At 66.5% G+C, this 66,494-nt stretch overlaps 3 protein-coding genes across 13 annotated transcripts; 1 reads left to right on the top strand and 2 right to left on the bottom strand.

The window, feature by feature from the left end:
- Positions 1-34,096: 34,096 nt before the first annotated feature.
- On the bottom strand, positions 34,097-39,393 carry LOC123592645. Of its 3 annotated transcripts, XM_045467937.1 has the most exons (3): positions 38,130-39,388; positions 36,971-37,282; positions 34,097-35,293 (listed from the first exon to the last, which is right to left on the bottom strand). In XM_045467937.1, the coding sequence occupies exons 2-3, from the start codon at positions 37,121-37,123 to the stop codon at positions 34,259-34,261; spliced, it is 1,188 nt and encodes a 395-aa protein (XP_045323893.1). In that variant the 5' UTR covers positions 37,124-37,282; positions 38,130-39,388; the 3' UTR covers positions 34,097-34,258. The 3 variants fall into 3 exon arrangements, 2 of the variants coding, with proteins under 2 accessions (XP_045323893.1, XP_045323892.1); XM_045467936.1 differs by having other exon boundaries at positions 36,971-39,388; XR_006709886.1 differs by lacking the exon at positions 34,097-35,293 and adding an exon at positions 36,370-36,877 and having other exon boundaries at positions 36,971-39,393.
- A 6,255-nt stretch (positions 39,394-45,648) lies between these two features.
- Positions 45,649-53,153, top strand: EGFL7 (EGF like domain multiple 7). Of its 6 annotated transcripts, XR_006709887.1 has the most exons (10): positions 46,710-46,739; positions 49,260-49,381; positions 49,514-49,630; positions 50,532-50,647; positions 50,884-50,979; positions 51,119-51,283; positions 51,978-52,042; positions 52,578-52,740; positions 52,914-52,990; positions 53,025-53,153. XR_006709887.1 is itself a non-coding variant. In XM_045467952.1 (9 exons), the coding sequence occupies exons 2-9, from the start codon at positions 49,302-49,304 to the stop codon at positions 52,934-52,936; spliced, it is 822 nt and encodes a 273-aa protein (XP_045323908.1). In that variant the 5' UTR covers positions 45,649-45,739; positions 49,260-49,301; the 3' UTR covers positions 52,937-53,153. The 6 variants fall into 6 exon arrangements, 5 of the variants coding, with proteins under 5 accessions (XP_045323908.1, XP_045323905.1, XP_045323907.1 ...); XM_045467952.1 differs by lacking the exon at positions 46,710-46,739 and adding an exon at positions 45,649-45,739 and having other exon boundaries at positions 50,887-50,979; positions 52,914-53,153; XM_045467949.1 differs by lacking the exon at positions 46,710-46,739 and adding an exon at positions 45,649-45,739 and having other exon boundaries at positions 52,914-53,153.
- Positions 53,154-53,602: 449 nt separating this feature from the next.
- AGPAT2 (1-acylglycerol-3-phosphate O-acyltransferase 2) lies at positions 53,603-66,159 on the bottom strand. Of its 4 annotated transcripts, XM_045467938.1 has the most exons (8): positions 65,433-65,763; positions 65,237-65,401; positions 57,885-58,018; positions 57,297-57,472; positions 56,719-56,814; positions 55,409-55,558; positions 55,147-55,219; positions 53,603-54,318 (listed from the first exon to the last, which is right to left on the bottom strand). In XM_045467938.1, exons 1-8 carry the CDS (start codon positions 65,618-65,620, stop codon positions 54,143-54,145), a joined length of 1,158 nt encoding a protein of 385 aa, XP_045323894.1. In that variant the 5' UTR covers positions 65,621-65,763; the 3' UTR covers positions 53,603-54,142. The 4 variants fall into 4 exon arrangements, with proteins under 4 accessions (XP_045323894.1, XP_045323896.1, XP_045323895.1 ...); XM_045467940.1 differs by lacking the exons at positions 65,237-65,401; positions 65,433-65,763 and adding an exon at positions 65,809-66,159; XM_045467939.1 differs by lacking the exon at positions 55,409-55,558 and having other exon boundaries at positions 65,433-65,757.
- Positions 66,160-66,494: the final 335 nt, after the last annotated feature.

The following is a 66,494-nucleotide window of genomic DNA, read 5'->3' as shown; positions in this document are numbered from 1 at the left end:
GGTGGGGGGCTCCCGCCCCTCTCTCCAGCTGCCAGCAACCCCGGGACTCGCTTCACGTCTTCGTCCCTTCTGGGCCTCTGTTTCCCCACCTGTCAGATTGGAGGGACGCCTCTTTTCCTGGCGAGGGCCTAGCCTGAGGCCCGCGGACGCCTCCCTAGCTGGTCTGTAATCCCCTGACCCTCTGAAGATGGGGCGTGAAGTTCTGTGCTGTTGTGCACTCTCCCGGGGAGGGGGTCCCTAATGCGCATCAGCTCCTGAGGCGTCTGCGGCCCACCCCCGAGTGGCCGTGGGAGCAGCCAGGAAAGTCGGGGTTGGAACTGCCCCTGTCACCACTCCAAGGAGCTGGCAGGGTCTGGGGGCCGGGGGGATGGGGGCGCTGTGCCCCCAGTTGAGGGGGGCCTGGGGGCCTGGGCCCATGGTAGGGCGCGTGGCGTGGGCCACGGTAGCTGCTCGAAGGACCACGGGCTGTCCCCCACGGGATCATCCCTTCGGGCTCCAGCCTCCCTGAGCTGGGGGCTGCCCCGGGGCCAGGATTTCCTGACGGAGCGTGTATCAGGGCTGGTGGCTGGCTGGGGTCCTCGACACCGTGGCTCCCGGACAGGAAATCCGCGTCCCTGTGGGCCCCGATCCCACCACTTAGGGCTCCCCCAAGCCCCCAGATCAGCCGCTGGGCGGGTCCTGGGAAGGGAGGAAGGGAGCCTTATCAGCCTCCAACTGCAGGCCCTCCCGTGCTCAGGAACCTTACAGGGCTCCCCTCTGCTCACAAGAGCCAAGTGCCCCTGCGGAGAGAGTCCCCCTACCCCAGCCTCACCTGTAGCCCCTCTGGACAGGGCCCCAGGGTCCCGCACGGCACCCGACAGGCCCCACACTTCCCTCTTCTGCACCTCCAGGCACCTCCTCCATCATCTCGGCCGGTACCCTCAGCCCCCAAAGGGCCAGGGCAATGCCTCCTCCTTCAGGAAGTCGGCAGTGACGGCTCATCCACCGATGGGCACAGCCATCAGTGGTCCTTCCGCCCATTTGTGGGGCCTGGGCTCTGAGGGTCTCTAGCAAGTCAGAACCCAGGCTGAGCGGTGAGACGTGCTTCTGCTGTCCCAGACGGGCTCAGAGAGGCGCCTGCGTGTCAACGGTGTGGGGTAACGGGCCCGGCGCATCCGGCCCTGAGGCCCCGGGGGTGCCGGGGGCGGGGGCAGGGGGCGCCTCAGCAGGCTGGTCAGCCCAGGGCCTGCAGGGCCACACCACCATTTCCTTAGGATCTCGAGGTGCCCCGTCCGTCACAGGTGTGACCCAGGGCAGCCAGCAAGCACGGGGCCGCGGGCGGTCCCCCAACCTGCCCCCCACCCCCGGGCTAAGTGGCGGTGCTGGGACCTGCCCCAGGCCATCTAAGCTCTGACTGTCCACAGCTGTGATCCTGTGGACTGTCTCCACGTTTGAGCTCTCTGTCTGTTCACTTAACATTCACTTCTTAAGCTCCACTGTATGCGCCCGCTGACCCTCCTGGGGATGAAAGCCGCAGAGAGCCGAAGCCTCCGACCCGGGGACGTGCCCCCTCTGGGTGGGAAGACACCGCAAAGGAGCCAACCAGACGCCGTGTGGACTGGTCCCTTGGCCGAGTGGGTGCCAGAGAGGCCGGAGCCGGCCCGGCCCGCCTCGGGCGAGCTGAGGACGTTTCTGGAGGGGTGAGTGCCTGCCCAGAGCCCGGTGTGACCGGCATCGTGGAGTCAGGGCATGTGGGGGAGCCGGGGTCGGAGGGGGCGATGCACGTCTGCTCTTAGAAGTCAGGACTGGCCCAGGCAGGGCTCCGGCGAAGCCACGGGGCTGGCGGTGTGAGTGGCTGACCAGGCGCTTCCGTGACCAGGCGGAGGGTCAGAGCCCCGCTCCCACCTCAGAGGACACGGCTCTCCCAGCTACCCGCCCACAGCGGGCCTCAGTCTCCCTCAGCCAGGCCGGCCCCGCCCTGAGGTCCTTAACCCCCAAACTCGCTGCGCTCCTGGGCCCTTGCAAGGCGTGGGGACCCCCCCGCCCGCAAACCCGTCCTCCCCCTGCCCCCGCCCCCCTCATCTGAAAAACGTCTCTCCTTCTGTTGACGCACGCACCCCGAAGTCTGCCATTCACCTCCTTCCCACTCGACACCCCTCTGTCCCTCGCCCTCCTCCTCGGCTCCCCTGGTCCTCCTCGCTGGGCCTGGAGGCCCACCAGCTCCCCGTGCTCCATTCTGCAAGACTGAGCAGATCAATAGCCGACTGCCTTCGGAAGTAAGGAGGGGCCCGGGGGCAGTTCTGGCCGCCAGGGTGACTTCCCCTTTCGGGGCCCTGTCCTGGCCAGCGGCCCACCCCCACTCCTGCCCCTGGGCGGCTGAAGCTGGAGGGGCTGTGGGCAGGGAACGCTCCAGGGGTCCCTGGGACAATCCACTGTGCCCTCGCTCTGACAGGGGGAGGGCCCGCGTTCCTGGCAGTGCTGCGGGGACAGGCCTGGGGAGGCCAGGAAGGAACTTGCTGTCAGAGGAAGGGGACACGCCTGGGACTTGCCCCTCATGGCAAGGGGTGGGGGAGTTAGGGCTGCCTGGAGCGGGCAGGAGCCCCGGTCCAGGCCCTCCTCCTGGCCTCGCGCTGGTCAAAAGGGCCTCGTCCTGTCGCCAGCGGCATGGGTAGACCACTCCCCAGGGCTCTGGATGGCCGTTTCTGGGTGCTGGGCTTGGGTCCGGGCAACGGAAGATGCGAGAAATGATAATGTGCGTGTGCCCACAAGGGACTGCTGGGCGGGCACACACCACCCCTCCCACCCCCATCACAGGTCATTCCCTGAAGTGATGTATTGTAGGTGACCTCACACTGTGCTGGCAGGCACTGTAGTCCCTGAAACAAGGAACCAGGCCCCGCACTCCGGAGCACTACAGGAATAGGCGGGAATTCACCCCAGTCCTTCCCCAGTCCCGGCTTCAGCATTCCCTGCAGAGACCCAGCTCAGGTGGCCCCTCCAGGAAGGGCTGCAGGACGCCCTTGAGAGCATCTCCTCCATAGGACTGCCTCTGTTTTCTCCTCGGTGTCACCTCCCTCAGAGCAGAGCCCTGCCCAGTGTGGATGCTGCAAGAATCTGTGCTGAGTAAATTGAGAAGTGGATGGATGGTGGATGCGGATGGACAGATGATGGACAGATGGATGGATGGATGGGTGGATGGATGGATGGATGGGGAAATGGACGGATGGATGGATGGATGGGGAAATGGACGGATGGATGGATGGATGGGTGGATGGATGGATGGATGGGGAAATGGATGGATGGATTGATGGATGGATGGGGAAATGGACGGATGGATGGATGGATGGGTGGATGGATGGATGGATGGATGGGGAAATGGACGGATGGATGGATGGATGGGTGGATGGATGGATGGATGGGGAAATGGACGGATGGATGGATGGGTGGATGGGTGGATGGATGGATGGATGGATGGGGAAATGGACGGATGGATGGATGGATGGGTGGATGGATGGATGGGGAAATGGACGGATGGATGGATGGGTGGATGGATGGATGGATGGGGAAATGGACGGATGGATGGATGGGTGGATGGGTGGATGGATGGGGAAATGGACGGATGGATGGATGGATGGATGGGGAAATGGACGGATGGATGGATGGGTGGATGGGTGGATGGATGGGGAAATGGACGGATGGATGGATGGGTGGATGGGTGGATGGATGGATGGATGGATGGATGGATGGGGAAATGGACGGATGGATGGATGGATGGATGGATGGATGGGGAAATGGACGGATGGATGGATGGGTGGATGGGTGGATGGATGGATGGATGGATGGATGGGGAAATGGACGGATGGATGGATGGGTGGATGGGTGGATGGATGGATGGATGGATGGATGGGGAAATGGACGGATGGATGGATGGCTGGATGGGTGGATGGATGGGGAAATGGACGGATGGATTGATGGATGGATGGGGAAATGGACAGATGGATGGATGGATGGGTGGATGGATGGATGGATGGATGGGGAAATGGACGGATGGATGGATGGATGGGCAGATGGATGGATGGATAGATGGATGGATGGATGATTGGATGGGGAAATGGATGGATGGATGGATGGATGGGTGGATGGATGGATGGATGGGGAAATGGATGGATGGATGGATGGGTGGATGGATGGATGGATGGGGAAATGGACGGATCGATGGATGGATGGGCAGATGGATGGATGGATAGATGGATGGATGGATGGATGGATGGATGGATGGATGGGGAAATGGATGGATGGATGGATAGATGGATGGATGGATGGGTGGATGGATGGGGAAATGGACGGATGGATGGATGGATGGGTGGATGGATGGATGGATGGGGAAATGGACGGATGGATGGATGGATGGGTGGATGGATGGATGGGGAAATGGACGGATGGATGGATGGATAGATGGATGGGTGGATGGATGGATGGATGGATGGGGAAATGGACAGATGGATGGATGGATGGGTGGATGGATGGATGGATGGGCAGATGGATGGATGGATAGATGGATGGATGAATGGGGAAATGGACGGATGGATGGATGGATGGGGAAAGGGATGGATGGATGGATGGATGGATGGATGGATGGATGGGTGGATGGATGGGGAAATGGACGGATGGATGAATGGATGGGCAGATGGATGGATGGATGGATGGGTGGATGGGTGGATGGATGGATGGATGGGGAAATGGACGGATTGATGGATGGGTGGATGGATGGGTGGATGGATGGATGGGGAAATGGACGGATGGATGGATGGATGGGCGTATGGATGGATGGATGGGCAGATGGATGGATGGATAGATGGATGGATGGATGGATGGATGGGCAGATGGGTGGATACTCTCCTCTGGACTGCACAGACCAGTGGGAGAGGAGGACAGTCACTAGGATTTATGCTTAGTGTGGTCAATGCTATGATGGGGTGCACAGGGATGGAGGAGCGCACGACATGCACTCGGGTGGGGGTCCGGGAAGGCCCCGCAGAAGCCCGCATCCTGGCTGAGACCTGAGAGATGGGTAAGAGGTAGCAGAGGTAAGGAGTATTTGGGCAGGGGGCTCAGCACAGGCAAGGACCCCGACTTTAGGCAGAAAGGGTAAATCAGGAGTGGCTGGAGCTCGGGCCCGCAGCCCAACCTTGCAGCCTGTTCTCCTCGTCGACCCAGGATCCCCTTGTTGACTCGGCCGTTGGCCTCCTTCCCTGGCACAGGCCCTGCCCGCCAGAGGTGGGGGGACGGGGCTGTCGGTACGTCCTGGCCCCACGCCAGCCCTTGGATGGGAGGCTGGGCTCCAGGCCCTGTCTTCCGACCTGTCCGGGCAGGGACGTTCTGGCCTGCAAGGGTGAGGGTGGGAGCCCCATCCGGTCCCCACATCTGCTCACTCTCGCCTGAGCCCAGCCCCCTCCAGCTGCAGCCCAGTGTGGGGGGCAGCTGGGCCCGGGCCAGGATGGAGGTTACCGGCACAGCCCTGGGACCCTGGCCTCCTGTGGGTGCCCCGTTCCCTGGGGAAGGAAGCTCACCAGGGTTTGGCCACGATTCGGCCTAAAGCCCCAGGGGTCCCCACCCCACCCTTCATTCTCCAGAAACAAGAGCTGGACGCCAGGGGGCAGGGTGCTGCTGAGGGACAAAGGGAGCACTCCCAGGCCCTGAGGTTACCCCAAGGATCCCCGAGACCACCGAACAGCAGCGAGGGAAGGGCCCCCGGCCCCCCGCTACGCGGTCATGAAATGGGTGGGCGGCCCCGGGGGTGCAGATCCAGCCATCCGTCCCCTCAGGGGTGGGAGCCAGGGAGGCGCAGAGCCCAGAGACCCTGCCCGGGGTCCTCTCTGGGGGGCCGGGCCAGCTGTGCCCTGGGCGTCCGCAGCTGGGTTTGCTCCGTGTGTGTGTGAGAGAGTGAAACCACCCTCTCTAATTATAGCCCTGGACCTTCTCATCCCGCCTCCGCAGACCTTCCCACTTCAAAGGCCATTGGCCCCTAGTCAGGGAGGGAAAGTTTCTGGGTGTCCACGAACCTCCCCTCCACCTGGGAGCATCGGTCCCTGGCTGCCCGTCTCTGGAGCCCTCACCCTTCCAGGAACAGGCCTCCGGGGCCTGGGGGCTCTGACCCAGGCCCCAGCTTACCGGGCTGCGGAGCGGTGCTGGTGGGGCGGGCGCTCACCTCAGGACCCCAGCCGGGCTCCTCTGGCCCTGGGCGGGGCGGGGCTATTCCGGCCCCGGGACACAGGGGTGGGAGCCTGGTCCCCTCACCTGCTTCTTCTGTGTCTCTGGCTCCAGCCTCTCTCCGGCCCTGAGCACCCCTCCCCGAGCGGCCCCACCTGAGGCACAGGCCCCGGAAACTCTGCTCTCTGGAGCCCGTGCCCCCCGTGCGGCGAGCCCCCTACCTGCTTGTGGCACTTCTGAGTCTAGGTCTGTTCTGAGTTTGCTTACGAGCCCGGGCTGCCCCCAGGGCCCGTGGCCACAGACACACAGAACAGGCACCTCCAAGACCACACGGCCACCTCGGGCTGGTGGAGGGGGCCCTGCTGCCCGAGGCCGGAGCCGGCCTGGGAGTGGGCGGCAGGGGCCAAGCGACAGGGGCGGGCCGGGTCGCAGGCTCCGGGCGGGGTGCCCAGAGGATGCCCAGGTGGGCAGCTGCTCCTGCTGGAGTGTGGGGGGCAGGGAGAGCCCGGGTTCCCAGGCCGGGGATCAAAGCAGGTGCAACTGGCAGCTAATTATAGAGGGAGCCAACGCGCACCTGGGGAGGCTCCGTGGGCAGGGCCGAGATGGTGACGTCCCTGCCCTGGGGGCAGCTGGACAGTCCCCCGTGGACCGTGCAGCTGGAAGGTTCCCACGGGGCCCAGCCCATGGGCCTGGGATGCCAAGAAGAGAACGCCAGGCATGGGTGTGGGGAGAACGCCTGGGTGCGAAGGCCTGCTAGGTGGCGTTAATAGAGGTCTGGTGTCCAGAATGAAGGAGGTGATTTCCTCTTTACGCTGCACTGACCGTGCAGGCTCAATCCTGCTTGTGCTGTAGGCTCGGCCCCGAGCGCGCTGGCCGGGAGGCCTCCCCCAACCCGGAGCCATCCCCCGCCCCCACCGGCGGCTTCTAGGCTGCTGCTCCCAGCGTCTTTCTGCCCACCTTAGAGCTGCCTGCTGGCCTGGCCTCCGTGTGTGGAGCTGCCCGACAAGGTGTATGTTCAGTGTTGGCGCAGTTGAGACAAACAAACCCTTCCCGTGAGGCATCCTCCTCCAGGAGGAAGGAAGGAAGGAAGAAAGGGCTCCCAGACCCTTCAGGCCTTTAAAGTGGGCCCGGCCTCGCCGGTCCCCCCACACTGTGCCCTGAGGCCTTGAGGCCAGCTTCTTCCAGGGCTCCAGTCAAACTCTGAGCGTAAGAGCTTGACTCCAAAGGGACCTTTGTGTCCGCCTGGCTGCCCGCAGCGCGGCCTGGCCCTCTCCTGACCCACCTGACCCTGTGCCCCGAGGCTGGGAACGCAGGTAGAGGAACAGGTAAGGCCTGGCGGGTCCCTCCTCCGGTGTCTCTTCCCTTTTCCTCTTCTGTGCCTTTTATCCCCGTCTCTGTGTCTGTCTCTGGATGTTCCTATGCACCCCCCCCCTTTCTCTCTCTGGCACCGGCCCCTCCCCCTGAGCAAACAGAAGCCACGGGGTCTCGGTGAGAGGATTGTGCCAAATGGGCCGAGGCTCTCCTGGTGAGGCCCCGCACAGCTGGGCAGAATCGGCAAATGGTTCGTGTGGTCGGGGCCTCCCTCCCGCTCTGGCCGCCCCTCCCCCGGCTCCCAGCCCCCCACGGAGCCCTTCCACGCCCCTCCCCCATCCCCGGGCTGCAGAGGGCAGTGTGCACAGCGGCTGGTGACCAAGAATCAGGTGCCCCTGCTCTGAGGGGGGGGGTCCTGGGGATGGGCAGGGTCTCCCGGCCTCTGACGGAGCCCATTCCCGGCCCCATCGAGGGGACCCAAGGCCTCCCAGGCGGGGCCACCAGCAGGCAGGCAGAGGGGCCAGGGGGCTGGCGACTCTCCAGCACCGGCCCCGGCCTCTCCCTGCAGCTGCCCCTTGAGGGCATTCCAGGGAAATGCCCAGAACGCCAGGGCCCCACCCTGCAGGCTCGTCCCAGCCACCTGCCGTCCGGGTCACCCTCCTCTGCAAGTGATGGCCCCCAATGCCCACTGCCTGTCCTTTCTCGGATCCTTCTCCCCTCTCGAGGGGGCTTTCTTTGTGGGGCTGCTTTCCACCAACCACGCTGAGAGCTGTGTGCCCACCTGCTAAGGGCCCCTTGAGCCGCGGGCCGGCCCTGGGTCCCGAGTGATCGTGTGGGGAGCAGCCTGTCCAGCAACACAGCAGGACACGGTGGCCTGGCCCGGGGAGCTGGGTGTCTTGGCCCCTCATCCAGTACATCTCTCCTGGGTCTCTGCCTTCTCAGGCCCCTGTGAGGTGCTGGGGCGTCCGGGGGACCGAGCACTCCGTCCCCACGGAGCTCTGAGTGTGGGAGCGGAGGGGGCAGGCAGCAGGTTGCAGTCAAGGGCAGCGACTGTCAGCTGCCCCATAATAGCAGGGCCGGCCAGGGTACCTTATGGTCCAGTGGAACAGGCCCCTGGCCTTCCTGGCGCCCAGGGCTGACCAGAGGGGCTAAGGCACCGTCACAGTGTGGGGGTCCGGGGTGCATCCAGCCCGGCCTCTCCTCGGCTGGCGTGTGCCCGGGAGAAGTGAGGACACACGTGCACGAGGCCCCAGTCACCGCAGCCCCAAGGTGGGACCACTGTGCGGGATGAACGGACAGGCTCGGCCCGTGCGGTGGGGTCTGACTCAGCCAGGGAAGGGATGGCCCCGGAGGGCGTCGCGCGGAGCGAAGGAAGCCGCTCCCGGAGAGCACGGCGCGCGCGTGTGATCGCATCTGCCCGAATTGTCAGAACGGTTGGATCCGCAGAGGCGGAAAGTAGCTCGGGGGTTCCTTAGGGCGGGGGCAGGGGGAGACAGCCAGAGGACTCGGATTTCTCCTCGAGCTGAAGAAAATGCTCCAAAATTGATTGCGGTGATGCCTGCCGGTGTTTGTGAACGCACCGCAATCGCTGACTCGAGCACTTTAAGTGGGGAAATGGTATATGCCACGTGAACTCCATGTCGATAATGCTGTTACAACAGCAAAGACGCGCGAGGGTCCCAGGGACCTCCCACGGGGGCGGGCGTCTGTCCTCTTCGTTGCCACCGTGGTCCCTACGGTGGGCTAGGCTGGGGGGGGGGGGTGGGCCGTGGGAGGCCAAATGGGCCGGGGAGGGGTCGGCCCAGGGCCGGGCTCCGGTTTGCTGCGGGAGGCCCGGGCTCTGCTCCCGACCTGGCCAGAGGCCTCCTCCCCTCCTGCCCTTCTCAGAGCCTTCCCAGAAGGATGTTTTTCCAGGGACCTGCTGAGCAAACGGCATTTGGGCTGTGGCCTGGAAGCCTCGGCGGGGAGGGACCTCGCCTCCCCGCCCCATCTAGGAGTGGCCTGCTTCCTCTGGACACTCAGATCTGGCCGGAGCCTGGCCCTGCTGCTTCTCAGCCCCTCTGAGCTGTGGGATCCCAGGGCTGCCGGTCCCATGGGCTATCCCGGGTGTCAGCGAGGCTGCGTGCAGGGCCCGAGCCCCCGGGTGGGAGTGTTTTTATCACTAGAAGGGCCCGGGAGGGGCTCGGGCGGAACCTCATGTGGTCCTCCTGGGGACGGCCTGGGACCCTGGCTCAGTAGGAAGGGCCAGTGTGCGGAGCTGGGGAGGTCCCGGGCAGCGCGGCCTCAGCCTGAGGCCTTGAGACCAGCTTCTTTCAGGGCTCCAGTCAAACTCTGAGCGTAAGAGCTTGACTCCAAAGGTCCCTTTGGAGCCTGGAGGCTCAGAGAGCACAGCCCAGCGGCCCAGGAGGGCAGGAGGCCTCCTGGCGGGCATCTCGTCACACCCCTGGGCCCCCCTTCTACTCCCCCGGACCCCGGCCCCTAATTATAACCACACTTCCCACAGCTAGCCCCGGCTCGGCCGAGCTCCACGCCATCCGGATCTGGTTGGGGGGCGGGGGGAGTTTTCCCAGAAACGGGACTGTGAGTCACCAGCCAGCCCAGGAAGTGGCCGCCTCCTGTCCAGCCAGCTGACAACTAGGCCTCGGTTTGGACCGTAGAGTGAGAGGCCGTTCACACTTGACCTCAGAGTTGACCGAGAGCCTCCTGCACCCGGGAGCTCCTCGTAGGCGGGCTCGCCAGGCAGCAGCGGGTTGATCTGCGGGAGCGGCAGGCCCTGGGGGCAGGAGAGGGCCCCGGGGGCCCCTGGGGGGATGTGGGAGGAAGGGCCTTCCCAAGGGGACCAGCTGGTGGGGAGCACTGAGGTCAGAGCAGACAAAGCCCAGAAGAGAGGCCCAGTGGCTGAACCAGACTGCTTCCCAGGCTGAAATTCGGGGACCACCACGGCGGAGCCCAGGCCTTCTTCAGCTCCGGCGACCAGAGCAGCCCAGGGCCCCACTTTCCCGGCACTCGAGGCCCCTCCACTCCTGCCCTGCGACCAAGCTTCCCCTGAGCACCCTCCTCCGGCCCTACCTCGGGACCCTTGCCCAGTCTCTCCCGCTCCCGGGAACGTGTCCTTCGGCTCCGGGCAGCCTCAGCGTGCCCGGGGAGACTGAGGCCCATCGGTCCGAGGGGTCCCTCCACAAGGCTGACCCCTGCTTGCCTCACCAGCCCGGGCATCCCGTGTCCTGAACCTGGCCGCAGGGCGGGGGTCTGCACATCCTCCCGGTGTCCCGGGAGCCCACCCCCCCGCCCCCCCCGCTTTCCAGAGCCCCAGCCTGGGGTGTGGGGCGCCTGGCAACCCCTGCATCCGCCCAGCACCCCCCAACCCCACCCACCGGGGCAAGAATTTCTCCATCACATGCCTGGCCTTGGCCCTCCCTCCAGAGGGGATGGCGGTGGGAAAACGTCGAGGGGCTTGGCTCTCCCCCCACCAGGTTCCTGAAGGCCAGAGAAGTGAGTCCTCCCCGACCCCCAGCCGACGGCAAATTCCAGAGCCCCCTCCCTTCCTCCCCAGCTGAGTTATCCTTCCCGATGGAGCTGATTTCCTCCGCTCAGGCCCTCCTCCCGCGTCTGCCTCCAGAAAGACCAATTAAGACCGAAGCGGGGCCAGGTCGCAGGCCAGCTTCTGTGCTGCCAGCTGTGCAAACACTGCTCCCCGCAGGGCGACGAGTGGGGGGGCTCTGGACCCAACTCCTGGCTGTTGGGCGGTGGCCAGGGTGTGGGATCAGGAGCCGGGGGCTCGGGCCCCCTCCTGCCTGCACTAGCCTGGACTCCATCCTGCCTCGTCCCGACGGGGATTTGTCACCGTGGTTGGATTTAAGCGGTGGCCAGAGAGGGTGGCATGGGGAGACCCTCAGGGCTGTCGGGGGTGAGGGCGAGAGCTCTGGGCCACCACGAGGGTGCAGAGGAGCGGGGAGAGTGACAGGATTTGGATCTGGCCGTGTCCCTGCGCCCCACCCCCCCACCGGACCCAGGCAGGCCCAGGAGACACGGTCCCTGAGGAGGGAGGCCAGAGTGAAGGAGCGTGGGGCTCTGAGCCCAGGACGGCACCCAAGGCGGAGAGCGGACACGTCCGCCCGTGCCTGTGGGTCTGCGGGCTCTTCTGGAACGGGGCCCTCACCAGGCGAGCTGCTGGTGTAGAAGGAACCGCCAGTATCTCAGGCAGGCGCGGGGACCAGAGCGGGTCCAGAGCCGGTCTCCTCTGGGAGGGTTTAGGAGCTGAAGGTGCCAGGACAGTGGTTCCTGAGCCCCCGAGGAAGGAGGCGGGGCAGCTGGCTCGAGGACTCGACGAGCCCAGGGTTCGGGGCTGGGGTCGCTGGGAGAGGCAGCCCCGCTGGTGGAGTCAGCCCACGGGGAACCGGCTCCGGGTGGGTCTGTGCTGGGGCTGCCGTGTGGACGAGCTGCGGGGTTCAGGGACGAGCCCCAGGCCCCGGTGCCGGCTGTCGGCGAGCTTCGCGGTGGGGGGGTGGGGGCTGGTTGGAGCCGTGGGACTTCGGTGTGAGTCTCGGTGCCTCGCGGAGACCGTGAGTGACAAAGGGACCTCGGGAGAGGAGGCCCCGTGCGGCTGGGTGACCTTCCGCGAGTCTGCCTCTCTGGTCCTGAGAGCCTCACCTGTGAGCTGGGGGCAGCTGTTCATAAAGGGGATTGTGGACAAGAGGAGGCTCCCCTATCAGGAGCATCTGCCGGTTTAGGGGTTATCAGGGGCCTCCCCAAAAGAGCCGGCGTCTGAGCCTGGCCCCGGCGCTCGGCTGCTCCCTGGATGGGGCCGAGCGGGAGCGAACCCGCGAGGGCTGGAGACAGGTGCAGAGCCAGCCAGGAAGGGCTGGGTAGAGCACGGCGTTGCAGGGCAATAAACTCCCCGCCAGCCGCCAGCCGGAACGGGAGAAAGGACACGGGGGCCCAGGCCTGCCCGGCCCGAGGCAACACGCTTCTGCGGCTGCCCCGGCCCCCCCTGCCAGGGGCCCGGGATGGGAACTCCCGGGCGGGGTGGGGGGGGCGGGGGCGAGGGCGAGAGAGGGGTGCTAGTCTGCCTGGCTAATTACTGCGGGAGAGGCGTGGGAGAGGGTCTGGTCGGAACGGGGGTTCATTCTTTCAAAGGAAAAGATGCTGTGAACTCAGGTTTATTGTCGGGCAAGATGCGTAGGACCCGCTGTAAAATGGGAGGAAGAAAGGCGGCCGCGTCCAGGGCGGCCTGGCTCTGTGGGAACCGTCCCGGGCGGCCGGGGGGCAGGGGCGGGGGGCGGCCGTGCCAGCAGCGGGACCTCTGTCTCCCCTCTTCCCGCCTCCGCGTCTGCCCGTCCGTCTACCCTGATCAGGTACAGCCTGGCTGTTCTGCAATGGGGCACCTTGAGCTGCCAGCAGGAAGCCCCCACACCGTACCGTCTGTCCTGCTTCAGCAGCGGGTCCTCCCCGGTGACCCTCCCCTCGGGGAGCTCCCAGGCCAGAGCCCTCCCCCGCACGCTGGCCCAACAACGTGAGCACCCTCACCCCTTCTGCGGGTGAAGAAACCGAGAGGATGGGCAAGTACACAGGGAGGGCCTGGTGTGCACCAAGTCCAGCGGAGGAAGGCGAGGAAGAGCCTGCTGTCCCCAAACTGCCCCCGAGGGGCTACTGCTGGGTGGGGCGAGGCCCAGCGTGGCTGTGAGCCGAGGGGTAGCAGCAGGTAGGGCAGGGGTCCCCTTCTAGGGAGGCTGAGACCCCTTCTAGGTGGTGAGGTCCAAGAGGACTTCCTGGAGGAGGAGGAAGAATTTCGGGGGCCCCTGGAGGCTGGACGTCTCTTTGTGGACCCTAGTTTCCTCCCCTGTGAGTTGAGAAAAGAGGCCTGTCTTATTTGCTGCATGCGATTTTTATAGAAAGGAGCAGATGTGCCCCTGGACAAGACAGCAGAAGAGGCTCCTCCCCCCAGTGCGCCTCTGTTACGCCATTTGCAAAACGGACCCCGGAGTCGTCGTATCCCAGTGACCGCCGGCAACCTAGAGGCCGGCCCTGGGCAGACCAAGGCTGGCTGGTGCCAGGCACCACCCCTGGCCTGTCTCGCGGAGCCCGGGAGGCAGCTGCGGGGACTCGCCAAGGGCTGGTGACACCAGGCCGTCAGAGGTCTGCACCCCGATGAGGCCCCGGCCGGGAGAGCCGGTCTCTGCTCACTTCCCGTAAGGCCGACGGCGACGGCGGAGCAAAGAGGAAGTGGGGCCCGGTGCAATTCGGTCCTTCGTGTCTGCGATCTCGGGAGCTTGTGAAATGAATGGGGGCCGGAAAACCGGCTGCCTGTGGTGCCTCACGCAACGAGCGGGCCCAGGGGTCACCCAGGAGGCGAGCCACGGCCACGGGTCACCCCCCACCCGGCTGTGGCCTGGGCCGGCCAACAGGATCCCAGCGCCTTTAGCGCTGCTGGCCGCGGAGGCCCGTGCCCGCCCCAGCTTCAGCAGCCCCCGCGCTGGGCTCCCAGGGGCCAGGCCATCCCCCACCCACACGTGTGGCCACCGTCCTCCCTCCGAGAAAGGCCTGCCCCGGTCACGTTGCCCTTGTTGCCTGGATACCCCCTGTGCCCCCAGGAGTGACGGCCCCTCCAGAGGACAGCCCTGGAGAGGGGGTGCAGGGGCTGCGGACTAGCACCCGAGGCCCCCCCCTGGGCCCAGGCTAGGTTGGGCCTGGGGTTGGGAGGGGCTGTTTGAGACCTAGTTATCCAGGCTCCCTGATGGGGTGCTGGACACAGAGCCCAGAGCCCCCAGCCCAGCCGGTCACCAGGGGCCGCTGCGTGACCTCACTCGGCCCAGTTTGGGCACTGGGGCGGGGTGCCCCAGGCGTTCCCGGCCCGCCCGATGCCCGCTATCTAGGGCAGCCGCGCCCGGCCGGAGATGGCTGTCCAGAGCAGAGATAGGCTGGGAACGCAGAGGCGAGGCCGGGCCGCGAGAAGGGCTGAGGGCGCTGGGAGGCCAGGGCGGCAGCAGAGCGAGGGCTTGTGGGGCAGAGAGCAGGGCCCAGCCCGGAGCGTGGCATCTGGCCGCCTGCCTGGGGAGCCCTCCTCCGGGACCCTGGCACGGGCCGTCGCTGCGCCGGCCACACCGTCCGCAGGCCTGGCCGGTGCTCCATCCGGGAGGGAGCTGCGGGGGACTGGGGACATCGCGCTCCCACGGCGCCGCCCCCACGGGCGCTCCCGCCGAGCAGCTCTGCCCGGACCGCTGGCTCAAGCCGGTGCCCGAGGCAGGGTCTCGTCCGTGCCAAGGCCAGCGTGGGACTTGTGCCCCGCGGAGGGGGAAGGCGACACCTGTCACACGCCCGCCTGGAGCCCCGGGGGCCTGGCCTGGGCTTCGAGAGAGCGGAGCAGGGCCTGCCCGACTCCCAGGGGAGGATCCCAGAAAGCCCCTCTTCCCACGCCGAGGGCCCGCAGGGCCCCCGCCTCCACCCACCCCGCTGCCGCTCCTGCTACCCTGGAACGTGTGCTGTGGCAGAAACCCCCAAATCGAATTCAGGCCCCAACATGCCCCCCCCCCCCCGATGTCCCAGGCTCGTCTCCCTGGGAAGGGCAGCCGGTGGGGACAAGACCTCAGGGAGACCCGTGCGCTCTCGGGGGAGACTCACTGCGCGCTGCCCTAACCTGCCTCCCAGGAAAAGGCACTGGTCGCACGGACCCCCTGTCCTGAGGCCCCCCGGGCCCCACAAAGGCTGGGCCCCACCAGGGGGTAGGGTGTGAAGGAAGGGATCTGGGTCTGAGGCAGCCCCACCCTTACACCTCAGTCTCACCACCTGCGAATCAGACATCTGCCCGAGAACCTCGCCATCTAGACGCCTCGGGCGGGCACCCCCAGCCTCGGGTGAGGGGGGCAGCCTGTGGCTTCCCTGCCTTCTCCGGCACTGGCCCCCCCCATTCGGGACCCACGCGTTTGTCTCCTGGGAACAGGCTTTCAGGTGGGGCCCATGGGAGAGGGACCCCGGGTGCACCGGGTTCTGCCCGGGCATGTCCAGGAGGCTTCTCCAGGACAGGTGAGATCAGAGCTGGGGAGAAGCGGCAGGTGTGGGTGGGTGAACGCGAGTCAGGGGCCCCCAGGACTTTCCGACCAGAGGCCCAGCCTCGCTGCCCCTTCCTGCTCCTCCTGGGCGGAGAGACAGGCGGCCTGGTGCCCCTGGCTTCCTGTTTCCAGACCTGTCCATCGCGGGTGGGGCCGCTGACAGGGGCCTTCCTTCCTCCACTTGCAGATGGAGAAGGAACAGAGGAGACCGGAGATAACCAAGCCCTGGGCCCCCTCCCTGCCGGGTGGGGGGGGGGGCTGCTGGGCAGGGTCCCCACAGGTGGGCTCAGTGGAGGGGAGGAGGAGGGGAGCCGTCCCTCCACACCGGGGCCAGGTGTGCTGGCCAGGTGCTGCTCTCCCCGCCGAACCTGGCAGGGTCGCCCTGTGTGATGGTGCAGGTTGCGCACTGCTAACAGGACCGCCAGTTGTAACCGCAGCAGCCCCGCCTACACGAGGCATCTTCCTAAAGTGCTTTCTAGAGCGGCTCAGACCCGGCACCGCGGCAACCCCCACCCCCTGCTGCCTGCTCCCCTGCTCATCCGAAGGGCTCCTCTGCCCCGGCCTCACCCACCATGGCTCTCCCCTGGTCTCAGTTTCCCTGCACGTAGGCCCTGCCGGCTCTGCTCCCCCGCTGCTTCTGCCGCCTCTCCTGGGCTTCGGTCACATTGTGCTGCCTGGCCCCGGGCGACACATCTCTCCCCGCCGACCCCGGGACTGGCGTGAGGAGCACCCAGGTCCAGGGGGGCCTCTGGGCAGGGCCCGGCACAGTCCAAGGGCGGAGGACAGCGCACTGGTGGAGGAGAGCCCCTCCTTCAGCCCCTGCCCTGGGTCCCTGAGGCCCCCTGCCACCGTCCTGTGGGGAACAGAGCCCAGACGGTGTCCCCATGACCCCAACCTGGGCCGTGCCCACCCACACACGGGTGCAAACCCTGCCCTGGCCCCCAGCTACATCTCTGCCCTCGGCCCCCACTCCCCTCACGCAGGGCCTGGACCACCTCTTCCAGGGAGCCCCCTGGGGTTCCTGGGCAGAGCCCATGTGTCTCCCAGGGTTGCGGGAGTCCTGAGGGGCCTCTGTGGGGCCTAACTGGGCTCTTGAGACATTTGAGGCCTAGGGGGCATGGCACGCCCTCCACCGGGGTCCCGCTATGGGGCGGCCGTGCTCGCTGACGCCGCTGGGCTCTCGGGTCTGCCCGGCCCATCCTCCCAGGCAGCTCAGAGTTCGGAGAGCGGGCACATGCCCGGGCAGGGCCCTCTGCGGCTGGCAGAGAGCTCCGAGAGCGGCACTCCTATCCCCCCCACTGGCTCATGCCCCCTCAGGGGTCAGCGTTCAGGGAGGTGCCCACCCGCAGGTCACACCCACCGGGCTCTGGGCCCCCTTGTCCTTTCTCCCTCCCTGCCTCCGGCAGACCAGGGATGCCAAAAGGACCCAGCGCCACTCACAGGACACGGAGACTGGACCGCGGTGCCCCTGGGTCCCGAGGGACCACCGAGGAGCTGACGGCCCTCTCTCCTCCCCTCGTGTTGGGGAGCAGGGACCTCTCGAGGGGCGCCCCTTAGGCCTGCACACCTGTCCCCAGGGGCCAGCCCAGCTTAGACTGCGGGCACCCTGGCCAGGGAGGAAATGCTCTGGCGACTGGCCTCTCCGCAGACCTTGGCCAGATGGGGCCAAATTGCCCGCTTCAGGCCCCTGGTGGAGATGACACTGAACACCTGCTGAGCGCAGCTTCTCAGAGTGGGGGGCGGGGGCGGGGGCAGCTGCAGCCGGGGGCCGGGCCCGGAGGGGCCACGATGGCAGCGGCCCGCAGGCCGGGTCCCGGAAGGGCCGGGGCCGGGGCTGGCCTCCCCTGGGCACAAGGAGGGTGGGGACCTGCTGGTAGTCACAGCCCGGCCACCTGCCACACCACCCGCTTCAGCTCAGTATTTTCTCACGCTCAGAGCTGGCAGCGGGGAGCCCGCCAGGCCGGGACTTGTCCGCCTGATCCCGGGAAGGTGGGCGAGGCTTTCCCCTGGGCCCCCGGGGGCAGGGGCCAACGCAAGTCCAGACGCGGCCTGGGACGGGGGGGGGGGGGGGGGGGGCAGGTTTGCAACACCGGCTGAGCAGCTGCCCGGGCCGGCCCACGCGGGCACGCGTCCCGGCCCGCCCGGCTCGCCCTGGCACCCGCCCCTGCCGGCGAGGGCAGGGGACACGAGCCGGCTGGGGGGAGAGACGTTCCCATCCTCCGTAGATTGGATCCAGGCACCTGGGCCAAGGCCCTGCCCCTCGCTGGCCCTCAGTTTCTCCCCTTTGAAAGCGAGGATCGTTGATCGAGGCCGGTCGGGACGCCTATGTGGGGTGATGCGCGCAGCGGGCTCGGCGCCTCGTCAGTGCTGCGGTGCGGTCACCTTGCTGACCTCAGATTTCCGCTCTGGAGGGTGGGAGGCTGGGGCTGGCCACCGTGGCGCCGCGGGGAGCCTCCCACAAGAAAGCCACGTGCTTAAGGTCCTCATCCTCCTGGTGCCCTGGCTGTGCCCTTTTGGGACATAAAGCGAGGCATTCCTAAGGGCCCCCCCTGGGATGAGCTGGGGGCGCAGAGGCCCGTGGCCTCTGATCCCTGGGCCTCACACAGCCCCGGGCTGAGATGTGGGATCCATCCGGCCAGAGCCTGGGGGCTTCCCCTGCCAATGGGGCCCCCGTGCCCGTCACCGGCCAGTCCTTCAGGAGCAGCCGATCCCTCTGGTGACAGACTGATCCCTGAGCAAACCCATTTCATTTGAGGTCAGGCCAGCACGTGGGTCTCTGTGCACCCCACCAGGTCCAGGGCCCGGTCTGTGGCTCCTCTCTGGACACCGCCCCTGCAGGGCTAGTGGGGGCCCAGGCCAGCGGAAGCTTCCAGGCACCCCTGGCTGGCCAGACTTGGCACGGTGAGTGTTCCGTCTCGCCTGCCCGCCTCACCGGGCAGGAAGGTGGGCACCAGGACACGGGCCCCTGGGAAAGGGGACCCCACGGGCTCGAAGCTCTTCCGCAAGAGTCTCGGCTGTTGTCAGAGGCTGGGAGGGTGAGACGCGGGTCCCCCGGGAGGCGGCCCCATGACACCCCACTGCTCTCCGGCACCCCCCGGGCAGGCGTGGGAATGTGACTAGCAGGAATAAGCCTGCCCCCGGGACTCAGCTGCTGGGCCCCGGCCAGGAACTCTCTGATCCAAAGAGGAAGTGAAGGGCCCTACGGCAACTCGGCGTGAGTCCCTGGGGGAGGACGCTGGCGGATCCCGGGCTGAGCCCCGATCCCAGCCACATACTGAGTCGTCACCCCAGGGACACACTGGCCCTTGACCGTAGCCACGGGCTGATCCCTGACCCCAGTCACAACTTGACTCATCACCCCCACCACAGACTGAGCCCCGACCTCGGTCACGGACTGATCTCCAATCCCAGCTGTGGAGTGAACCCTGACTCCTACCAGGCCCCGTTCCCGGGTGCAGACTGACCCTGGCTCTGAACAGAGTTCCGGCTTCATCCTTGTGGGTCTCACACTGCACCTTCACCCCCTTCCGGGCTGTTTGCGTCCTCACCCCCAGACCGAGACCACCCTGGGCTGCATTAGCAGAGGCCCAAGCCCCAGAGTCCAGAAGGTGACAGTCTAGTCTGCTGGGTGCTGTGTCCCCTCCTGGTCCTGCACTTTCAAAGGGGACTCAGACCAGCTAGAGTGGAGTGCAGGGGGCAGACCAGAGTCCAGAGGGAGCAGGGGCTGGGGGGTGAGGAGGTGAGAGGCTTGGGCCCCCCCCGGTGGGACCCACTGTTTGCTAAGTACTCTCTGTGTATCTTCCTGGCAGGGGGGTGGAGAGTGCCCGCCCGGCTTTGCGGAAGGGGAACCTGGCTAGACAGGGTCGGTGGTTTGCGGATGTGCACGTCACGTGACCCAAGTCGGCCTGACCCAAAGCCCGAAGCCCGGACAGTCAGCTGCTTGCCGGAGATAGACCTCGGCCCCGTCCTGCACAGACACCTGCTGTGGGGGCAGGGGCTGCCCTGAGTGGACGGGCTGCCTTCAGGGGAGGAAGGTGCAACCAGAGACCAGCGGGCTGGGGAGTCTGAGCCAGGCCCGGTCCCCGGGGGTCAGCCCGGGCTCTTAGGTCCTCTCGGCCACCAGCTTCGGCTCCCTGGGCCTCCCAGGGTCCAGACTGGGAATCCTGTGCTTGGGGGTGGGGGGGTGGGGGGGGCGCCTGGGGAGAAGCTGTGTATTCGCGGCCCTGATCTCTGTGCCTTATCGCTGCCTGTTTGCCCATCGAGAGTTCAAACACGGCAGAGGTCACAGGGGGTGTAGGGAGAGGCTGACGATATTTGCTCAGTTTCTCCCAGCAGTGTTACAAATAGCAAGGACCGTCTCAGCTTGGGGGGGATCCCCCACGGGCACCAGATGCCAGGTGGTGTGCCTGAGTGTTGACATTCCCCAGCTCCAAGGTTGGCTTCCCATAGCGACGGACCATGAGGGCGCGGCTGGAGGGGCTCTTTCTCATAGGAAAGCCCTGAGAAGTGGCCGCACCCCACGCCGTCCCAGCCGGCACCTGGAGGGTGGGAAAATCCCCTCGGAGCATCCGGGGCCTGGGCCGGCCGTCAGGTCCCGGGCCCCCCCCTCCCCCCGCCCTGCTGCCACCAGCACTGTCTAGGGCCGGGGCAGAGATGTCCCTGGAGGAGGCCGGGTCCAGCCCAGGCCAGTGCCCATCCAGGGCTCCGTGCTCTAGGCAGTGTATTCTGGGGGGGTAAGGCACTGGAAGGTTCTGCGAGCTTGGGCAGTGTGTAACCTGTGCAGCCTCAGTGTCCCAGCTGTTAAGTGGGGTCCTTACGGGCCCCACACCACGTAAGTGTGGGGAGACTGAGCCGGCAGACGCTCGCCACCTCACCCCCACAGGCTGCCCCGGCCCCGAGCCCGTGCCCTCTCCCCGAGGCACCCTCAGCAGGCCAGCCCCCAGCCACTCCACAGCTGCTTTTCCTTCTGGGTGTACTGGGCCTTAATCATCATCACCCAGTTTATGTGGCCTCTGGGTGGCTTCAAAGCCCTCCTGGTACCAGCAGCATAGGGAGCCCTCTCAGTGCCCCCAGGGACGGGCGTCTGCCTGTCGCTCCCCGAGGCCGATGGAGCCCTGGGGCCGGCTCACAGGCTTTAGCGTTAAGGGAGCCAAGGAGTGAGTCAGGGACCCGCCTGTGCTCAGGGCCGCAGAGGGCCAGGGGGGCCCGCACACCGCCGTCACAGCTGGCGCCGCGTGGGGCCTGGGCCAGGCTCACAGGTCTGGACAAGGGGGCCGGTCCCAGGCAAGGGAGCCGGCGTGGCCAGCGTGGGGCTGGGCAGCTCAGGGCCAGGCTACGGCGAGACCCGGGCGCACCCCTACGTCGGTGAAAACCAAAAATAGTGAGGTAGTGAAAATGAGGACTTTATGGCTGCGTTGGTCTCAGAATAAATATATTAATATCATACGCGAAAGCGTTTTCTTGTCCTAAAGGCTTCGTATTTTCTTCTCCCGATTTTCAAAGACACCAAAACATGACCGCGAGCCCCTGAAAGTCTCTTGGGCCCTGGTCCTTGGTCTTGGGGACTTGGGGGCGCAGAGCCGGGGGGGGGCCACCTGGGCTGGGGGTCAGGGAAGCAGCTCAGAAGGTGTGACAGCAGAAGCAAGACCCAGACTGGAGAGGAGTCGCGACGGAGGAGAGCGGCTCCGGGTGGGGCCTCTCGGGGAGCCACCTTCTCCCGGGGCTGGGATTGCTTGGGGGGAGGGGGGGGACGCAGGGGACCCAGGGGGGTTAAGCAGGAGGCCGCTGGACAGGTGGGGGTGGGGGGTGAGGGTGGGGGCCCCAGGTCACAACCCGAAGTCGGGGCAGATGCTTCCGCAGGTGTTGGGGGTGAGGCAGGGGTCCCCGCAGGAAAAGGGGCTGGCTGCCGGGTGAGGGAGAGATCAGGAGGCTGGCTGAGCCCCACGCCTCCGTTTCTCCATCTGCACAATGAACAGTTGGGCTAGAGGGGTTTCGGAGAGGTTCCCGATGGCTCACGGAAGGAACCGGGCCCGCGGTGGGGGAGGCGGTGGTTATCTGGGCCGAAGGGCCTTCGCCCAGCATTCCAGGAGGAAGATGGGGTGAGGGTAGGGGCAGGGCGCCTCGCCATACCCACCACCCCCCCCCCCCCCCTGCACTGAGGCCTCCCAGCCGCAGAGCTCTGCCTGCCCTCTGCCCTCCCCTCCTGGGGCTTGCCTCCCAAGGCCCAGCAGCCCGCCCCTCCCCCGCATGCAAGCCCCTCCCCTCTCCCCTCCCCCTCCCCCCTCCCCCCTCTGGCTCCTTTGGCCAAACTGCCATCAATCAGGCCGCAGGCAGCACCTGCCGGTCTCTTTCCCACGTTCCGCTGCCTGCCCCGCCTCCCTCGGGACCCAGGGGAGCACCGGCACCCAGCAGCCCCTTGAGGACCCCGAGGCAGGACTGACCAGGCCTGGAGGCTGCGGGAGAGCCCCCGACCCGAATAGTTACCAGGAGAAGCCAGGCCCTGCACAGCCTGGCCTGGAACTAGCAACCCATTGCACAGAAGAGAAAACTAGGGCTCCCCCGGGCTCCCTGTCCTTGGCTTTGCACCTGCAGGGGAGAGGGGCACAGGTGGGAGAGGGCCGGAGACCCCGGACGGACGGGGGTGGTGGGGAGGGGGGCTCCTTGTGCTCACTGAGATGTGCTTAGGGGAGCTGGGCAGGTGGGGAGGGGCTGTGCCTGCTTCAGGGCTGTCTGTTCTGGGGTTCCCTGCGTCCTGTTGGGGGGACCCCGGGGCTAGCCCAGGCACGGCTCCAGCCAGCTCCCTACTCTGCACCCGTGTTCCCCAGGCAGCCCTGATCCTAAGCACAGACTGGACCACCCGGGGTCCGGCCCTCAAAAGCTTTCCAGCAGCTTTTTTCTGGGCAAACAAAGGCCCTGCTGACCCTATGCTGCTGCTCTGATTTGGGGGGCCGGGGGTTGGCATACCCCACCCCCGCCCACCTTTGCAAGACAGAAGCTCTCCTTAGCCTGCGAGACCCTTCCTCCTCAGGGCTCCCCAAACCCCAATTCACCCCACCCGACCAGGGGCCTGAGCACCGCAGGGAGGAGGGAGAGTGTTGGCTCCCTCAGGCCTGGCCTTCTCCCCAGAGCCCCAGCCCTATCTCCCTCCCCAGGGACAAAGCTCCCAGCCACTGGCCACGGAGGACTGAGATCCCCACCTGCTCTGCCCCTCCTGAGCCCTAAGCCCCCAGACTCCCCTCTCTGCCCATCACCTCTCCAGCTCCGCCCTGCCTGGGCGGGTCCCACTGCCCCCCTCCCCCAGACCAGGGGGAGGGTCCCCGTGCTCTGGTGTCTGCCTCTCACCTGGCAGGTGCACCCTGGGTCCTTGCCCTCGGGCCTGTCCCTCCCAGCCCCCAGCCCCTCCCCCGAGGGTGATTTTAATAAGACTGTGGGTCGTGAAAACAGCTCAGCGAGGCCTGGCAGCGCCCCCACACTTCAGACTAGCTCTTGGGGCTCAGCCCTCCGCCCAGAGGAACAGTCTCTTCCTGCAGAGCCCTCCCCATCGCAGCCCTGCACCTGCCCACCGGATCTGTTCCCCAAGCTCCAGACGCCACCTGGCGGGCCAAGTTGACACTGCAGGGGCTTCTTCTACTCAACCCTTGATAGCCATGTGGGGGCTGGGGAGAGGGGAGGAGAGGGGACCGGAGGGGAGGGGGTCAGGCGGGGAGGAGCTGAGATGAGGAGGGGGTTCAGGAGGGCAGGGGCCCAGATAAGAGGGATCAGAGGAATCCTGTGAGACGTGGATGGTTTGAGGAACCTTAGGCACACACACGCACACACACACACACACACACACACACACACGGCTGTTCCTGGGCCGCACTGCCCACCCATACTCTACTTCCCCACCACAAATCCCCTGACTATGGGCAGCTCAGCTTCAGCTGCCCAATCCCAGAGAACCTGCAAGGGGTGCCCTGGGGGTAGAGGCCATGTGGGTTATGGGAACCCCAAGGTCTGGATGAGGGCAGAGCCTGGCGAGACAGGGACCCCTTGCTCAGACAGTCTGAGGCAGGGACCGGGAACCCTGGATTCCACGTCTGGCTGCCCCCGCAGCCCCACTGCAGGAGGAAGGGGACCCAAGACCCTCTCCCCAGACAAAGCCTGGTCCAGAGTCAGGACCCCGGACAGAGCGCACACCTGCCCCTCCTGGGGACCCAGGATAATCAGAACAGCCTTCTATCCATTAAAGAGACCCCGTTCATCATTTAAAATCTCACCTCAGAGAAAACTCGTCCAGATGGCTTCGCCGGTGAACGCGACCAAACATTCATGGGAGAAACACCGACTGTAACAGAAAATAAAATTCAGTGAGGCCACCATATCCCAAGACCAAAATCAGACGAGACATCACAAGAAAAGAAAATTGTAGGCCAATGTCTTTCATATACATGGACACAAAAATCTTTTAACAAAATATTAGTAAAGCAAATTGAGCAATCTATGAAAACGGTTCTACAATTTGACCGGGAGGAGTTTATCCAGGGAATGCAAGGCTGGTTCAACATTCTAAAACCGATGAGGGGCGCCTGGGTGGCTCAGTCGGTTGAGCATCCAACCTTGGCTCAGGTCATGATTTCATGGTCTGTGGGTTCGAGCCCCGCGTCGGGCTCTGGGCTGACAGCTCGGGGCCTGGAGCCTGCTTCAGAGTCTGTGTCTCCCTCTCTCTCTGCCCCTCTCGTGCTCACACTCTGTCTCTCAAGAATAAATAATAAAAACATTAAGACAAATAAAAGATAAAGAAAACCGATGAAAGTAACCTCTCTATTGACAGCCTAACCAAGAAAATCCCTGTGATGTAATTGACGGATGAGCAAAGACATTTGACGAAACGCGGCACCACTCGCGGTAAGAATCGAAAGACGCGGTGCCATATGTAAACCCTCCCTCAAAAGACAAAGACAGCTGCTGGGACCAATAAGAAAATTTAGTAGGGTTGAGGAGTAAAGGGTCGGTTCAGAGAAATCAATTACACGATGCATTGGGATGTGGCCTTTAATTCATTTTTTTAAAGTTTATTTGTTTATTTTGAGGGAGAGAGAATGTGTGGGGCAGAGAGAGAGGGAGGCACAGATTCCAAGCGGGCTCCAGGCTCCGAGCGGTCAGCACACAGCCCAACGCAGGGCTCGAACCCACGAACCGCGAGATCATGACCTGAGCTGAAATCAAGAGTCGGACGCTTAACCGACGGAGCCACCCAGGCGTCCCGGAAAGTGACATTTTACAACATTTTACATTTTACAGAGACCAAAACATCACATACATAGGAACTAAAATAATATATATATATATATATAAAACAACAACAACCAGAGAAGAATTTCAAATGGAAAACTTTCCTGAAGGTAGGAAGGCCTCAGATGTTGGAGAGAGAGATTAGAAAACTCTGTATTTCTAAGATAATAAAAAACAGACAACCCAATTTTTTGAAGCGAGCAAAATATCTGAGTGGGCGTTTCACAAGAAGAGATGTGCAAGTGGCCGGTGGCTCACGGAAGGTGCCGGACATGGGTGGTCCTGGGGGTAATGCAAATGAACTCACGGTGGGGTCCCAGCACGTGCCCGGTGGCGGAGCTGAAATCCACAGGCTGGCAAGGCCGCCTAGCGGTAAGGACGGTTAGCTCCGGAGCGCACGGATTTTGCCGGCGGGAGCGTAAGGTGACACACCCACTCACGGACTCCTTGGGAGATTCTTACTGAGTTCGGTAAGAACTGAGGGTCTGCCCCAGTGGGCCTGCCCCAAACCCCGAGCGGCTCGGCTCCCCGGCATGCGTCCCAGAGAAATGAAACCACGTCGCCGTATCACTTACCTGTTTGGGCGTAGCAAATCGCCACGGGCTTGGCGGCTGACAGCAGTGCCCGCTGCTTAGCTCACGGGTCTGTGGGTCCGAAGTCCCGCGTGGCACCGGACTCACAAGGGCGACATCCAAGGCCCGCCGGGCCGGGCTCACCCGGAGGCTCGGGGAACAGTCGGCTTCCACGCGCGTTCAGGTCGTGACCAAATCCGGCCTTTGCTTTTAGGACCCAGGCCCCCGTTTCCTTGCTGGTTGCTGCTGTGCTCCTACAGGCCACCCTCGTTCCGCGGCTGATGCACCCTCTGTATTTAAAGCGGCACAGAGTTCTTCTCTGGCTCCCCTCCCCGCCTGCAGAGAACACCCTCTGCTCGTAACGAAACCGTGTGATGAGATTATTCTCACCCGGACGACCTCCTCTGTCCCCATGATGCAACTTGATGGTAGGAGTAACCCCCACCGCGCTCAGGACGGAGGGGTTCAAGGGCCGGCGCGAGAATCGGCCTCCCACAGTCACCGACAGCCCGTGCGAGAATGTTCCGGGAAGCCAAGGCACAGGAGCCCCCGAAATGTCCGTCGGCAGGTGAGCGGCTCGGCACACGCACCACGGCCGCTCAGGGGACGTACTCGGCACTGAAAAGGACCTTAACGGGGATGAGCGCCCAGGACTGTCCCGCGGGAAGACGGGGTAGCGGCTCGGGAGCCACTGCACGCGATCCTGACTCTGTTGTCTCTGTGGGAGCGGGGGAGGGGGGCGCTGGCATGACCCGTGTCGCGAAGGGTCACCGCAGCGCCCTCACGTCGGCCGCGTGTAAACGCAGGGGTCCTGCGGCCGCCCGTGCGCATCCACCTCCCCGCTCTGCCGGCGAGAGGGCCTAGAAGCGCGAGTCCCCAAGCGCGACTGGCACACCGCACCCCGACCTCGTGTCCAGGGGCGATGCCCGGTGTGCCCCCGACCCGGCGTGATGACGAGGGCACCTCGGCGCCGGGGTCTCCCACACCCCCGCCCCGGCCCCGGCACGAGGAACACATCAGACAGATCCCAGCTGAGGGCCGTTCTGCGAACCGCCTGGCCCGACCTTCCCGGAACCGACAAGGTGGCCAACACCGAGGGACTCCGTCCCCGCCCGGAGCGGCTGCCTGCAGTGCGGGTCCGGGGTGGGGGGTGGGGGGGGGGGGAGGACCCTGGGACAGAGGAGGATGCAGGTAAAAACAGAGAAGATCCGAAGCAAGTTCCAGCTTAGAGGGATGACAGCGTATCAGCGTCCGGTCCTCGGTCCCAGCCAACGCCCCACACAGTCGCGGGGGCGCTGGCGGGCGGCGTGCGGGGCCTGAACCGTCTTCGACGCGCTGGCGTGAGTCCAAACCAATTCTTAAGAAAGTCCACTTACACGCTGACAGCGCAGGCTGCGGTCACGCGGGGCGCACAGGGGCGGCGGCGAAGGGGGCACCTTCCTGAAACACGCACTCCGCTCCTCACGGATGGAAAAACGTCAAGACGACATTACGCGGGGGATGCCGAGGCCTCGTCTTCCTTTCTGGAGACGCTCAGGACGGGGTTCGGGTCTGTTTTGAAAACTGTCCTCGTGGGTCGCCCTGGAAACGTCCTGCGTCCGTTTGGTGCCTGCGTGGGCTCAAGCGGTCACCCTCCGTGGTGGGGGGGCCCCCCTTCTCCCCGGGGGGATGCCTTCTGTGTCCCTACTTAAGTTTTTAAAAAATTACCGTTTCTAATTGTGGTGAAATACACATGACGTAACATTCACCGTCTTAACTGCTTTTAAGGGCACAGGTTAGGGGCGTCGAGGACATTCACGCTGTCGTGCGGCCGTCCCCCCCGTCCGTCCCCAGAAAGCGTTCATCTTCCCAGACTGGACTCTGTTCCATTACACTGGGGCCCTCCCCTCCCCCAGTCCCCCCCACCCCGTTCCTGTATCTGTGGGTGCCTCCTCTCCCCCAGCATCCACTCCCTCACCCCATGTCTGTGGGTCTCTCCCTCCTCAGTCCCCCCCCACCCCCCCATGTCTGTGGGTCCCTCCCCTCCCCCAGTCCCCACCCCACCCCTTCCCTGTATCTGTGGGTGCCTCCTCTCCCCCAGCATCCACTCCCCCACCCCGTGTCTGTGGGTCTCTCCCTCCCCAGCCCCCCCCACCCCCCCGTGTCTGTGGGTCCGACTCCTCCAGGGCCACTACTGTGTCAGTCAGGGTTCTCCCGAGAAACAGAAATGTATTATAAGGGGTTCATGCACCTACGAAGGCTGACAAGTCCCCGGGTCTGCAGGTGAGTCGGCAGGAATGAGAAACGAGGTTTCATTTCAAGGCCGAAGGCAGTCAGGCCGGAGGCGTTCTCTCCTGCTCAGGACACGTCCACTGATGGGGTGACGCCCACCCACGTCAGGGAGGGCGTCTACTCATCTGCTGATTTAAACGCTGATCTCAGCCAGAAAACTCTCACAGAAGCAGCCAGAACCCTGTCTGGCCAGATATCGGGCATCCAAGCGAAGCTGACCAGGCATGTGAGGAAGCGGACGGGCAGGTGCGTGCTGAAGCGGCCGTGGCCCCGGCCCACCAGAGTGGACGCGGGCGTCACAGCGGGGCAGCGGAGGGGAGCGCTGGGTGGGCTGTCGCGGGTTTCCGTGGGTTCAGTGTCAGGTGGGACCACTTCGCACCGTCAAACCCCCGGAGGTAGGTGCTGGCGACGGCATAGAGGATGCGGGGAATCGCCTGCAGCTTCCCCAGAAAAGAGAAATGACCACGGGACCCGGCAATTCCGCTCCCTGACGTGACCCAGAAGCGTTAAAAGCAAGGTCTTGGACGCCTAAGTGAACAGTCGCGCCCACGGCAGCCAAGAGGTGGAAACAACCCAGATGTCCGTCAACGGCAAACGGAGAAGCAAGAGTGGTCGACCCGGCGTGGACCCGGCGTGGACCCCCCTCCGCCATAGCTCGGCCTCGGATGCACCCGAGGACACGCGCTCAGTGAGAACGGCCAGACGCCAGGGACAAACGCCGTAGGATCTGCTCGCCTGAGACCCTGGGGCGGCCGGACCCACGGACACAGAGAGGGGAGCTGGGGGCCGGGGGCTCCTATCTGCCCGACGAGCGGTCCCAGGACGGAGGGCGGCCACTCGCGAGGCGCCCCTGAACCGCACGCGTCAAACGCTCGGATGGTGGATGTAATGCTCTGTGTCGTTCACCACGGTAAAGGAGGGAGAGGGGAAGAAAATTCCAGACGCGGGGAGGAGGCGGGGGGAGGGGAGGGGACCGGTGGGACCGGGGGGGGGGAGCCTGGGGGGGGTGGTCTGTGTGTAACGGGGCAGAGTCCAGTCTGGGAAGACGGACGCGTTCCGGGGACGGACGGAGGGGGAGGGGGCGGCTGCCCGACGCCCCTGCATCGCGCCCTCAGAAGCAGCTAAGTCGGTAACTGCTGTGTCACCTCTGTCTCACCACCAACATTGCAGGGACACCTCAGCTCTGCGGGGGGAGATCGCCGCGTGCCGCGGCCACAGCCCGGGGTCGGGACGTCACTGCTGCAGCAGACAGGGAGGGCCCCGTGACCTTGACCTAGCTCGCCGGCGGCCACAGCCTCAAGATGGCCGGTCTCCCACATTTCGATCCGGGTTCGCCGACCGGGAGCCAGGAGAGCGGTAAGGCTTCCTTCGTCGCTCGTCGCTCAAAGCCATTTTGTTCCCCAAAGCCTGCCTCCTGGGGCTTCGGTCCCCCTGTCCCCTCTGCACTTGTCACCCCGAAGCCCGAGGCTCACCTGTGATCCCGGGACTTCTTTTCCCCATCACCTCGGGAACGCCCCCGTGGGTTTTCCACCTGCGAGTCCCGGAAACTTAGAGCCAGGCCCCCCTGGAAGGGACATGACCCGTCGGGGTGGAATCTCCCGCCCGGCAGCAAACTGCATCCCTTGGAAGCATTTGGCCGGCGTTGGCCTGGGTAGCCGTGAAGATGCCGGGTCCAGCCTTCTGCCCTTCCTGCTCCTGCCGTGTCCCCTGTGACCGGGCACGGCCCAGCGTGGCCCCCGTGTGATGGACAGCAGACCCTGAGTGCTGTCACAGAGCGAGTGGCCAGAGGAGGGCAGCTACGAGGGCCAGCGCCAGAGGCCCTGGGGGCCCAGAGCCGTGGAGCCCCAGCCACCCCCGGCTCCCCCATGGGCCCTGGGGCTGACGCGCTCCCGAGGATGCTGAGATCCAGCCAGCTGGGACGCTTGCAGGTGGCGGGACCTCAGGCCAGGGGTGTGGCACGGCTCCGGGAAGCCTCTCAGGTGAGCTCCCTGGGAGGGGGCCCTGGCCCTTCGCGGTGGAGAGGGGGTGGCCCACGTGCAAAGGGCGGGTTCTCGCAAATACAAGGAACTGAACTTGGCTTTCTGGACCCCTGTCCATCCTTTAAGCACACTTGGGAAGCAGCAACACACAGGGCTGCCCTGGACAGTTGCACAGGTTGGCAAGGAAATGTGCCTGGCCATACGTTTCCCACACTCGGGGTCCCAGGCCTGCCCAAAGCCCGGTCCAGGGTTGGGGTGGTGCTGGCTGTACCCACCAGGCCAGGGCGGGTTCCAGCCTGGCCCACGCGGTGGAACACCGCCGCCCGGTGGTCAGCGGTGAACGGCATGGGGCCCGGCTCACCCGCTCCTCCCAGATTGCTGTGGGAGGAGCAGTAGGGCCGGTGGGGACTACCAGGCTGAAAACCGGGAAGGGGTCCCTCCCAGGCTCCGCTCAGAGCCGTCCCTGCCCCCGACCCTTCCTCCGGGCCCAGAGGGACAGGAATGGATGGGCCACCCTGCGTGTCAACACAGGGCAGGAAGGCCTCGGTGTCCCTGAGTGCCAGGCCCTGTGTCTGGGGTGTGGGCTGAGACCCTTGCTCCCAGCGAGCCCCCCAGCATGGAGATGGGAGCCAGATGTCACGTAAGCCCCTGATGCTTCTCCAGGGGTGTGGTCACAGAGGCGAGCAGACGGCAGGGGGCAGGACACAGGGCTCCCGGGGACACCCTGGGTGCTCCCCCGAGCAGCCCAGATGGATGGTGTCAGCAAGGGAGGCTGGAAAACACCAGGGACTTCCTCTGACCTCTCGGGTCAGCAGCAAGGCGTCCGGCCAGACGGGTCCCAAGTGCGGACGTGCTCTGGACACAAGTGCTGGGCTCGTCCTGGCCCCCGTGCACACCCCATCCGCCAGCTCAGCACACGTGGCTGAGGCCAGCACCACTCAAGCTGATGCCCTGGCCTCACGGGATGGGGAATCAGGCCCCCTGGGCCCGGCAATCCTCGGGGACCTAGCTGGCCGCTGCAGCAGCCAGATCCTGGGCCGGGGCTCTCCCTCTCTGCTCCGTGGGTCACAGGCCCCAGCCGGGACCAGCAGGAGGGACTCTCACAGCCAGACACTGGCCTAATGTTGCCCATGGCAGGGGCATGGCCTGATCCTGGGTGAGGGCACAGAGGTCACATCCCATAGCAGAGCCAGGACCTGAGCCCCAAGACCAGTCTCTCCCTGTTCCCATGACTCGAGTGACTGATCAGCCCCTCTCCACCCAGGAGAAGCCTGGGATCAGACACATGTAAGCATCTGGGGGCTCTCCTGGAGCCCTTCCTGCCCTATGCGGAAATGGGGGACCCTGCCGCGGGCTCTGGGTGCCTTCACGTGGCCCGTGTCATCGGGGCAGCCTGCGTGACCACGGAGGCCCGGGCAGTGGCCACCGGACTCTGCTTCCCGTGGCGGTGGACCATACCTTGTCAGGGCGGCCCAGGTCCCACCGGGACGGGGACTCTCTACCCTGGCCTCACCCTGGCACCCTCCAGGAGCTCGAAAAGTCCCCGCTGCCAGGCCCCTGACCCTAGGGTCAGGTTCCCCAGGCACCAGAACTGAGAAACTTCTCTGTACGTTGGTCTGTTCATTCTGGAAATGGGAGTAATTAACCGAGCTCGGCTTACACGATTACAGGTTCACATGCCTTGTCTGAAGACAAGGCCTCAGCCCGGCCACAGAGGCACCCAGGAGAGACTCTTGCCCATTTCACAGAAGGGAAGCCTGAGTCTCCAGACTGACTTAGCCGCCGCCTGGGGCCTGGAGCCCGGGACCTGGGGCCTTTGGGTGTGTGGGGGGAGGGGCGGAGCAACCCTCCAACCCAGGGTCCGGTGCCGGGGAGGGCGGGGGGTGCAGTCACACCCAACTCTGGGTTTAACATGCTGGGGAGATGGCGACAGTTGTTCGCCTGGTCCTGATGAGCCCCAGAGGACCAGCAGTGTCCTCCCCGAAGCGCCCCCCCGCCCCGCCTGCTCCTGTGTCCTCCCGGGCAGTGGTGGGGCGGGAGAGGGTCTTGTGGGTTTTGTGGGCAACGGGACAAATGCTGGGGTCTCGCTGGGAGGCCTGCACAGCTGTAGCTCTGTGGATGGCTCTGAAGGCTGGGCCCGGCCCCCCCTCCTCAGAGTGCGGCAGCGCTCCCGCAGATTTCGTGCCACACTCGGTGGGCGGAAGGTTCCAGAAGCCGATCATGAAGGACCAGTGACCTGGCTGGTCTGGGTCCCCCATTCTCCCCATTCCGATGTCCTGCAGGCCCGCGCTGGGGTGGGCGGGGTGCTGTGAGCGATGACTGCCACCAGCTCGGCCTCAACCTGCCCCGCGTCCACCAGGGGGCAGCGGGGGCCTGGGCTGGGGCTGGACGGCAGGGGCAGGAGGCTGGCGTGGCCCGGACACTCAGGCTGTGGCACCTCAGAGCCCACAGCGCCCGCCCCCAGGGGTGGTGAGAAGGGTCCGCAGGACAAGGCCCCCTGTACCCCCACCCCCACGCCGACCGTGGGTCCTGGTGGGAACACCCGCCGAGCCCCGTCCCCTGCTGCCTGCAGCAGCGACCTCCTCGAATCTGTTCAAGACATGCTTTTTGTCGAGAAAACACAGCGTGCAGATCCCAGGGGAGTGTGGTGGGCTGCAGTGTGTGGTGACCCCCGGGGAAGCCCCACCTGCCTGTGCTCCTCCCCGCCCCCCCCCCCTCCCCGGGCTGCACAGTCCCAGCGGGGCCCGAGCACGAGCAAGGACCTGGTCAGCCACAGTCTGGGGACTGCAGGCCCTTTCGATGGCCCGGGGCGCCTGCCAGATGGGGAGAACATTAGCTGTCACGTCACAGCACGCGGCAGGCAGAGAGAAGAACGCTCACACTTCCTCCAATCTCCGTCCGGAGCCCCGGAGGCCAGGGGGCCTGCGCCGGCTGCCCCCACCGCCTCACCCCTGCCAGCCTCCCCTCGCCCCTGCACAGCGCCTGGTGGGGTGGCCGGGCGCAGGCAGGAAGGCGGGCAGAGAGGAGCGTTTCCGCAGAGACCCTGCGGCCCGGCGGGTGCGGGCCTGATAAGGGCCCACATGGCCAGCCGCACGTCCGCCTTTTGTCCCCGGCCCCGGTCAGCCTTTCCTGCTGGGGCGGGAGGACCAGGGCCCGGTGGTGGCCCTCCTCCCCCTCCCCCTCCCCCTCTGCCTCCCCCTCCGCCTCCTCTCTGCCCCTGTGCTCAGAGGCCTGGGGGAGTTTGGGGCCCCGGGTGGCAAGGGCTCCTGGCCCAGCCAGGACCAAGCTGGCCACGGCCACCGAGGCTTCCTTCCTGCCCGGCTCCCCCCTGGGGCCAGTGCTCTCTCTCAAGGAGCGGGGAGCGGGTCCCCACCCCTCCCAGTGCCTCTGTGCACAGTGCTTCTGTGGTTCAGGCCTATCCAGGAGGCCCCCAGGAGCAGAGGCTGCCCGTGTCCCCGCTTGAGGTCCCAGGGAAGCTCGGGCCTGTCTCAGCCTTTGTGCTGACCCCCGGGACCCAGCTCCCAAGCCACTCTACCTCCCATCTGACCTAAAATGACCTTGCCATCATGAGTCTGACAACGGGCAGAGGGACGGTTAGCCGTGCCCCACTGCCCACAGTGACCACAACCCTTGGCCGCACAGCAGGTCTGGTAAACGGGCTGTGGAGGACTTCGGGCCCCAGAAGTGATCTCTCCCAGCTCCGGGAGCTGCCCCTGGCTGGGGAAAGGGCACGAGGGTGGGCACTGGGCCGCGGAGGGCGCTGCAGACAGAGCCGGGAGGGCAGGGGCCACACCAGGCCCCCCGAGAACGTGGGACAGAGGGCCTGGGCCCAGAAGATGCGCCCTCCTGGGCTGGGGTCCCTCCAAATATGCCCCCCGTGTCTCGTGGGGTGAGAGCCAGTCCCCGGATACCCCTCAGGCCATCGGCACGGCCCGGCGGGCAGCCGCTCTGAGGCTCCAGCAGGGCCCCACCCACCCGCGGGTGATTCTTCTCGTTTCCCAGCTTCATCGAGATGTAGTCCACGAGCCTAGCAGCTCACTGCGAGAGTGTACGAGTCTGGGGTCTGGTATATTCCATTAAAAATTTTTTTTGGGGCGCCTGGGTGGCGCAGTCGGTTGAGCGCCCGACTTCAGCCAGGTCATGATCTCACGGTCCGTGAGTTCGAGCCCCGCGTCGGGCTCTGGGCTGATGGCTCAGAGCCTGGAGCCTGCTTCCAATTCTGTGTCTCCCTCTCTCTCTGCCTCTCCCCCGTTCATGCTCTGTCTCTCTCTGTCCCAAAAATAAATAAACGTTGAAAAAAAAAAATTAAAAAAAAAATTTTTTTAACGTTTATTTATTTTTGAGAGAGCGAGAGGGTGACAGAGTGCGAGCGGGGGAGGAGCAGAGAGAGAGAGAGAGAGAGAGGGAGACACAGAATCGGAAGCAGGCTCCAGGCTCCCAGCTGTCAGCCCAGAGCCCGACGCGGGGCTCGAACCCACAGACCGCGAGATCATGACCTGAGCCGAAGTCGGCCACGTAACCGGCTGAGCCCCCCGGGCGCCCCTGGCACATTCCATTACGAATTCTCTCAAGTCGTGGGAGCGCGTACACGACACACAGGTTGGCGGCATTGTTGCACTCACACCGCTGTGCGGCCCCTATGGGCATCTGGCCCCCAAAATGTTTCGTCTTGCCAGCCTGAGGCTCCGCACCCAGCAAGCGGGCCGCCCGGCCCCGGCCCCCCGCCCGCACCAACGCCCTTCCTACATGCACGTCGTTGAGGCCCATCCACGTGGCGGTGCGTGTGGGCGCTTGAGGCTTTTTGTGCCTGAACAATATCCTGTGGTGTGGCAATGCCACCTCGCCGACCCGCACATCGGTGGGCGCACAGGTGGCTGTCGTGAACCGTAGCCACGGGCGGCGGGTGTCCGACCATCCGTCTTCCAGTGCCCGCCGTCAGCGCCTTCCCGCGCAGACCCAGGAGCGGACAGGCTGTGCCGCGTGGTATTTCCGTGTTTACTCTTGGAGACACCGTAAGTGAGCCACTTCTGTTACAAACCGCGGTCGCCGTACCGCGGAATCCCACTTGGCGGCGGGCGGGCACCCGTCCTGGGCCCGCACACGGCACGGACACGAAACTGTGCGCTCGGGACGGTAGGGCGGCGAGCACACCGCGTGGGAGACGGAACGGCAGGCGCGTGCTATCACACGTCTGTGCAAACCCACGGGACGGACGGCCCCGTGCACGCTCCGGGCTCTGCGTGACGACGACGCGTCCGTGTGGGTCCGCGACAAGCGCAGCACCCGGTGGGGTGTCCGTAGCGGGGAGCCCGCCGTGAGGGCAGGGGCCCACGGGCAAACGCTTTCCTCTCGATATTGCCGTGACCCCAAAAGCGCGGTAAAAAACAGTCTTGTGCAAAGCGTACGTGTCTTGTTGTAAGTGTTGAACGTAACTCAGCCCCCAGCATGCTTGACCTCGAGGACGCGCTGGCCTGGTGGGAGCCGCTCTGTGCAGGCCCGTGCACCCTCGCCCCTGTGGACGGCGGGGCGTCGCGGGCACGCAGGAGCCCTGCAAACGCCAGGCGGTGGGACGCGAGACGCACCGCTTTCTCGTCGGCTTTCGTGCTTCCGATCCACCGGCTCTTTCAAGACCAGCACGTATCACTTCACGGCCCTGACGATACACAGAAAACATCTATTTCCATTTTGGAGCGGCAAAACACAATCCCAGTCGGTGACGCCCGGCCCAGAGAGACCTTCCTGTCCCCTCCCAGCCACAGGCCAGCTGGCTTCTCCGCCCCTGGAGGGATCACGTCCTCTCTGCCTCCCGGGGCAGAAGCCTCGTCCCTGACCTGTGTCCTCCCGCAGGGGCGCTGGGCCCGGCTGGACCGCGACTCCGGGCATCAGCCCAGTGAGGAAGGTGCTTCCCTCCCTTCTGGATACTGCTCCTTTAAAGTGTGGGGGGTGGGGAGCTGAGTGGGGCGAGGTTCGGGGCGCTCCTGTACCCCCTGAGTCTGACCCACTAAGATCCCGTGGACATCGGCACAGACACAGCCCTGAGCCCTCTACGCTTCGCCCTACGAACCTGGCGAAGCCTCCTGTCTGGGCCGCGGTGGGGGTGGGGCGTCCCTTCCTGACCACAGAGCGGGGTGTGCCTTGGGCATGATGGCCAGCTGTGGCCCGTGTCCCGAACACCCCGCCAACCCAGCCTTCCGTGGGGAGGTGGCCATGGTCCGCCCAGAGACAACAGGCCGGCGGGGCTCTCAGGGCCACCAGGGGGGCTTGGTGCTCACGCAAAGCAGCCTTCCCAGCCCTCCCAGGGCCACACATGGCCGCCTGGATCACAGCCCGAGCAAGGCGTTTCCGGCTATTGTGCAGAACGGGGTTGGCTCAGGAAGCTGTGATCCCCAGGCGGGCCCGGGGGTGGGGGTGGGGGGCCACCACGGGCTGCAGGGCATCCTGGCTGAGGGTCTGGCTGGCGTCCTCGGGGCCAGGATGGCGGTCTGGGGCAGTGCCACCGACCTCTCAGACTCGGGGCGGCCCCCACACCTGGTACCTGCTCACAAGCTGCCACCACGATCGCCGGGCTGGAGGGAGGCCTGACTCCAATCCCCTCCCTTCCCAGGGAAGGACACCGGGCCACCTTCCCAAGGTCACGCCCGGGGGCGAGTGACCCTGGAACAGTGGTGGGTGTTGGTAGGGAACATGCAGGGGGTCAAGGACACCGGGAACCCAGGCACGGGTTCCTAGAACGCGCTTGGGAGGCAGCGAGCGGGTGCCGGCCACGTGGAGGCCTCAGGGGGGCCTGGACTCTAAGCCCAGCTCTGCTGTGTGCCAGATGGCTTCGAGGGGCGCTTGCCTCTCTGGACCCCAGTCCACTTCTGGCACAGCGGAGGTCAAAGGGGAACCCTAAGATTTAGCTTGGGGCGTCTGATCATTACCATTACGGCCCGAGGACACTGGAAAGGATGGGGGCTTGCCCAGGACTGGCCTGGACCCCAAGAATCCGGAACACCTGCATCTCCAAGGGGCTCCAGGGCCGGGTCTGGGACAGCATCCTGGGGGGTCCCTGTGACTCCCGGCTCCAAGTCTGCAGAAAGGCGACAGCCCACAGACCGAGTGACGTCCCAAGAGAGCCTCCTGGGGCTGAGCTTCGAGCCGGCCCGGAGGAGGCCACGAGCTCCACGCCACGGGTGCCCTTCCTATGCCGTCCCAGGGTCCCCGTAGGACCTCAGTGGCTCCTCTGGCCTTCCTGGGGCTGGGCAGGGGAGTGTGATCACAGAGGCAGAAGGGGGCAGAAGGGGGCACAGAGCCGCCACCCGATCCCATGACCCCACGCCCAGGTCTGTACCTGAGAGAAGTGAGCGTCCGCGTCCGCGGAAAAATCTGGGCGGGCGTTCGCAGGGTTCACGACAGCCAGAGGGTAGAAACGACCCGACGTCCGCCGGTTGAGGAACAGACAGGACGAGGCAGACCCACCCCGGGCGGCACGGACACGTGCCATGGAACCCACGAGCCTGGCACGTGCTGAGAAGCCCGACGCAAGGGCCACACGGCGTGGGATCCCACTCGTGTGAAACTCCAGAACGGGCACGTCTGGGCACGGCAGGCACAGCGGGGACGGGACGGGAGGGCTCCGGGGGCGACCGCTCAAAGCTCCAGGCTGCTTTCAAAGCAAGGGAAGGGCTCTGAGATCGGCCGTGATGGCGGCCGCTGGGCGTCGTCACCAGACGACGCTCCGTGGACTTGCACCGTTGGAGAGAGGGCGTCGTGCGCCGTGTGACTTACGGCTCCGTGGGCCCGCGCCAGAGACGCCACGCTGACCCGTGGGGCCGAGGAGTCACGGCCCCCCTGGACCCGGCCTGAGATCGCGCCGCCAGGGGCCCAGAGCCAGGCCTGGCACGGCGCCCGTTCGCTGCTGCCCTCCCTCCGCCTCCCCCACGGGTGCTTTGCCTTAACGGCAGGGCGCGAGGTGGTACGTTGAGGCAGGGGGCGTGAGGGGAGGCATTTCTCCTGGCGTCCTGGGCCTGGGGCCCCTCCGGGGACGACCGGCAGCCCTGACCACGCAGGCGCTGGTGTGCCCTCCCCACACCGCACGGCCCCCAGGCCAGGCTCTTCCCCCCTGGACCTCGGTTTACCCATAGGGGAGAGCAGGGCACAGCTGGATGGACCCTACGGGGCCAGGAGCCCCGACGCCCGGGGGCCACGGTGGGCCTCGCGCCCCCTCCCCCTAGCAGCAGGGCACTGGAGCCTTTCATCAGGAAAGACCCAGACTAAATTTACGCGGGGCCCCCGCACGGCCGGGAGAGGTCAGGCGGGCCCCCCACCCTGGCTGCTTGCTTGACGCAGTTCCCCTTTCCCTCGGGGGGGCCCCATTGTTCCTGCAGCCTGGCTCGCAATCTGCCCGCACACTCACTTCCTGTTTCCTGGCTGAGAGGAAGCAGAGATTTCTGGCCTCTTTCCTTTCTCTCTTTACGTTTTTAAGGATATTGAACAATAATGATACTCACAGGCAACTTTGGAGCTGAGGTCGTGGACGGGGGAGGCTGGAGACGCTTCGAGGCCACCCACACGGACTCCGCACTTGGGGTCACGGGCCCCCTGGGGACCTGGTGGAAGCTGCCGACCCCTCCTCCCCCCACCCTGGGAAGGCCCAGCACAAACTGCCCAACTTGGTGGAGTTCGGAGGCCTCCGGACCCCCCCCCCACCACTGCCCAGGGCCCCCAGACCCTCCACACTCTGATCTGACACGTGGGGAAACTGAGGCAGGGAAGCCTCCCGGCTTCTAATGCCCTTGCCTTCACTGGCGCCCGTGACAACCCCGAAGGTGTCATGGTGTCCCTGGGGAGGGGACTCTGACGCCCCTCCTAGCAGCCCCAGCTTCCCCTGGCCGCTGGGACAATGGGCAGTCACAGATGACGTACACAGGAGCCTGCCTGGGGGACAGGGACCGGCTCATCTGTCCCTCACGGCCCCCGCACCCCTGCCTGCCCATGCCCTGGGAGAGCTTCAGCTCTGGGTCAGAGGTCAGGCTTTTCCCGCGCCAGTCTCTGTGGCCCCGAGAGGTCATTCCTCCGTAAAGGGAGTCGGATCCCGGCCCGGAGCTGGCAGGGCAGGCGTGACAGCCCACGAGGACCCACGTGCACGCGGTGTGGTGCCAAAGGGCCTCAGTTGTCCTTCTCGTCGGCTTCAGACGGCCTGGCTCCCTCTCTCCCTGGTGGGCAGGGCGGGGACAGGATGGCCCCCTCAGGCAGGGCTGAACGGTCGCCCACCTCCATCAACCTGCCCCCCTTCTCAGGAGCTTCCCTTTCCGTCCCGGGAGATAAAGTGTTTTTTCCTCTCGGCGTTAACGGCCGCCCCATCCGCCGGGCTTGGCAAATTGCAGGCCGACTGCGAGTGGGGCTTCCGTCCGGGGAGCCAGGCCGGGGGTGGGGGTCCGGGGCAAGCTCCCTTCCTCAGCCCCCACGGAGGAGGGAGCCCCAAGGGGGTGGGGGCTGCCCCCAGGGCCCAGAGGAGCCCGCACTGGGACAAACCCTGGCCAGGGGGCCAAGCACCCCGAAGGTGACCCTCGAGGGCCTGGCCGCAGTACTGGGGGGAGGCGGGAGGGGTCTTGGATTCTGCCAGGGGCTCCCCCTGCTCAGCAAGAGGCTCTGGCAGTTGGGCCCTGACCACAGATGCCCGCCTTGTGAGCCTCCAGGCAGGATCCAGTGCCCACCTCGTGGCCATGGTCAGCACCTGGCCCCCCACCTGGCCAACAGGCCTTGCACTACGGAGGTGAGTGTTTCCTGGAGGCTCCTGGCAGCGGGAACACAGAGCACAGCCACGGCAGAGGTTGCACAGGGGGACCCCTAAGCCCACTCCCGCTCCCCAGCGGGCGGCCCCTTCTGTCTCCACCGCCCAGACCCACTCAGTGCCCTGGGACGTCCACCGTGCCCGAAGCTTGCAGACTGCTGGGCCCGCCGAAGCCCGGAGCTCGGCGCCCTGGGGGCTGTGCTGCTCCCCAAGAGCCCTGTGCCTGGCTTTCACCCTGCCTCGGTGTCTCCACTACAGGATGAGTCTTTCTCCCTCCGTTAAAGAAATAGTAATTCAGCGATACCACAGCAAAACCATCAGAACGTGCCAAGAGGGCATGAGGCACCGGGTACCCTGGCGCTGGGGGAGTGACCGGGAGTTCTGCTGGGCAGTCCCTGGTGTTACAGGTCTCCCCGGACCAGCGGGTCCCCCGAGACAGTCCCAGGGACAGGCGCCCGGGAGCCACGCCGGAAGGCGGGCACAGAGACCACCAAAGCAGCACCACGGGTGAGAGCCAGGGCCGGCGGTGTGCGTGGCCTGCTCTGTTCTCCCTGCGGAACACGGAGCTGCCCAGAGGGTGGGCACACCGCCGCACCGGCCGCCCACAGACGTGCCACGGAGCGGGAGAGGCCAACACCACTCGGGCACCGTGCGGCGCCGTGGACTTGAAACTCCATGAAAGCAGGCGGAACCACGCCGTGGGCGCCTGGGGCGGACTCGGGGCCTCTCTTGGAGGGGTGCTGGCTGCCCGTGCTCCCCGTGGTGTGCATCTTCACTGTGAGGACGCACGTGTGCAGCCGCCTGGGGCGGGGGGGGGGGATGTCTGGGCGGGCTTGTGATGGGTGGCCCGCACGGCCTCTCCCTGCCCTTCGTGCACCTGCTAGGGGGCCAGCTCCGTCCCCGTGTGAGCAGCACAAATGAGGTCCCGCTCGGCAGCGCGGAGCTGGTGCTCAGGTAGGGGCATCAGGACACGAGTGGGGGATCAGACTTGGTCCGAGGGCGCTGGGAAGCCTTCTGTGGCGCTTTACGGGACGTCACACGATCTGATGTCGCCCTTCACAAAGCTCCCTAAAAACCGGGGTGGGGGACAGGGCTACCCCGTGGGCCGAGGAGGAGGTCACCCAGGTAAGAAGCATGGTGGCCTGGACCAGAATGGGGCAGTGGCAGGAGGGACGTGTTCTGAAGGCACAGCCCGTGGGGGTCTATGGGAACGAAGGACGGGACAAAGGCGGCATCCTGGGCCTCCGGCCTGAGCAGCGGTGGACAGGCCGCAGGAAGGGTATCGTGACGGCATGGGCAGTCCCCAGGAGGTGGGGCCCCGGGGGACAGGGAGAAGGGACCAAGCGTCCCCCAAGGGTGTCCCGCTGCTCAGGCCCTCCTGGGCCCCAAGGCCAGGGCTTTCATTTTCCACTGGCTGCCCCTGGCTGCCTCCGATGCATCATCTGAAGGCTATTTCGTGAGTGCCGTGCACGGTGCCTGGCACGGGGGGGGGTTCCAGCAGGCAGGCCGAGCGGGGGCCCGTGGGCAGTGGGGTGGAGGACGGAGCACTGAAGACCCCAGGCTCCCTAGAAAACGTCGGGTTCCCTTCGAGACCTTGCCCAGCTCAGGCATCGACGGCTCACCCGGCCCGGGGGTGCCCAGCCCCCACCGGGGACAGACAGGTCAGCGGGCCCGGCGCATCCCTTGGTGAAGGCTCGGCACATCTGGCGAGAAGCTGGACCCCGCCGTGGTGACAGAGTCACCCTATCCCGAGGCCAGCGGCTGCTCCGGGGGTAAACAGGAAGGCCCATCTCTCCTCTGCTCTGCGCTCTCGTCCCTCCTTCCTGCAGCCCTGGTCACACGCCTCGCCCGGTGCCCCTCGGCCTCAGGCCGCCTGAGCCGGCCTCTGCTGGGGGCTCGGTCTGCCCTCTCCGGGGGCTGCAGAGACCGAAAGCTCGGTGGTGAGGGGTCCCAGGAGCTCCTGGCTGACCTATGCCACGCCCCACTGCCTGACCAGCACGCTCAGGGAAGGTAAGGCAGCAGGGCCCCTTTCCAACCAACTTCAGAACTTTCAGGCAGACTGGGAGACAGCTGCAAGGATCCAGCTCTACTGTGCCTGGGGTGGGTGGGGGAAACTGAGGCCCAGAGTCTCCAGCAACGGAAAGCAAGCTTTCTCCAGCCTTGGATGCCATGCCGGAAGCCGGCCAGGCTCCAGGCCCAGGTCTCTGAGCTGCCCAGGTATGCCTGGGACCCACCCTGCCCTCAGGGCATATGGGCCTGGGGCACAGGAACACTGACTGCTCTCAAAGACGACTCCGTGAGGGCAGGCTGTGTGTTTCGTGAGTCTACACGGGTGGCATCGGGGGTGGGAGGAGAGGCTGGGCGGGGGGTGGGGGTGGAGGGAGCCCCAGCCCACCCCTCCAGGAGGCCTCCTTCCACCCATCCGTCACCCCGGGGAGGCCGTGGGGCAGAAGGCACGCCTCGCCCCTCTCCAGGCCCCCCGGGGCCTCCTGGAGTTCCCCCACACCCGTCTCCTTCCTTCCCGTCCCTAACGGGCCGGGTTAGGGCAGGACCCCAGCCCTCCTCCTGCGTCTGCCCCTGAGGCTCCGGGAACCTGAGAGTGGAGGGCACAGCAGGGTTTACATGACAAGTCAGGGCGAAGCTGGGCCCTTAGCGCCTGGACCCAAGGCCTCCTTTCCTTAGACCGGTTCCGATCTCAGCTCAGGGAGGGGCTGGAGGCAGGGCAGTGGGGGCTACAGAACAGGTGGGCAGCAGGCAGAGACTGGGCCCCACCCTGGCTGGCACCCAGGGGCCAGGGAGCCCGGCTTTCTTCCCTCTCCCCGTGTTTGTATTGTACCTCTGTGCTCTGCGGCATCCTTCCAGAAAGTTCCCTAACAAGCCCAAGCTTTAAAGGGAAAGCTGAGCCATTAACCATTCCCATAATTGGCTAATTAGCTACTCCCAAAGTCAGCACCCCCCTCCCGCCCCCCACCCCCACACTGGCAGGGAAGGTCGGGGTGGGGGGGCTGACCCCCTGAGGGAGCGGGGAGGCAGTCGTGGAGAAAAGAAAGGCAGAAAGAAGGAGCCGACCAGTCCTGCCCCGTTCCGGCCCTGCTCTGTCCCACTGTTCACCTGGGGCAAGTCTCCCTCCCCTGGGTCTCACAAAAGGGGGCCGGATGCAGCCAGCCCTGATGTCTGCTGGTCTCCCACCCAGGGGCTCGGAGCACATCTCCGGGGGGGGGTCTGGGTGCGGTGGGCCGCGGGGGCGCCTCTCTCACGCTCTGTAGAGTACATTCAGCCATTGCTGAATATGGGGCGAATGTGGGGAAGGGACGGCGCGGGGGGACGGGGGGACAGGGAGGAGGGTTTCGGCTGCCAGCTCCAGCCTCGGGGCGGGAGGGGGGGCACCACCGAGAAAGGCCCCCCCAGTCCTGTGGCTGCAGCAGACCCTGCCCCAACCGTGGGGGTGGGGAGGAGGCCGGTCGCTCTGGGGGAATTTTCCAAGCTGCCTGCCACCTGCCCCTCTTGGCCAGGACATCCAGCTGGGTGGGGCCGGAGGGGAGTAAGGGCCGGCAGAGGCGCTCAAGGCCAGAGAAATGAGGGTGTTCCAGGCCGTGGGCGGGAAGGGGCCGACCCCGGAGCAAGGCTCGAACCCCCAGGACAGCCAGGGTTTGGAGTGGCCCTGCGTGATCAGGGACCCTCTGCCAACTGTGTGGTCTGGGTGTGTCCTCAGCGGCTGCCCAGCCCCGCCTTGGGCACCCACGCACCCCGATCACAGCAACTGATGCCCAATCTGTGGGTCCCCAGCACCACCTAAATGAGGAAACAGGGTCAGTCCGGGGGGCTGGGGGCTGAACCCCCTGGCCAAACCGAGGAAGCACCCCCTTTGGCCGCCCAAAGGCTCCTGCATTCCTCCATTTCCACCCTCACCCCTCCCACCCCTCAGCCTTCTGGAGGCCGAAGGAGGCAGGAGGGCCAGGGGACACGCTTTCCCTGCCCCCAAGAGAGGCCCCGTGCTGGCACAGCTCCAGGACTGGGGGCTCACTGCCCCTTGGGGTGGCTTTCCTGGAGAAGGCTTCGAGCTGATGACTGTCCCTCCCTGTCACCCCTACCGAGCCACGCTGGGTCCCCGGGACACATCGAATGGGCTGCTCTCTGACTACCGGCCTACCTGGCCTGTCCCCAGGTCTCTTTTGGCTGGGTGCCCCCGCCCAGGGCTGTGGGCCCTGCCTCCCACCCTGCGACACGCACATCTGGGGGTGCGGGTACACGCCCTGGGGGAGAGTCCAGGGGCACAGAACAAACAGTCCCTTCTGCAGAGCTGCAGGAACGTGGCCTGCGGTCCCACCAGGTGGCTGGGCCCAGGGCCTTCCCAGCCACGTCCTCTGCCACACACAGGGACCAGTGGGTCCCAGGGTCGCCAGCCGGGCCTGAGGCTGGTCTCCGGCTGCTTCAGAGTTAGAGGTCCCAGGGGACAACTCCCCCACCCCTGCCCACAGTTCGGCCAGGCCACCCCCTTGACGGCCCCCGCCCGCCCCTGGGCCTCCTGTTTATTCGCTGACAGCTCCCTGTTATCAGCGGGGAACACACACAGGAAGTCCGGCCGGGAAGGGCCCATCCCAATCCTGATTTACACGGGACGGTGCATAAAAAGCCGCCCTTCCTTGCCCGGGAGGAGCCTCCCTGCCCTGACGGCTGCCCGCAGAGCCGAGAGGGAAGCTCCAGGGGGCAGGCCAGGCGGGCGGCCTCCGGAGGTGCCTCGGGGCGGCAGGACAGGGCTGGGGTCCACCTCTGGCCCCCGGAGGCAGCGATGGTGGCCACGGTCAAGCCTGGGCCTGGGCAATATCAGGTACGGCAGGGGTGACGTCGGGGGGGGGGGCAGGGAGTGGGCCCCGCTGACCACGGCAGCTGTCGGCTGGCGTGCACCCGTGTCACCTCTGAGCTCCAGCCGCCACCTCCTTTCTTCCCGATCGGTGCCATTCCCAACGCATGGAGGGCACTCGGGCCCCTGGGCCGAGGGCGCCCGCTACTGGGTGGCCCAGTCTAGATGGACTCTGGGGCCCCGGCTTGAACCCTTGGCCCTGGGTGGCCCAGCCTCTGCTGTGACCCCTGAAAGGAGAAGCCAAATGTGGCCTGTGCCCCCCACCCTCCACACACCCTCCTTCTGGCTGACTCTGCTGTCCTGGAAAAGCCCCCCGCCCCCGAGGCTGGCTCAGCCCTCCTCTCAGGGAGCCTGGGGGCCCGGGGGCATCCTCAGGGGTGGGCAGGCGCTCCCAAGGCAGGTCTGGGAGGGGAGGCAGAGGGGGCACTGGGCTCACAGGGAGGAGCCCCAAGCAAAAGTGAACATGGGACCAGAAGGAGCCCCCCGCTTCCTGCCGGGCTGGCTTCAGGAGCAGGGCTGGGGGGTCCTCAGGCAGAGAGAGGCTGAGGGGGGCCTGTTTTTCCTCTGCCCCCTCCACCCAGATGGCCCGAGTCCCCACCCAAAGACCTCAGCCCACGTGGAGGCCCCTCTGGCTTTGGAAGCTCTGTTGTCCCACGGCCCCATCAGCAGTGTGTCTGACGAACCCCCATTTCCCAGATGAAGACGCAGGGGATGAGGCCTCAGCCCAGGTTACCAGCAGAGTGAGGACCAGAGGACCCAGCCAGGCTGCAGGGGCCAAAGGGTCAGGGACAGGATGGGGGCAGGGGACAGGGCAGGGAAGACCTCCCCAGGCCTGGCTCTTAACTCTTTACTGCTTGGGTCTGAGCGAGGGCTGCCCGGCTTGGGTATGAGGGCCGGGAGACCTGAAGTCCTTCCGCAGCAGGACCCCTCTGTCACCCTCTATATCCCAGCGGCAGCTGCCCCCACTGCCCTCAGACTACCTGCCAGAGGCTTCCGGGGCCCTCTTGTTCTGGGGGCTTCTGTTCAGGCACGTGGGGTCCCTCCCTTCCTTTAGCCCCCCCAGAGTGGGCCATGCTCAGACACCCCACAGCCACTGGCTCTGCAAGGAGCCCTCGCCGCGCCCAGGAGTTTGCGGGACCCTCTCCCAGCAACCTGCCCGAGGGGACCCAAGGCCAGTCTGTCTCTAGGCTGACGGTGGGAGCACAGGCAGAACTGGAAAGACACATCTGGCTTCAGCCATCACGGGGGTAGAGTCTGTTGGGGCAAATGCAGGCTGAGGCCCCACAGGGGCAAGGAGCCTGGCCCCCTTCCCAGCCCCCGGACATCGGGGTGACCAAGGTTGTGCGCCAACCCACGCTATGTCTCTGACCTGCAGACCTCAGCACGAGGGAGGCACGGGCAGCCCCCGCCACCCGGAAGAGCGGCTGCCACGCGATCCCAGGGGATGACGGAGCCCCCTCCTCCAGGTGAGTCCACAGCAAGCTTCTGGGCAGCAGCAGGGGTCTGGCTGTGCCTGGGAATGTGTTCCACACACACGAGCACTTATGTGACCAGGGCCCGGGCTCTGCTTCAAGCGCCGCCCCCCCCAGCCCCCACCGCGCGTCGCCCATGATGATGGCCGTGACAATCGTGGCACAGAAATGACCCACTAATACCAGCTCTCCCAGGTGGGGCATATCTACACCCGGTTCCGGCTGCGTGAGCCCCTTCTTGCACTGGGCACTGGGGCCCCTGGGGCTGCCTCAGTCGTCATTACAAATGCAGAAATGGAGTCCGGGAGTCCCCGCTGGTGACGGTGGGATTCGGGTGCGGGGGCTCCCTGGGGGCCTGAGGAACACTCAGGGGTGGTCCTGACTGTCCTGAACGGAGGGGGGTGCCCAGTGGGGGTCCCACAGGGCCCCTAACCTGGCACTCTGGTTGGGAGGGTCGCTTAGTGTCACACTCAGGATCCAGCCGGGCTCTGGTCTAAGTACGGGGTCTCCGGGCCACCGGGGTCGTTATGTCCACCCCGCGTGGGGCTGCAAGGTAGTGGCCAGCTTCAATCAGCCCCCGGTGCCTAGCGAGCTGGCCACCCCGTTGTGACGGCCATCCCCAGCGTCTGGGGCTCCCCACGCGGCCTCCCGGCTGGCCGGCGTCGCGGTCCTGCGTCCCCTGCGGCCACCCCGCGCTCCGCTGCGGGGCCTCGGAGCGGGCTCGGGAGGGGCGGCGCGCCGCGGCGGGTGCGCGTCCGAAGCCCCGGGTTCGGGCTGACTCACCGCCGTGCCCGGGGTGGGGGGGTGGGGCGCGCCCTGGCCGCGGGCCTCAGTGTCCCCATCTGCGCAATGGGGGCGGGCGCGGGGCCTCGGGGCCCACCCGGGGCGTGCCGGGGGCGGGGGCGGGGCGGGGCGGAGGGCGGGGCCGGGGCCCCTCGGCGCGGCGGCGGCGGCGGCGGCGGCGGCGGCGGCGCGTGCGCGCCCGGCTCGGGCGGTGAGTGCGGAGGGAGCGGGCGCCGGGCCGGGGGGCGCGGGGAGCGCCGAGGGCGGGGTCTGCGCGCTGGGGCGGGGGAGGTCGGGGGCCCTGGCGCGCGCGGAGCTGGGGGGCGACGCGGAGCGACCGCGGGGAGTCGAGAGGTGAGCGGGCCGGGGGCGCCGGGGCTGCCGCGCGGGGACGCGACCCCCGGCCCTGCCCGGATCCTGCGCCGGGTCCGGAGAATGGGCCCGGCGGCCTCGGGAAAGGGCGCCCCCTGCCGGTAACAGGCGACGAGCCGGGCCGCGCGGGGGCCCGAGGGGGGCGGGGGGCGTCGCAGCCCCTCACCCGCGTCTGGGCCCTGAGCGTGGCCCCCCCCCCCCCGACCCAGGGCCTGACTCCGGGCCTCGCGGGCCCCAGACCCCGTGTCTCTCCCTCCTCACCCCCACCCCCCCGCGGGGCCGGCGTGCAGGGGGAGGGGAGGCAAGGGGCAGGCGGCAGAGAGGACGCTTCCCCGGTGCCCCGTCACCCCGCCTTTCCGCCCTCCCAGGGTCCTAATGTCCAGGGCACCCCTCTCGGTGGAAGGGGGACCCAGGGCCGTCGCTTTGCGGCGAGTCGGGCCCCTCCCTCTGCGGACCCAGCCCTCCCCCGGGTGGGCGCTGCGGGGATGCCGCGCAGGCAGGTGGGAGGGAAGTGGGCTGGACTCACGCTGACCCTCCGGGAGGGTGGGACGTTATCGCTTCGCAACCTGAGGCGCTGCGGCCACCCCCGCCCTGGCTCCTCCGCCCCAGCTGGGCTGTCACCGCGAAGGGAAATGACATTCTGCCAGCCTAGCACAGGCCAGGCAGCACCCTCGGCCTCCCCCAGCCCGGGAGGAAACATGACTACAAACACTGACTCTCCTCTTTTAAAGCATGAGCAGGGGAGGTGCTGGGGCGGCTGTGTGTGGGGGGGGGCAGTTACATCTGCAAGAACTGAGCCCCACCCCCACACCAGGCACCTAGCACGGGGGGCACAGGGTCTGTGGGCCCCTGGTGGGCTCCTGCCCAGCTCTCTGACCCACCTCTGCCTTCCCAGGGCTTGGCCTGCCCCCCAATGCCACCTGCTCGCATCCTCTCATGCTTGCCTAGACCCCCAGGAGTGCCCCCCCTAACGGTGTGCTGTGCTCCCCCCCCAGGGTCCACTCCCGAGCCCCCCCTCCCTGGCTCTGACAGGACGTGCCCCTGCCCACAGACTGCTGAGAAGCACCGCACAGCCCCCCAGACTAAGTCCCAGCACCTCGGCTTCCCCCTGCCCTCCCCGCTTGGCCACCGACCAAGAGCAGGGGTGCGGGAAGGAGGGACTCTCGTCCGGCTGCCTCCCCGCCCCACGTGGGTCCATGTGACGCGGGGGGGGGGGCAGAGCGCCGACCCCACTCCCAGCCGAACGGTGCAGACCGGCTGTGGTAGCACTGTCCCCTCTCTGCAGGCCTCACTCTTTATGGGACCAGCTGTCAGAGCCGGAGAAGGGGCCTCTGAGACCCTCGTGGTGTCCCAGAGAAGGGTTCTCCCTCCTGCCCCCACAGAAGTTCAGCTTTTTCCTGTGTGCTTTCCTGCTGAATGCCCCGTAGGGCCAGGCGCTGCCCACCTGGGTGGGACCCAGCCCCTTGGGGGCCTCGGGTGGGGTGCCTGGAGCATGGGGGCGGGGAGCTCCCCGTCTACCCAGATGCTTGGCTGTGCACATAGCTGGTAACCCCCCAGACCGCACAGCGCCCTCAGCATGTTGTAGACCAGTAATTCTGGGCTGGGGTTTCTCACATTCCCAGGAATGCTCTCCCAGCCTCCTTGACTTCCATCCACAGCACAGAGGGATGGCCTCTGGCTCCACTGGCATGTGGGAAGGGCTCCTCCAGTGGCCCCCGCCCCGCTGTCCTGGGATCCCTGGGCCAGACCGGTCAGACCCCAGTGTAGGAGTGACCCCCTCCTATACGCAGGCTCTGCCCCGTTCTGCATACGTTCAGGACCGTATGGCTCCCGCATGCTGAGCGCCTGCACCCTCATTGCCCACCCTCCCCCCCCCCCCCACGGCTGGCTCCCCATTTGGCAGATGAGGGCCCGAGGGCCAAGCCAGCTGGGCTGGGTTCCAGCTCTGCTCACTAACGCCCGGTGTGCAGACTGAGATTGGTACTGTCCTGCCAGGACAAGGAGGGCGCTAGCCAGGCCGTTAGAACGGGTGCAGAGGCTCCCCCGGGGCCCCCACCTTCCCAGGTGAACTTTGCTGGAGCCACAGACACCTTCACGGTTCACCCAGACCAACGTGCCTCCGCCCCCACCGTGAGGGTGCCGGCTTCTGGTCCTGGGCCCCTGTGACTGGCAAAGGGCCGGCCTCACCTGCTGGGACAGGTTGGGGGAGGACGGGGCTGGCACTGGCCTTGGGGCTCTCCTGCTGGGGAAGCGGCTGCGCGGGACGGGTGTCACAGACCCGGGGCGCTGTCGCCCCCAGAGGTACGGGCTCAAGGAGGGGTCCGCAGAGGGACTTAGGGGGTTGTGCCTTGTGCTCCAGGCCACCGTCAGGAGAAGGCCAACCCGCTGGGACGCACGGGCCATGTGTGACTCCAGGGAGCTGCTTCTGGGGTGGCTCCTGGTGCTGGCAGTGGGTGGCACTGAGCACGTCTTCCGGCCTGGGTGAGTCGGCCCTCTGGCCGCTGTGGTGCGGGGAGGGGGGGGGGGGGCGGGCACAGGAGCCCCGCGGCCCCTCCCCAGAGTCTGGGCTCCGGGAGCCCCGGGCTGACACGCTGCTCCCCCCCGCCTCTGTAGCCGCAAGGTGTGTGCCGTCGGGGCTCCCAGGGGCCCCGAGTCTGAGTCTTTTGTGCAGCGGGCGTACCAGCCCTACCTCACCACCTGTGACGGGCACCAAGCCTGCAGCACCTACCGGTGAGTGCCCCCCGCTCCCGGCAGGGCCCCCGTCTGCCACACGTAAACCCTGAGGCCCAGGAGGGCGGGTCGCCCCAAGCGGGGAAATCCGGGCCCGGAGGGGTCAAAGGACTCACTGAGTGGACGGCAGAGGCCGGCGTCCCTGTCGACTTAGGCCGGTCCTGGTCCTGGGCCGTGGCTGCGGTTAAGCTCAGACATCATCTCCTCCCTGCCCGCCCCCCCATCTCCGGAGGGGGTCACCCATCTTGCCTGCTCCCCTCTGCTTTCAGGGGGGCTCGCCCGCTCCCGGCACGGCTGGCTACAAGTTCTTACCGCTTGAGATGCCTGCCTCCCCGACACGTGCCTCGGAGCCCCAGTGGGTCCCCCTCTCCCCGTGACAGCCCCAGTGGTCACCAGACAGAGACCCTGCCCCACACACCCAGGACATCCCAGTGGCCAGCACGAGGGGGCGTGTCTCCCACCTTCAGCTGGCAACTTGCCTTCAAAAAGATTTTGCTTTCTGCGGGGGTTCTCAAAGGCCTCCCTGTGGGATATCCCCGCACCCCCAGCTGGCCAAGAAGGTGGGGGCAGTGTGGGTGGGGCCCACGCTGCGACCCTGAGATGCACGCCCAGTGAGGGGTGGGGTCCTGTCCCCTGCACCTGCCACTGGGCAGGCCGGCCAAGGAGGGGCTGGCAAAGCCCCACTCGGGAGTCACCCCTTCCTGGGCCTGCTCAGAGCGGGGCTGGGCGTCCAGGATCCCAGGCCGCAGGTGGTTCCTGCACTGGGGGGCTTGAGCGGTGCTGGCCCAGGAGGGCACCCTCAGCATCCAGGGGCCCGGCGCCCAGGGAGGGAAGGCCGGTGAAGAGCTGGGAGGACCAGCCCGGGTCTGCTGACGCCCCACTGCCCCCGCACACCCCGCAGGACCATCTACAGGACTGCCTACCGTCGCAGCCCCGGGCCGGCCTCCACCAGGCCTCGCTACGCTTGCTGCCCCGGCTGGAAGAGGACCAGTGGCCTCCCGAGGGCCTGTGGAGCAGGTGAGAGGTGCAGGGCCGCCCCAGGGGCCCCACAGCACCCAGCCAGCCAGTTAGCCAACTGCGCCCGCGGCCTGGTCATGCCACACCCCATCCCCCTTTCCAGACCCCGGGCAGAGCACCTGCTGCTTTCGCCTGAGTGGAGCGCCTCCTCGCTGCACGGCGCCCCTTCCCCGGCTGCCACGCCTGCAGGGCCCTGGGGTCCCCCCTCAGTCCGTGACAGGCCTCTCCCTCAACAGCAGTATGCCAGCCCCCGTGCCAGAACGGAGGGAGCTGCGTCCGGCCCGGTCACTGTCACTGCCCTCCAGGATGGCAGGGTGACACCTGCCAGACAGGTGAGGCTGGCTCGCGTCCCTCCGGAGGGGAAGGGTCCTGTGGACACCACCCTGGGTGTCCCGGGTGGCCTGCCGACTGGCGGGTGTTAAGGGGGCTCAGTGTGGGTGCCCCTCCCTGCCCACACCCCTCTTCCCGCAGACGTGGACGAATGCAGTACCAGACGGGGCCCCTGCCCCCAGCACTGCATCAACACCGCGGGCAGTTACTCGTGCCGGTGTCAGGAGGGGCACAGCCCGTCCGCAGATGGTGCCCTCTGCCTGCCCAAGAGAGGGACCCCCCGGCTAGCCCCGAACCCCACAACAGGTAAGCTGCCCCCTTGCCCCCGCCCACGTCCTTGCTGCTGTGCTGGGAGGTGGGACAGGGACGGCCCGAGAGGGGGCTGGGCGTCACCCTGCCGATCTGTGCCCGCCACCGTGGGGGCGGGCAGCCAGCCCCGGGCGGCAGGCCATCTCCCTGACCCGGGCAGAAGTGGGGGTCTTCCCCAGGGGAAAGGCGGGTGGCCGTCCCCCCGGCGCATCACGGGACGGGTTGCCGAGAGGGGGCCTCATCTCAGCCGAGAGAGTGGAAGAAGGCCCCTTCCCCGGGCAGCCGGGAGAAGCCACACCTCCGCTGCCGACGGGACATTATTACTTTTGGTACGCGCTGTGACACTTCAAACTCGTACCGTGAGTAATAATGCGCTGTCGGCAGCCTGGCACCAGGAGCACAGTGTGGACCTCGGCTCGGACCGCTCAGCACCGCGGGGCCCCTGGCACAGCGTGGGGGCCGGGGCGGGGGGCACCGAGGTGTGCGGAGGTGGTCTGCGGGCCCGCCTAGGCGCCTGCCGTAGGGGTGGGCTCGCGACGGCAGCTGGGTCTGTGACCGCTGGGGCTTGAGCCCCCGTCCCCAGACCCGTGCCCCACACTCGGCGGAGGCCGGGAGGTCTCCCGGGGGAGGTGAGGAGCCAGCCTGGGGTGTGGGGCTGGGCCTGCCCGACTCAGCACCGGCATCTCCCCAGGAACAGACGGCACAGTCGAGGAGGAGGTGCGGAGGCTTCGGTCAAGGGTGGACGTGCTGGAACAGGTGAGGCCTGGGCCGGGACCCCCCCGGGACCCCCCCCCACCGTTGTCTCCCGTCACGTAGCTCAGACCCTCAGAATGGTTGCGGGGTTCGGTGGAGGTGGTCCCGGGAAAGAGGCCTCCTGGGTACTGACGGCCGGGGCCTGGCAGGGGCAGCGGGCTGATGCCTGGGAGCCCCAGGGGAGGAGGGACCTAGCTTGGCCACGCCCCCTCAGGCGGGCAGAGGCCCCGAGCCCAGGTCCACCCCTACCCTCGTCCCTGCCGTCTTTCCATGGGCCCGTTGGCTCGAGGACCCCTGGAAAGCTCTGGTCCACCCCTCCTAGATCCCCTGACCCGGGACCCTGGGCCTTGGGGACCGTCACTGGACTGGCCCATGTGGTGTCCCCCTGTGGCCCCCTGCCTGGCCCTCCTGGCCCAGAAGCTCCCTCCGGTGAACATCCAGGGCCCTGCAGAGCGGGGTGTGGGCGTCGGCAGGCCTTACTGGCCAGTGCTCCCTAACAGCTGCGGAACAGAGAGGGAACCTTCTGCCTGCCCCACAGAAGCTACAGCTGGTGCTGGCCCCGCTGCATAGCCTGGCCTCGAGGGCCCTGGAGCACGGGCTCCCCGACCCCGGCAGCCTCCTGGCTCACTCCTTCCAGCAGCTGGACCGCATCGACTCTCTGAGTGAGCAGATCTCCTTCCTGGAGGAGCAGCTGGGGTCCTGTGAGTGCTGGGGTCCCGGTGCCCACCTCCCCACCCACGGAGCTCCCTGGGAGCCTGAGGGCTCTGGGGGCTGGGGCCAGAGGGCGGGGTGGGGCAGCCCTGCCTGGGGTGCGGGTGGGGGGGAGGTGGTGGGGGGCACTGACCTCTGACCTCAGCCCTTCACCCGCCCACAGGTTCCTGCAAGAAGGAGCTGTGACGGGTTCCCGGCTCTGGCTCCTGAGAGCCGGTCGCCACGGTGCTGGGTGGGGCGGGATTCGTTCCTCCTAGGTATGAATCCAGCCTCCGCCTGGCCGGCCCCTCTGCACCCCCACCAGCGGGCCCATGGCGGAGGGAAGGTACGAGGGTCTTTGTCGCTGGGCAGCACATCGGGGGGCCCCTTGTGATGTGTGTCAGAATAAAGTGAAGGTTCAGGAGCCGCTGTGTCCTTGGTGGATCGTGGAGGGCGTTCTGAAGCTGCCTGGGGGGAGGGGACACCTGCTGCCTGGGGGGAGGGAAAGGTGGCAGCCGTGGGGCAGGGCAGGGGGCTGCAGCCACACAGCCCCTCTGTACAGCCTCCTATAGAGGGTCCCGGTCCTCCCTCTGCGGCAGGGGCTGGAACAGGTGATTTCCGGGAAGGCGAAACTAGCCTCTAGGTGGCAAGTTGGCTTTACCCCCAGGGGGCAAAGAGCAGATCTTCAGCCTCCTTCCCCAGATCCCCACAGCCCAGTTAGGTGGACACCCCCACCCACGGAAGACAGCAATGCAGGATGATCGTGGGCCTGGCCCCTGGAGCGGGGAGGCAGAGGCGCCCACGCTACGCGCACGGGAGCCGAGGGCTGTGGCGTCCCGCCCGCCCCCTGAGTGATCACGAGTCACCAGGCACTCCCGAGAGTTCCTTTATAAAAAACAACGGAATGCGGTGCCCGGGCGGCCGCCCTGCTCCCCGAGGCCAGTGGAGCAAAGACCTCTGCTTTCTGGCTCTCCGAGGCCCTGGTTGCACAGGACCGGGTGTCTGGCCCCCACCTAGAGTCCCGTTTCTCCCGGAGGGCCCGCCCTGCACCCCGCTTCTGCACCCCGCGGGCCCAGGCAGGAGGGTAAAGTGTCTCGGCGCCGGCCATCCACCCCGAGGCCGCCAGCCCGTCTGGGCCCAGGCCTGCTCCCAGATCCGGGAGGCCCAAGGGTGGGCTCCTTGAGGAGGGTCCAGCTGACTCTCCTGGGGGACATCGGAGGCCTGGATCCGAGGCCCGTGACAGGAAGCAGTGGCCTGCATCCGGGGCGACACCAAAGCTGGGAGAACCACGTAGGAGCAGGACACAGTGACGTTTAGCAGCTGGGGCAGGGGAGGAGGTCCCTCGGTCCATCCTCCAGTCAGGCCCTGCCCCCGGTCAGCCCCGGCCTGCCCCCAGGTCCTGCCCCGCTTCGGCTACTGGGCGGGCTGGGAACCAGGCCCTGCGGTGGCCCCGTTCTCCTGGGGTGTCTTGGAGATGCGGAGGAAGGTGGTCCTCATGGCCTGGTGGCAGCTATCCATAAGCTTGGGGACATCAGCGACAGTGAGGCCACTGGTGGGGATGGCATCCAGCACCTCCACCCTGATCGTTCCTGTTGGGGGGGGGGGCATCAGTGGCCTGGGGGCCCCCGCCAGCGCCTGCTGTCCAGGCGCCCGTGTCGCAGCCTCTCTTGGCTCCCACGCCGCCCGCACCCCCTTCCTCCTGCTCCTCGGCCGCCCACTGGCCTTCCCTGGAGCCTCCCAAGGCCCCACCAGGCTGGGTTCTTTCCTGGACACCCTGGTCTCAGATGGTTGGTTTTTAACGGAGAATAAGTGACACAACCAAAGCTCCAAAGTACGCGCTCTGCAGGGTCTGACGGCTCTAGGCGCCCCTACCAGCCCTGCCAAGCTGAACACTTCTGCGCCCTCCCGGGCACCCACACCCGCCATCGCGCTCTCATCCCCCGTGATGGTTTAGGTGGTCGGGAGTCTCACATCTGGGGGCGGGACACAGCAAGGCTCCTCCCCCCACTGCCCTTCAACCTTTGGCCCCACCCTCCCACCCAGGCACCGGGTGCCCACACTTAGGGTCTGGAAGGAAGGGTAGCGGCTCCGAGTTCCCTGGCTGGTGGGCGCAGGGGTACCTGGGAGGCCGCTGCCCAGCCTGGGCCTGTGTGTGTGAACTCGGGCACCTACCCCACCCTCTGCCAGCCTCCGTGTCCTCGTCTGGGAAATGGGCCCACTACTGCCCACCTCAGCTCGTGGCTGGGATTCCAGATTCTCGCCTGCCTTCTCCACTCACCACATGATCACGGAGGGGCAGGGTCTGGCCTAGAGGAACCTCCCAGAGACGGGAACTATCCCACTGGGGTTCTGGGTGTCCTACGGCCGAGGGTGCTATGCCCGAGTGTGGGGACCGGTGGAGGGGGGGAGCCCGCTACCTGAGGTGAAGAACTTCGTCTTGTAGTTGTAGAAGGAGGAGAAGCTGGAGTAAACCACGGGGATGATAGGCACCTGTGGACAGGAAGCCACGGTGCCTGAGGACACACAGGAGCCCACCCCTGCCCACCCGGAGCCCCAAGAATGAGCCACTGGGGAGCCCTGCCTGGCCACCCGCTTGCCTTCGGCCTGAGGAGGTCCTGGGAGTGCGATGGCCGCAGGACAGATGTGCTGACCTGCCTCAGGGCCCTTCTGCATACTGACCCCTGGGCCGGGGACACCTTTCATGCCCTGGGAGGCCCAGAGTTCCGTAAACGCATCCCACATATCTTCTTCACTCAAGCATTCCTTTCCACCAGGAAGCCTCCTGGGCTGGCACATGTCCTTATGATACACATCGGTGCCCCTACGGTCCTGATGGCCCAGGGGAGGGGGGGGGGGTCAGGGTCCTGTCCAGTTTAGCAGGAGGTTACTGAGGTCTTTGGGCCCACCCCTCCCCCATCCCGGCGCAGCTCTAACCAGGGGAGAGGACAGGGGAAGATGCCCAACCTCCTGGCTGAGGCCGTCTCCCCCCAGCTCTGCCACACCTCAGTGTCCCCTCTCCCACCACCTCTCTCTCTCATGCCACCAGCCCAGGGAAGTGACATCGGCCCCAGGCATGTGGCAGGGGTGCCTTCCACCTCCCAGCTGGAGGGGCCGCAGGTCCAGGGCTTGAGAGAGCCTTGCTGAGGCACTGCCGGGCTCCAGGCCCCTCCGCCCCATGCACCCAGCGCATCGGGTGTGTGAGCTGGGAGCCCCTGCGAGCCGTGCTCGGGGGCCAGACACCAGGGGGCGCCAGAGGCCACCCGGCACAGGTGGGGATCAGGAGAGCAGACCCCTGCCCAGCCCCCTCCCAGACCCCAACTGGGCAGGAGGACAGTCCCTTCCCCTGACCCCAGACGATGACTTTCCCCTACACGAACACCCCCCCCGACAGGGAGTGGGACAGGGCGCCCGTTCCCCACCAGGAGATCCTGCCCCGCCGACGGATGTGCCCCCAGTTCTCCCGGCATCACCCCAAGCCCCTCTCGGACAAACTGCGCCTTGGGGCAGAGCACAACGGCCCAGCGCAGAGCTCACAGCTCGCTCTCTCCAGGCCCGCCTCCGGCTCTGCCCAGCCCTGCCCCTCTGGACCCGCTGGTGCCCCTGAAACCCCACTCCAGCCAGCGGTTCTGCGGGACCCAACGAGCACTCGGCCTTCCCGGGCGCTCAGCAAAGAGGCCCGCCGCCTCTGCCTTCTACGCTGACCCCAGCCTCCCTGCGGGGGCCCCTTGCCTGGCCAGCTCCAACCCAGGGGTGCTGGAGCTCCAGGCACGGGCGCCCCGGTGACAAGCGTGAGTCCCACTGCCCACTGGATCCGATCAGCCACCAGCCCTAGTGCTCCCAGTGGGTGAAGAGGCCCGAAGAAATGCCCTCCATCACGGGTCAGGAAGCAGGTGCCGAGGGGCGGTGGCCAGGCAGTCGCCTTCTGCCCGAAGCCGACCGGGACCCGCTTCCTGGCCCCCCTCCCCAGAGAGGGCGCTGCCCTGGCGTACCTGGGCCTGGATCGCCAGGTAGAAGGCACCCTTCTTGAAAGGTAGCAGGTCCCCGTTGTCGTTCCTCGTGCCCTCAGGGTAGACCCACACCTTGAGCTGCAGGGGAGAGAGGGGCAGCTGGAGCGGAACCTCACAGCCCGTCCCCTCCAAAGGAGCCCCGCTCCTCGGCCGAGACCACCGCCGCTAACGCGTAGGCACTGCTCCCGAGGGCCATTCTGCATGACAACGTGGCAGCCTGTGCAGTGCCGAGCAGGCCCGAGCCCCACGTTCACACTGTCCCTGACCACGCGATTGCCCATGGCGGCCATCACGCCCACACTCACTCTGTCCCTGACCACACACTTGTCCCCGGCGGCCATCACGCCCACACTCACTCTGTCCCTCACCACGCACTTGTCCACGGCGGCCATCACGCCCACACTCACTCTGTCCCTGACCACGCGATTGCCCACAGTGGCCATCATGCCCACACTCACTCTGTCCCTGACCACGCACTTGTCCCCGGCGGCCATCACGCCCACACTCACTCTGTCCCTCACCACGCACTTGTCCACGGCGGCCACCCCGCCCACACTCACATTCTCCCTGACCATGCGCTCGCCCACGTCGGCCATCACGGTCATGGCGGTCCTGGAGCGCTGCCGGTTGATGAAGAAGACACCCCCGAGGTACATGATCAGGCCCACAGGCCCCGTGAAGAGCAGCTCCCGCTTGGCAATCTGCACGCAGCGCTTGGGTAGGGCCTCCATAAGGCCTGCAGGTGGCCATGGGACACCAGGCAGGTGGAGGCCGTGCTCAGAGCCTGGCAGCCATCTTTCCCAAGGAGGAGAGCGCCAGCCCCGTGCCTTGACCACCAACAGGCCTGGGCCGATCATGCCTTCCCACTAGCCACCCCTGCCTCCCGCCTGCAAAGGGAGGGAGTGGAGCGGAACTCCCAGCCGTCCGCGCCCCATGCGCAGCGTCAGGCACATGCAGCTTTGTGTGGCTGCAGGGAGGCACGGGTCCCGCTGGCCCGGGTCAGCATCCCCTCGCCCGCCGGCTCATCCGGGCCCGGGCTCTACCTCCCTGAAGCATCTCCCCCACAGAGACCGGGGCAGGGTCCCGGGCTGGGCCTGCAGCTGCGAAGGGCCGGCTCTCCCACCAGCCCCTCCGCGGCCCCGCCTTACCCATCATGTCCAGGATGCTCTGGTGGTTAGAAATGATGACACACGGGTGGTCCACCTCCAGCTTCTGGCGGCCCTTTATGTCAAAGCGAAGGCCGAATACGTACTTGAAGGTCCGGACAATCCAACTGATGATGCTAAAGAGAGACAGCATCAGTGAGCAGGGCCCCGCTGGCCCGCAGCCGGACTGGAGACAGAGACACAGCAGAGATCCCCACAGCAGACGGAGCCCCGGCTTGCCCTCTGGCAAAGGGGAGGGCGCCCACTTCCACATCTGCTTTCCAGGGACCTGCCCGTGGGACCCCGCCCTCACCCCGACACCCCTGCTTGCTCAGCCAAGTGGGGGACTCAGCTGGAAGGAGGCTGGAGGCTGAGAGCTCCCAGGGCCAGCCTGGGTCTGGTTCCTGGCTGTGTCAGCGACTAAAAACCCAACGTGGAGGGGCGCCTGGCTGGCTCAGTCGGTGGAACGTGCCCCTCTTGATCTCAGGGCTGTGGGTTTGAGCCCCACGTTGAGTGTAGAGATTACTTATAAAATTTAAAAAATAATAATTATAGGGGTGCCTGGGCGGCTCAGTCGGTTAAGCGTCCAACTTCGGCTCAGGTCGCAATCTCGCGGTAAGTGGGTTCGAGCCCCGCGTCGGGCTCTGTGCCAACAGCTCAGAGCCTGGAGGCGAATTCAGATTCTGTGTCTCCCTCTCTCTGCCCCTCCCCTGCTCACGCTCTGTCTCTCTCTGTCTCTCTTTCTCTCTCTCTCAGGTAAATAAACATTAAAAATTCCCCGAGGGCACAGGCGAGAGAGGAAGGGAGCCAGGATGCACACGGGCCTGGGACACCACCCGCCCCCACCCCCCGCGGGTAGCTGCTCTGGAGCATCAGGGACCCTCAGGGGCCGCCTCCAAGCAGCATGTGGCAGGTGTGAGTGGGTATGTCTGTGGGGATGTGCCTGCAGGTGCTGGTGGGCCTTGGAGAACACGGAGGCAGAGTGGCCTGGGACGCTTTGCTCGTACCCCGGAAGGGACCCATCAGGGGTCCTCAGGGTGACGGAGCCCAAGGCGTGAGGCTCAGTGTCATGTCAACCCCCTGCAGGGCCCCTGGGTCTTTCCCATCCCCTGTGGGGGTGGGGGGGGGGCAGGCGACTAAAGATGTGTCCCCACGGACCCAAGGGTTCCTGACCCAGAAGGGTCTCCTTCTCCCCGAAGGTTCGGGCGCCCTCCGGCCCCTGAGTTAGCGGAGGCTGTCAATGGTCTTGATGGGAAGGGAAGGATTTCCCGCTTTATACAGAAGGGTGAAGTAACCACCCCAGGCCCAGGGATGGCTCTCAGGAGAGCAGAGACTCAGCGCTGGACTCAAAGCCAGACTCCAGTTTTTTAAATTGTCGTAAAACACACGTGACCTAAAAGGTACTGTCTCAACTGCTGTTAAGCACACATAGCCCAGCGGCATCACGCACACTCACACGGTTGTGCCACCGTCCCAGGACCACCTCACCCTCCAGACCCAACTCTGTCCCACTGAACACGGACCCTCCCCCCACCCCGCTCCCTCCCACTCCCTGTGTCTGTGGGTCCGGCTCCTCCGGGGCCCCCTGCGAGCTGAGGCTTCAGGGCTGGCCGTGCGCCCGCAAGCTGTGTGTCACCCAGCTGCCCCGTGTTGCAGGTGGGGACACTGAGCCCCAGGGAGGCGCAGCAGCTCACGTGGGGCTGCTGGGCGAGGTGATTAGGCCAGCTCCCTCCCCGGACCGGCCAGCCTCGGCCAGCTCAGGCCACACCTGCCCGCACATCCCTTCCCGCTCCGGGGCTGCGCTAGCCGGCTGCTGGCCTTCCACGGGCCCCAGTTTCTCATCTGCAAAGACCACTTCTCGGTCACTGTGAGGACCGAGGGGACCAGGAGGGGTCACGAGCCGGTGCTTCGCAAAGAGGAACGATGGAAATGGCCAGTAAACAGGCAAAAGCCTCCGTTTCGCCAGCAGTCAGAGCGAAGCACATGGGAACCAGAACCCTGGCTACATCTAGAGGGGAATCGGCATCAGCCCTCGGGCGGCCGGCACAGCCAGGCCTGGAGGGCAGGTCGGCAGTGCCCGGCCACGGGAAATTGCCACCAGGAAATCAGGTGCCTCTCCCGGGATCGGATCCTGAGGCCGGCCCTGCGCCCCTCCAGGGCGGTCCGAATCAGAAAACGGCAGCCGTCCGAGGTGTCGCCCGCCCCAGGGAGAGGTGGATTCGCGGGGCGCTGGGCACAGGGCAGCCAGGGAGACCCCCACTCACTCGGGGCGCCTCCCGCCGCCGCACAGGGTCTCGGGCCACACGTGCAAGTGCTCGGCGTTCTCTCTGGTGGAGCCACTTGCCCGCTTCCTTCTCCCTTTCTTTGTCTCTCTCTCTCCCTCTCTTTAAAAATGGTGGTAAAATACACATGACATAAAACTTATCACCTTAGTCATCCTTAAACGTCCAGCTCGGTAGCACCGACACACCCCCACTGAGATGTGGCCGTCCCCGGCGTCTGCCTGTCTCCAGGACCTCTCTCCCTTTTCTGTCAGGATTTCTTTTTGTATCTACTGGAAGGCATTGGCTGCGGACTGGTTTTTCCAGAACTGCGGGGAATACCGTGTGCGGACCTCAGGCAGCGTGCTGGGCGCACACGCGCGCACACACACACACACACACACACACGCACGCACCACGACACTCGGCAGCTGCCGTGACCCGGGCAGGCTGCCAAAGCAAGGTGCACGCTGGGATTGGAGGAGGCACCGGTGCGTCCCCGGGGACACAGCATAGTCTCTGGAGACAGCGTGCCCCCACCTCTCCCTCTCCTGACGTCACGCCGCTCCAAGGTCTTCCGTAAAAGCGGTGAGCGAGGTGAACGTTTTTAAGAGTTTCTCAACGTGAAGGAAGCAAACGAGGACGCTTCCGGGTGCCCCCCGCGCGCCTCCAGGGAGAGAAAGCGGGGCTCCCCCCCCCACCCCCGGAGAGCAGTGGCAGGTGGGCACGCCCCTCCCCCACGCCTCGCACGGAACCCTCACGTTCGGCTCAGACAGTAGCCCCGCGAGGTGGGCACGCCCGGGACATCCACCCCACGGAGGAGGGAGTCCAGGCTCAGCAGTGAAGCCGGCTGCCCAAGGTCACACCGCAGGGACGCCAGGTGGGCCGGGACCCACTCTTAACCCGGTTTTCCGAAAACAAGCAGAAGATGCCAGGCAAAGGGCAAGCGGAGGTGGGGGTGAAGACTCGGGATTGCGAGACCGAATTCCAGAAGCTGCTGTGAGGCCTCCCTCCCTTCCCTGAGGCTCTGTAGACACCACCCAGGCAGAAGTGACGCTGTCCCCACTCGGCCAGCCCAAAGCAGCCGCCATTGTCCTGAGCCCAGCCCCATCGGACCCTTCCGGCAGCCGCAGAGCGTAGGGGGGCCGCCCTCTTGGGAGCCAGGTGGCCTGGTGGGTGCCCACTGCCAGGTGGGTGACAGGTGCCATCTTTCCACCTCATGGCGCGTGGCCCCGGGAGCAGGACGGTTCGTCGAGCAGATAGATGGGCTGCCCTGGCCCTTCCTGGATCTTTCTCAGGAGCCCTCTACCCAGCCCAGAACCACCTAGAACCTCTGAGCACTAGGAGGCCACAGATCCTTCCAGTGGCCCAGGGAGCCCAGGCTCCTCAGACCTTCTGCACTTAGCCTGAGGACACGTGGGGCCTTCCCAAGCTCTAGGTGAGGCAGATCCTGATCCTGGCTCCCTTCTCTGGCCATGCCCTTGGGCGATGGCCAAGGTCACCTTCTGCACTTAGCCTGAGGACACGTGGGGTCTTCCCAAGTCTAGGGGGTCTAGGTGAGGCAGATCCTGATCCTGGCTCCCTTCTCTGGCCATGCCCTTGGGCGATGCACCTGACCTCACTAAGCATTCCCGTCTGCCTGTGAAAGGGGAAGGGTGTGGACCTTGAGCCCAGGAGGCTGCGACCCTGGGAGCAACTGAAAAGTGAAATGTGGTGTTGCAGGCAGGTAAGAATCCAAAGCGGATTAGAGTGAGAACCCTCCCCCCCCCCCCCCAGCCAGCCACCACTGTGCTCCAGTGGCTGGAAGGAAGTTCAAGGCCAGCCCCAGGCCGCCTGCTGACCTTTGCCCCCAGCCCCTGGACTTGTGGGGGGGAGGTGCACCAGCCCGCAGCCAGGCCCCTCTGGGTTTGCGCCCGTCGCCTCCCCCCCCCCGCCCCCCACCGCCCCGAGAGCGAGGTCTCGGTGGGTTCATCTGGGGGACAGCCCTGCCAGGAAGGCAGCATGGAGCCATCGATCTGCTCAGGGGACAGGAGGCTCCAGAGAGGCCACCCGGCAGGGCAGGAATGTTGTCCACGTGTGCGACGTGTCAGAGCACAAGGAGGGGACAGGGGCCGGGTGGGGTGGGGTTTCCAGCCTGTGCAGCAGGACGCCCAGAGGCGTTAGGAGGGGCCGTGTGGGAATGGGGTGCACACCAGGGGGCTGGAAGGAGGGGGGCCGGCAAGCTCTTAGTCCCCAGGCAGGGTCTCAGGGCTCCGAGCAGCACATCCAGGGAAGGACACTGCCCCTGGCCGTCCTACCCCAAGCGAAACAAAGGCAGACCTCCCTGCCACACTAGGGCCCCCGGCCGGTGCCCACGTGCCACGTGACTTCCCGACTGCACCGTGCCCCCCTCTGTGCACCCTTGCAGGACCACCGAGTGGCTGGCTAAGAGGCTGGGCTGTTCTGGGTTCAAACCCTGACCGGCAGCGATAAGCCCCCGGTCTCCGGCCGAAACAACGCATCGGCTGCACAAACCGTGCCTCGCTGCCCCCACCCCCGCCTCCTCGAAGCTAAGGGCTCTGCCACCCGGGTCCCGACAGTTCGGATGGACGCAGAAGCACGTGGGCCAACCCCCAGCGGCCCTGCCACAGCAGCGGCATCCCGGACCCCGAGAACGGCGGAGCCACGGGCCGGAGGGGCCGGAAGCTTTCCGTGGACCTGGGCGGCCCGGCTCTGGTCTCCCTCGATGCACAAAAGAGTAAAGCCTCTTGGTTAAGCGGCTCTTACCAGGATCTCCTGATCCTGTGGCGGAACCTACTTCTCACACGGGCGGCACAGAAAAGCTTTATTTTTCTCTCTGTCAAATGGGTGTATTAAGGGCCTCTCCTCCCAGGATGGGGAAGACGACCTAATAACTCCACCCACCCCAGCCAACAGGGCACAATCGGCCTGGGAGGCGTTCTTAGTCTCAGCCCCCAGCCGGGCCGGGGTCTCCTCAGCTCTTCTGTTCCCATCGCTGTTCCCCGCACCCCGCGAACTTGAGTCTAACAGGCAAAGGCTCCCTGGGGAGCTCCTTGGCAGAGCAGGGCTGCCCCCCCGCGCCCCCCCCCCCCAGGGCTCCAACGCCCAGAGCCTGGCATCCAGCCCCGCAGCGCTGGGTGGGCACGGAGGGAAAAGACAAAACACGCTCTTGGGAGTCATTCCCAGCGGGTCGGCACCCCAGTTCCGCCATGTCTAACTCTGGGACCCTGGGCGGCCACCTCCCCCGCCCCCCCCTCCCCCCCCCCCCGCACTGTGCAGGCCTTATACCTGCGGGTTTCGGTCACACCCCGGACTCCTCAGCAGTTAAGTGAGGCACAGGATAACGCCCATCCCCACAGTGGGGGTACAGCAGCCCACGGGAGACGGGAGCAGAGGCTGTGGCCTCAGGCAAGGGGGCCTCTTCCAGAAGTCAGGGCGGGGCTGGAGAGCAGAGCAGCCAGGCACCCAGGGTGCTCAGGGGTCCAGGACAAGCTGGTGAGTGAAGACGTGGCATGTCCCAGCCCCACGGGGGCCTGCGGCGAGGGGGCAGGGAGCCTGTGCGCTCCGTCCCTCTGGCACCCCCACTCCATCCTCCCGGGTCCCGTCCTGGGGCAACTCCCCCACCCCGCCCCTTCGGGGAACTCCTGCTCACAGCATGCCCCCCCAGTGCCCCCACTATCGCCAGGGACTCACATCCCTGTGACCCACCCCTGTGGGACCTGACGATCCAGGGGAAGGAGGCTGTGGTCTCTCCCTGGGGAGAACACAGCACCTGCCATTACCTGGCAGTGTCCTGGGGTGCCCCCCCGCCCCCCCCCCCGCCCCCCCCCCCCCCGCACAGAGCCTCTACAGTCCCGAGGAGGACACCCGAGTGGGCCAGAATCTCAGGCCACTGGGACTAAGGAGATCAGACCCAAGCCGGAGGGGGCGGGGCCGAGGGCAGGCCCAGTCCTAGCGTGGCCGGCCTGCCAGGTCCAGTCACCAAGTCAGAAAGGAGACTGGTGGCTTCTGATGTGACCCCTGGGAGGCAGCTTTGAAGTCTGAGTCAGTCCTTTTAAAAGACAAGAAAGCTGCTTCTAAAGAGGCCACCTGATGACACAAGGTGGGGGGAGGGGAGGGCCACCTCCCCGCCTCCTGTCGCTTCTGGAAACCTGCTCTGGGCCCAGCTCTCCCGCCTGCCCCCCCCCCCCCCCCACTGGCCCGGGACAGCTCGGCCCGGGGCTCCCCCCGCCTCAGAACCAGAGGTGCCGTCCCCTGGCCCGGCTCTTGCCAGGCAGCACCACCTCCAAGAAGCCCCCCGGCCTGTGGGTCCCTGAACCCACACCTCTCCTCCTGTGCCCAGTGGAGGCCCCTGCAAGGGGCCGGGCGGTCAGAGACGTTTGCAGCCTCCGGCACCCCTGCCCTGGAGTGGTGGGGGCCCAGCTTTGGGGACCCACCCCCAAAGGAGGCCCTGCCCTTCCCTCCCCACGAGGGAAGACAGCCCGGAAGGGCCACCCCCGGGCTGTCCCTGGGGTCTGCACTCCTGTGGACGCCCGTCTGGGCCCTGGTGGTGGTGGGCGGGGGACCAGAGACCCACTGAGCGCCCTCCAGTCCCAGTCCTCGCCTACTCTGGGTACCACGGGAAGCCACCACCCCCGAAAGACAGGGCCTGAGGACCCACAAAGTGTGGGCCGGCCCCGGCAGCCTGGATGGACAAGGACAGAGGTGGGAGCAAGCCAGCAACCCTCACCAACTGCCCTGTAACCACACAGGGGGCAGGGACCTCAGAGACCAAAGATCCTCACGGCAGGTCACAGCCAAGAGGCTCTTGCAAAAGCCACAGACAGAAATGGTAGCAAAAGCCGCGCCTGGGATCCCACAGGGCAGGAGGACGCCCCTGCTCAGGCAGCCTTGCCCCCCCTTAGCCTCTGGCCCGGAGAGGCCCCCACCTGACCTCCCCTCCCCACCCCACGCCCGCCAGCCCACAGCACCGCACCGCCCGGCTCCCAGAGTTGTCCAGAGAAAAGTTCCAGGCGCCACTCCCTTCCTTCCCCAGGCTTGAGGCTGGACCCCGGGGCCCAAACCACCCTTCCTTCCCACCAGGGAGCCTCGTACCTTAGAAGAAGGGAACGGAGGGGAGGTGTCGGAGCACAGGTGCGTTCAGGGGGCGGAGGCAGGAGGAGGTGCGGAGGGGACAGGGGCGCCCCAGACTCCAGGGCGCTCGGGCGAAGCCCACCCCGGGGTCGGCCCCGCAGCCCGCGGGTGAAGCAGGAGCGCGCCGCTCCCAGCGGGCCCGGCGTCGTTCCGCGCCCGGAGCCTCTCGGCCCCCCGCCGCCCCCCGGCGTCCCGCGGCGTCCCCCGGCGCGTCCCGCGCGTCCCGGGCCGGAAGGACGCGGCGGCGCGGGAGACCCAGACCTCCGAGGCGGCCACCCCCGGGCGCGGGGCGGGGGGGGGGGGGGGGGGGAGGCCGCGGGGGAGGGCTCCCGGGCGCGGCGACATTGTGACGCGGGGCCCCCCGCGCCCCCGCGCGCCCGCCCGGGAGCCCCGAGAGGCGCGGGCGGGGCAGGAAGGAGGGACAGGAGAGAAGAAAGTTAGGGAAGCGGAAGCGGGAGGCGGCCGGCGCTCCGCCCCACCCGGGGCTGTCCCCGAGCCCCCCTCCCCGGCCCCCGAGCCCCCGGCCCCCTTGCCTCAAGTTCTCCACCGTCCGGCCGCCGTGCCGCAGCAGGCAGATGACCGCGGCCAGGGTGGACCCCAACACGCAGAGCGCGCAGTACAGGGAGACCTTGGCGTAGAACCGGGCCGAGCGGCTCAGCTGCACCAGCAGCAGCAGCAGCAGCAGAGCCCCCGTCAGCCACGGCCAGAGCCCCATGGCCCCGCCGCGCCCCGACGGCGCCCGCCTCGGCCCCCCTGCGCGAAGGCGACCTGCGGGCTGGCGGCGGCTGGCCGGCTCCCGCCGCGCCCGCGCCTCTTATTGCGAGGGCGCAGGGGCGGGGCGGAGAGGGCAGCGAGCGCGCCCAGGAAGCGGCTAGGTGAGGCGCGCCCGCCCCGCCCCGCCCCGTCCCGCCCCGCCCCGTCCCGTCACACTCCCGCGGGTCGCGCGTCTCCGGGCGGCGCGGCCCCCGTCCCGGCCCCGCAGCCGCGCAGCCCGGTGGCCCGGACCCCGACGCCGCCGCCCGGCCCCACCCCCACCCCCGCTGTGCCGGCCGCCCCGCCCCTCCTCGTGTCCCCCCACATCCCCGCTGCCCCTTAGCCCGGAACCGGAGCTCCAAAGGCGACCCAAGGACGCCACGGCCCTGGCGGCCCGGTGGCCGAACAACCGCGCCCCAGTGACTAACGGCGGCCTGGGCCATCAGCGCCTTCGGGTCCCCTCTGG

This window comes from Leopardus geoffroyi, chromosome D4, assembly GCF_018350155.1.
Source record: "Leopardus geoffroyi isolate Oge1 chromosome D4, O.geoffroyi_Oge1_pat1.0, whole genome shotgun sequence".
Classification (NCBI taxonomy): Eukaryota; Metazoa; Chordata; class Mammalia; order Carnivora; family Felidae; genus Leopardus; species Leopardus geoffroyi.
This window is presented reverse-complemented; position numbering and strand designations above follow the sequence as displayed.

What these genes read in the sequence shown, in the direction of transcription:
- AGPAT2 (XM_045467938.1), bottom strand. Translation starts at nt 65,620, where the DNA reads ATGTCGCCGCGCCCGGGAGCCCTCCCCCGCGGCCTCCCCCCCCCCCCC. An exon ending in CTCCGTTCCCTTCTTCTAAG is followed by an intron (nt 58,019 to 65,236) that starts GTACGAGGCTCC and finishes GTCTCTCTTTAG; the next exon opens with CATCATCAGTTGGATTGTCC. An exon ending in GACGAAGTTCTTCACCTCAG is followed by an intron (nt 54,319 to 55,146) that starts GTAGCGGGCTCC and finishes CCCCCCCAACAG; the next exon opens with GAACGATCAGGGTGGAGGTG.
- LOC123592645 (XM_045467936.1), bottom strand. Translation starts at nt 37,123, where the DNA reads ATGGCACGTGTCCGTGCCGCCCGGGGTGGGTCTGCCTCGTCCTGTCTG. An exon ending in CGGACGCTCACTTCTCTCAG is followed by an intron (nt 35,294 to 36,970) that starts GTACAGACCTGG and finishes GTGTATCGTCAG; the next exon opens with GGCCGTGAAGTGATACGTGC.
- EGFL7 (XM_045467949.1), top strand. Translation starts at nt 49,302, where the DNA reads ATGTGTGACTCCAGGGAGCTGCTTCTGGGGTGGCTCCTGGTGCTGGCA. An exon ending in CAAGCCTGCAGCACCTACCG is followed by an intron (nt 49,631 to 50,531) that starts GTGAGTGCCCCC and finishes CACACCCCGCAG; the next exon opens with GACCATCTACAGGACTGCCT. An exon ending in AGCCCCGAACCCCACAACAG is followed by an intron (nt 51,284 to 51,977) that starts GTAAGCTGCCCC and finishes GCATCTCCCCAG; the next exon opens with GAACAGACGGCACAGTCGAG.